The sequence below is a fragment of the Cornus florida genome, unplaced genomic scaffold (assembly GCF_030987335.1).
Source record: "Cornus florida cultivar Cherokee Brave unplaced genomic scaffold, ASM3098733v1 CherokeeBrave_3.0.0_Hap2_Chr11, whole genome shotgun sequence".
Lineage (NCBI taxonomy): Eukaryota > Viridiplantae > Streptophyta > Magnoliopsida > Cornales > Cornaceae > Cornus > Cornus florida.
Genome location: NW_026775581.1, coordinates 74,091,441 through 74,151,178, shown reverse-complemented (window position 1 = coordinate 74,151,178; position 59,738 = coordinate 74,091,441). Strand labels below are relative to the sequence as shown.

Sequence of the window (59,738 nt, the reverse complement as noted above, 5' to 3'; positions counted from 1 at the left end):
ACTTCTTTTAATATGTGAACTTGAGGCTTGAACTAAGTAAGATTCCATATAAAATCAAATCACATTTTGCATTACAAATCTGATTCAATTTAGAGAATGGTTATGAACCAAGTAGGCAGCTTCAAACTTATGTAGATTGATCTAACTAAACTAAAGTTGATCACATTTATTACTGACTTACATAAAAAATGTGGTATTATGGTTCGTCATATCGACTCGTCCGATGTTATATTTGATCAATTTATACCAATAATCGTTCGAATTCACCACAAGCGAACGACTGTAAACTATTGAGATATTTTTTCAACTCTTCTAAATAAAAACATAAGTTTGTTTTTTTTTTTTTTTTTTTTTTTTTTCACACCTTTATGAACCCGTCAATTCAACTAGTTTATACTGATATTCGTCTGAATTCGTTACACCACAATCGCAAGTGATAGCGACTTCAAACCATAATAATATCTTTTCAACTCTGCTAAATGAAAACATAACATTTTTTTATTTTTTAAAAAAATATTTTTATGAACTTAGATCATATATATATATAGATGATTAACATTTCTTTTCAACTCTGCTAAATGAAAACATAACATTTAAAAAATATATATATTTTTATGAACTTAGATCATATATATATATAGATGATTAACATTTATCATAAATGACTGCAAATAACACTTCTAAAGAGCAAGGTTTTATTTTGTATTTTATTTATTATTAATTTTTTTTATAATGTCTTTTATATACAAATTGACCCATTTACCCTTTCTACATTTTACCAACTTCAAACCTCCTCTCCCCCTCTGTCTCGGTGTGGCGGTTTCATCCAACTCTCGGTCTCTCTTTGGCTGACACCGCCACAGCGCAAGGGAATAAACCACCGAACGCTCTTGGGGGCGACGATGAAGCAGAGGTTCCGTAAACTTCCGATGAAAAACCACCACAGAGCTTGACCTCCATTTTGTGGCCATTGATGATTCTAAAAGGTCAACAAGTTTCTTGACGACCCAGAGACTAAAACACCAAAGCCGTAACTCTTTCTCTAATCTCTGCGTGTATATCTCACTTTTCTCTCTAAATTTTATTTACTATTATTATTATTTTTTTTTTTGTTTTCTGATTTTGAGTTTTGACTATTCTTCTGATTAACTCGTATCTTATGCCATAGACGGTCGTGATGATGGAGTTTGATTATTCAATTTTGTATTTTTGAAATCATATTACACAAATGAAAATTATTTCACAATTTTTTTTCCTTGGCAAAGTAGGGGGAGGGGGAGGGGGAGGGGAATTCGAAAACTACACACCGCTAGACATTCTACCGAGCCCACAGAGTAATACCCAATTATTTCACTAATCAATAAACCTAAATTAGGATAATGGAAGCGATTATCATTTGCTATAAAAATTGATTGCTCAATAAGATCTTTTTGGTGCAGAGTGGATTTAAAGATGATTCCTTGAGGATTATGAAGGCGATTGTTAAATGCAATGCTAGCTTGCTGCCAGGTTTGTTTCACCAAATCAGTTTTTATTTTTTATTTTTGTGGCAACAAAGAATCAACTCATCCACTAATCACATATTCATCCGCAAATCAAGTGCATCATTTAAGTTCAGACCTCACTTCGACGAGTCTTGAACTAAAGAACTAAGAGGAGTGCCCCCAAAGGCCTTATTAGTTGAGCTAGCCCATGCTGCCTTGCTGCACCAATTAATTGTTATGCTGACTTCTGAATGTTTAAATTGTCTTGTGTACTACCCACTTTGCCTCTGTTTCTTTCTAAGTCCTACATTTTGGTGAAATAGGAAAAAATGACCTAAAGTTCTTATTCTTTTGATTAACAACAGAAGATAAGTACGAGAATATATTTAGTGTGCCCGGTGCACGAAGCTGCCTTCCTGCGCGTGTTGTAGCTCTCGCTGTGCACGGAAGGCTTGAATGTACACGGTGCACTGAATACACCGAATACCTTCTCCATAAGGGGACTAATTGGATATGCAGACATTCTCTAAATATTTGGAAGTAGTAGAAAGAAATGAAATAACATGGACAGAAGATAATTACAAGAAAGTTTGTTTTAAATGCACTCTAATGGATGGGTTACTTAGCATGTTATGAACCAAGGAAATCATTTGGATTTATATTTAGATTTCCAACATCATTTTCCCTTTCTAATAAAAATTGAAGCCTTTAGAAGAATCTATTGAGTTTATTGAATAATGAAATGTTCTTGTTCTGTATCAATAGAATACCAAAGTCATTGATCAACTTAAGAAAAAATGTTAATTTGATAGAAGAGTTTCGGACATTTTTATTTCCCTAGGGTTATCTTTAGGTTTTTGCGTTTGCTTCTTGTTTTGTATAGATTCACAACCCTTCATTCTTGCAATAATTTTTTTTTTTACTTAATGATATTTTTAATTTCTTATTAGAAAAATAGAAAAAGAAGAAGAGGAGGAGGTATTTGGCGAAAGTATGTATAGCAGTGAAGATGTTTGGCTCTTAATTTTTGCAGGGCGGAGTTTTTTGACTCAGATTTTGGATAGCCAAACTATCATTGATGATCAGACAAAAGAATCCGTCATTGAGTTGAATCAGGCGATTGTTGTAAGGCAAGGATGACCCTTTCCTTCCAGTTCTTTAATGCCTCAATTAAGAGGACTTTTAACAACAAATTTTGGAATTAAAAGGAGGTAACAAAGAGAACTGTTCAAGATATCTTCAATTCCGAATTTTGGAACAAATGGATAGGACAAAACGAACCGTCTAGGCGTCCATCTACTCCAAGAACAACAACTTACAAAACAAAAATGGAGGAGACAAGGGAGTCCAAATAAGTAATAATCTTATACAAGAGTACAAGAACAAGAGATTTAATCTAAGTCTAATACTACTCCTGAGAAAAGCAGTAGAGTCATTTTGAATAAAAGTAAAAAATTACATTGGTGTTAATCAGGGACCTTTTGCAATGTCTTCTCCAGCGATATTTATTGACGTCCCAGAGCAGTTGAAGGTATATTTATTAGTGTTAGTTAGGGACCTTTTGCAACGTCTTCTCCAGCATTATAATTGGTACTTGAAAATTCTATTACCATCTGAATAAAAAACTTCACCGTTTGAATTCAAATATAACATTTGTCTGAATTTATCACTTTGCAAAACTCACTTTTTCATACACGTGCTTTTGATTTCATCATAAAATCGGCATATGAGTTTAAACTTATCACTTTGCAACACTCACTTTTTTCATACATGTGCTTTTGATTTCATCGTAAAATCGGCACATGAGAGTAAACCTTTGGATGATTTGGCAAGATGTTGAATCAACCTTACATTTTTCAACACATGGTTGAATTAAAACATTATCTCAATTAGGATGTAAACACTCTAATTAGACTTTACTCTGGAATAGAAATTTTGAGATAACAATCTTCTAATTCATCATCGAAAGCAACAATTTACTTTTCAATCGACTTGTGCCATGTGGCGAATAAATATTTATTTTTAGGGTGCAAACAGAAGATAAGCAATTAGTTGCACAAATTGAGGCATTGGAGTCATGCCTAGTCATAAGTTATACCATGACTTGCACATTTACTTATATATAAAATTCTTCATTCTTTGTTCCATCAACATTTGATGTGTGTTATATGTGTTATATTTGGAGTTTCATTTAATATTTTGGTGTAATAATATTTAAGAAGTTGCTACACATAATCCAAAATATATTTTATATATTCTTTTCAGACTCTCTGAAATGTATATATTGTTGGAAACGGGGGCATTAAAAACATAAACTTTGGATGAGATTTGGAATAGATTCCGCTAATAATTTTTTGAGGATTTCTAGACGAGCGCATTTCTTTCCGTAAGGAGATGAACGTGGTATATTTACTTTCTCAAATCCGTTTCCGGATGAATGAGAAATTAGCTCCAAAGCGTGGTATTTTGATAAGCTTAAATGGGTATGCAAAATGTGGGAAGTGTTTGTCCTACATGAAAAAAATGTTGAAACAAATTGAAATTTAAATAAGCTGAGTTTAAGATTTGGACTTGGGTTTGGGCCTAATTGTAAAGTCCAGATTATTCTTTTTTGGAATTTTGGATTGGGCCTAATTTTAGGCTGGGCTTATTTAAATGGGTTTCACAAATGGGTGGATTTTTTGGGTTGTTGGTTTTTTGACTTAAAAAAACTACTTTTTAGTTTTTCTAAAAGGTTACACCTTTTAAATTAAAAAACCATATTTTAGTTTTTCTAAAGGGTTACACCTTTTAAATTAAAAAACCACTTTTTAGTTTTTTCAAAGGGTTACACCTTTTTCCGAACCATCATAACCTATGGTTGCACCCACTCGAAAAGGCACATTGCAACCTATTGGAATGGATGTGTCTATTGGTGAACAGACACCATGTGAACCATTACAACCTATTGGAATAGATGTGTCTATTGGTGAACAGACACCATGTGAACCATTGCAACCTATTGTAATGGTTGTGTCCAATAATGAAGAGATACACCCAATCCGAAAAGGCATTTATGTTTTTATAAATACCCCCATTTGGATCATTTGCAAGTTGTTCATTTTCATTTTCTTCTATCTCCCTTTCTAGACTTGAACCCAACCCAAGTGGGTTCAAACCATAGGTTAAGTGGTCCGAACCACTTAGACCCTAATCCAATTTCATCGAGCCATATTAAGATTGGTCTGAACCATTTGATTCGAATTGCACCAAATTCAGCATTTATATAGAATAGATGTATTTTTGAGTCAGAAAGAGTATTACACGGAGAAGGTTCGCCGTATCTACGAGTTTGTAGTGCTGCTACTGGTGGATGTAGACCGTTGTATCCTAGGAGATAGACGCCACTGAGTCCGTTAGCACCATAGTGGAGCGAATCTGTCTTAAGGACATAGTATCCAATACTAGCATCGTTATTTATAATTATTATTTCATTAATTTATTTTGCATATTTAATTAAATGTAGAGTTGCATATTTAATTAATGATTTCTTAGCATATTGTTAATTATCTCATGACATATTAGTATAAGGTTTGTTATATCTTAAATGTCACATGAAGCATATATTTTACCATCAATCTTAAGACAGACCCGTTCCTTGGGTAGATTTTATTATATGCTTCTATTTAAGATACAAATAAGTACATATCATACTAATAGTTGAGATATAATAAAATAATGCTTTATACATTATTATATGATAATATGCTAAATATTGATGTGTTCAATATTATATGAAATTGAAGCATGTTATATAAGTAGACTATTGAATTATTTATATATATATAATTCAATATTGGTTGAATTATTTTAATTTTGTAATATAATATTATGAAGTATATGACATTACCTTAAACATGTGCCAACTAGAGGTGAAAAAAGGTACTTCTTTACTTTTATCAATAGTTGCACAAAATACTGTTATGTATATTTGCTACGAAGTAAAGATAAACCTTAAAAATGTTTAAACATTACAAAAGTGAGGTTAAGAATTTGTGAATACAAAACATCATGTGCTGATATTTGTTTAGAATATGGTATCATTCACGAAGAAATGATGAATGCTATATTGATAAGTTCTGGTTTAACTCAGAATTTGTGAAGGTTGATTAGGCCCAGGCCCAAACCCGAGGGATGTCAAACAATTAATATGTAACCGAACACAGAATACAAGATAAAATAAAAAATAAAAATAATAAGCTGGAAGAGTGCTAACTGAAAATCCTTAAGATATAAATATTGAAATCCAAAAATCCAAAACTCCATAAGTTTACAACTCGGGAATCCATCCATTGGACCCCTTATTAAAATTCTCCAAAAGATACTGAAATAATAAAAATAAAATGCAATTAAACAAATAAATAAATACCAACTAAATACATGTCACATAGGTAGACAATTAAATAAAAATAATTAAACCAAATAATCACGCAAAAATACAATAAAAAAAATAAATAAATGCCGAAACTATCCTTTTAAAATTAGGGGTATTACATTCTTCCCCCCTGACAAAAGGAATTCCGTCCTCGGAATTCGCTCTTACCTTCTTCAAATATTTCAGGAAACTGCGAGCGAATGACATCCTCCCGTTCCCAAGTGTACTCAGCCTCATTGTGATGACTCCACTGCACAAGAACCAAAGGGATAACCTTATTGCGAAGGATTTGATCCCGACGGTCAACAATACGACATGGTGGCTCCAATTAAGTTGCATCCAGCTGCAACTCAATCTCCCCAACATCGATATGCTGATACCAATCCTCATCGCGCAGAAATTTTCGCAACATGGAAACATGAAACACGTTGTGGACACGATCCAAAATATTCGGAAGTGCCAACCGATAAGCAACAGCTCCAACTCGATCCGTAATCATGAATGGACCGACAAACCGCGGAGACAACTTCCCTTTCTTCCCAAAGCGCAAAACACCTTTCATAGGTGACACTTTGAGTAGAACCTGATCTCCAACTCGAAACTCTAAAGCACGAGTACGCCGATCAACATAACTCTTCTGTCTACTCTGAGCAGTACGCATGCGATCCTTAATAAGAGCAATTTTTTCAGAGGTATCCTTGATGAACTCAGGACCCAAGAATCGATTCTCTCCAACCTCCATCCAACAAACAGGTGATCGACACGGTCGACCGTACAATGCCTCAAATGGTGCCATCCCAATAGTCTTCTGGAAACTATTGTTATAAGCAAACTCCACAAGTGGCAAATATTCCTCCCAGTGGCCCTTGAAATCCAGAACACATGAACGAAGCATATCTTCCATAATCTGATTCACCCTCTCAGTCTGTCCGTCAGTCTGAGGATGATAAGCAGTACTAAGGTGTAACTCCGTACCTAAAGCCTGCTGAAAACTCTTCCAAAATCCAGATACAAAACTCGAATCCCTGTCCGATATAATAGACAATGGAATGCCATGTAGCTTCACAATCTCTGAACTGTAAAGCCTCGCCAACTGCTCCAAAGTGTAGTCAGTGCAAATAGGCAAGAAATGAGCTGACCTGGTCAACCTATCCACAATGACCCATATGGAATTATGCCCCTTGAAAGAATTTGGCAACCCTTCCACAAAATCCATAGATATGCTCTCCCATTTTCACTCTGAAATTGGTAGTGGCTGTAGAGCTCCTGGCGGCCTCTGATGATCAATCTTAACCATCTGACAAGTACTACACTGAGAAACAAAAAGAGCAATGTCCCTCTTCATACCTGCCCACCAAAACTGCCGCTTCATATCTTGATACATCTTATCGCCTCCTGGATGAACAGAGAACTCAGAGTGGTGAGTCTCAGTCATCACATCCTTCCTCAAACCATCAGCAGAAGGTACTACTATACGCCCCTTGTACTTCAAACCTCCGTTAGCCCCAACATAGTAGAATGGAACCTCTCCGGAAGCTATCTTTGCGACCTTGTCGACACACTGCTGATCGGTGAGTTGTGCTTGTAAAACCTTGCGAATGATGGAAGGTGTAACCACCATGCAAGCCATAAAAGTGTCTGACAACTCATCTACATTCTTCAAAGCATTCCACTCAGTAGTGAATAGAGCAGAAAGACTACCAACAGGTCGGCGACTGAGTGCATCCGCCACTACATTCGCTTTCCCTAGATGGTATTGTATAGAAAAATGATAGTCTTTTACAAACTCCAACCACCTGCGCTGTCTCATATTCAGCTCCCGCTGAGTGAACAAGTACTGCAGACTCTTGTGACCACTGAATAATCTGAAGGACTCACCCAACAGATAATGCCTCCAAATACGCAAGGCAAAGACCACTGCTGCCAACTCCAAATCATGTGTTGGATAATTAAGCTCATGAGGCTTAAGTTTTCGAGATCCAGAAGAAATCAGCCGCTCCTCCTGCATCGATACACATCCAAGACCCTGCAACGAAGCATCCGTGTAAACAAGATACTCCATCCCGCTTTACGGAGTAGCCAGAACCGATGCAGAAGTCAGCTTCCTTTTCAGCTCATCAAAAGCTTGCTGACAGTGTTCATCCCACACAAACTGTACACCCTTCTTGGTCAGATGAGTGAGTGGTCCTGCTATCTTGGAGAACCCCTGGATGAATCTCCTGTAATATCCTGCCAGACCGAGAAAACTTCGAATCTCAGTAGGTGATGTAGGCTGTCCCCACTCAACCACCGCTGAAACCTTGGCCGGATCTATTGCTATCCCCTTTTCTGACACCACGTGACCCAGAAATTTCACCTCCCGCTGCCAAAATTCACACTTCTCGAACTTGGCATATAACTGGTGCTCACGAAGCGTCTGCAAGACTATGCGAAGATGTCTAACATGATCGTCCTTCGACCGAGAATAGATCAAGATGTCATCAATAAAGACAATAACAAACTGATCCAAATAAGCCCGGAAGACTCTATTCATTAAGTCCATGAATACTGCAGGTGCATTAGTCGTCCTAAACGGCATAACTCGAAACTCATAAGAACCATATCTCATGAGAAATACTGTCTTAGGTACATCCTGCTCCCTAACCCTCAGCTGATGATACCCAGAACGCAGATCAATCTTGGAGAAGTATGTGGTTCCCCTTAACTGATCAAACAAGTCATCAATTCTGGGCAAAGGATACTTGTTACGAATCGTAACCTGGTTCAACTCCCTGTAATCTATACACAGACGAAGCGAACCATCCTTCTTCTTCACAAACAGAACCGGTGCTCCCCAAGGTGATGTACTCCTACGAATAAAACCCTGGCTGAGTAACTGCTGAATCTGATCCCTCAGCTCTCTCATCTCCACCGGTGCCATCCTATAGGGTGCCCTAGCAATAGACGCAGTGCCTGGGGCTAAGTCTATCACAAAATCAATCTCTCGACTATGTGGCAACCCTGGAATCTCCTGAAATACATCCGGGAAATCCTGTACAATCGGTATGTTATCTAATGGCACAGTAATCCCCTCCTCATTTTCCTCCTCCACATGGAACAAATAGGTGCTACCGCCCCCTTTAGAACGTGGCATAGCTACTACATACATATCCTGAGGTATGGTAAAAATAATAGATCTATCAAAACAATCAACTTGGGCATGGTAGTGAGACAACCAATCCATCCCAAGTATTACATCATAAGTGTGCATGTCCAGGACCAGTAGATTGGCTAAAAATCTGAGTCTGCCAATATCTAATGTCACAGGCCCATCACTCTCATGTATAATAGCTGTATCACCCAATAGTGTAGAAATACCCTGAGGTCTAGTGCATACCCTCGTCCTCATCCCAGATAAAGTAACAAAAGTCTTAGTTACAAATGAGTGTGTAGCACCCGTATCAAATAAAACACGTCCATGTAAACCATGAATTGGAAACTTACCCTCAATAGTCTGAGGTGCCTGAACATCCTGTGGCATGGGGTTATACACCCTACCATAGTGCAACTGCTGTGGTGCCTGTCCCTGAGTTTGCGGCGGTGCCGGTAAAGCCAGATGTGTCTGTCCTTGAATCCGTGGAACCTGTGGAGCTGGTAGAGGCACTGGCACCCTCTGCCCCTGCTGCACATACTGTTCCTGTCCCTGTCCTGCTTTAGGACACTGCCTGGTGGTATGACCATACTCTCCACAAGTGTAACAACTACCCTGGAAAGTACCAAATGGCCTCCTCTGTCGGTTAGCCTGTGGCTGACCCTGTCCTGCCTGTGGTCCCCCATTATGTTGCCTCTGAATAGGTGCCCCATTCCGATGAGCATCTGAACCACCCTTGTGCTTCTTCCAAGGCTGTTGTCCCTGGAACTTGCCTTTGTCATTCTGCCGGTGACCATTGCCATTCCCCTTTTCAGCTGACTGATTAGAAGAATCTTTATCACCCCGCTTCTCACCACGAGCTTGTCTGATGTCCACAGTCAACTGATACTGTTGTAGAGCGGCGTCTACCACCTGAGCATAAGTAGTATAGGCTGGACTACCTGTAATAGCTCTCTTGATAGACCACATCAGTCCCTTGACGAAACTGTTACGCTTCTTCTCCTCTGTATCCACCTCCTCCCGTGCAAAGAGAGACAAGCGTGTGAACTGCTGCTCATACTCCGCCACTATCATGTTTCCCTGCTGCAGACTTAGAAACTCGGTCTTCATAGCTGCCTTGACCGCATAGGAAAAATATTTCTCGTCAAAGCGAGCACTGAACTCATCATAAGTCATTGTCATCCTCTCCTCTGGGGTGGTAACTGACTCCCACCACTGTAGTGCATCCCCAACTAGCTTGAAAGTAGCAAGCATCTACTTCTGAACCTCCGTGCACTGAACCAAACGAAGATGACGCTCAATGTCCTGTTTCCACTGGTGAGCTACTCTCGCATCGGTGGAACCTGAGAACACATGTGGACTCCCCTTTGTGAAAGAGCTCCTAGCCTTTCCCCAAGAATCCGTTTGAACCACTGGTGCTGGTAGTGGTGCCGGCTGTACCTGAAGTTGATTCCGAAGTGCAGCTGTTACCTCTGCCTCTATAGCCCGAGCAATAAGGTCATTAAGGTGAGGAGGGAACTCTGGATTTCCTCCCTGATCCCTAGTTTGCTGAACTTCCTCCTGCTCCTCATAAAACAGACCTTCATCCTCCTGACGCTACCTACGGGCCGCTTCCCTTCGTTGCCGATTGTTCCGTCTGGTTCTTGCGTTAGCCATTCTGTCAACACAGAAAGACAGACATCAACACGATTAAACCGAACCGTAAAGAATACAATGAATCCTAAACTTAAGCTCTAAACAATAGAGAACGCTACGCAGAAGTCTTATACGATAGAATCCTAGAGACACTTGAACCTGGAGTGCTCTGATACCAACTGTGATACCCCTCAGATCCGAGACACGGGTTGATTAGGCCCAGGCCCAAACCCGAGGGATGTCAAACAATTAATATGTAACCGAACACAGAATACAAGATAAAATAAGAAATAAAAATAATAAGCTGGAAGAGTGCTAACTGAAAATCCTTAAGATATAAATATTGAAATCCAAAAATCCAAAACTCCATAAGTTTACAACTCGGGAATCCATCCATTGGACCCCTTATTAAAATTCTCCAAAAGATACTGAAATAATAAAAATAAAATGCAATTAAACAAATAAATAAATACCAATTAAATACATGTCACATAGGTAGACAATTAAATAAAAATAATTAAACCAAATAATCACGCAAAAATACAATAAAAAAAATAAATAAATGCCGAGACTATCCTTTTAAAATTAGGGGTATTACAGGAAGTTCTGATTGCTGCAAATTATTTTACTTAATAAAATACCTCTAAAGAAAATGAATTTGACACCATATGAATTATGGAAAAGTCGAAAACCTTCCTATAAATTCTTAAAAATGTGGGGGTGTCTAACTAAAGTTGTACTTTCTCCTAAGAAAGTTAAAGTGAGACCTATAATGTGGCAACCTTGTGGGTGGGTGTGCCGTGGGCGGATGCAAAAGGCATTGACATGTTATCACATTGAGCAAGTTACAGGTGCACAGTCCCACACCACCTGCGTAAGGGAAAGGTAAAGTGATTTTATATAGTGGTGTTATCTCCAATTAGTACGAGACCTTTTGAGATAAAACCCAATAACAAAATCGTGCAGGCTTGATCCCAAAGTGGACAATATTATACTATGTGATGGAGTGGATCATTACATAAAACCTTTGATAGGTTATAACATCAGTGCATATCATTTTCTTGTAGGCTAGAACGTCTACATCTTTTGGTCCCTAATTTTCTAGTATGTTTATTGGAGAATAAGCCACAAATCTTTTTTTTTTAAATTAATTATGTGATATAATTAATCATGTGATATAATATGAAACTATATTGTTATGCAAGTTCAATATTATTTTTACAAAAGTTTATTATTTGAGATTATAATATTGAGATATGTAGTTAAATTACTTAGTAGACGTAGTAATTTAATTTTACAATATAACTTATTTAATGTGTGATATTATTAATTTTGTATGAGTTCATGACTGATTTGTGTATTTAATACAACAGACAAAAATTGATTAGTCTAAGTATGTCAATTCTTCCAATAGTCAAGGGAGAAAGATCTATACTAGAGTCTAAGACACGTATAGCTATGAATGGGCTAAATAAGAAAAGATTTTCCAATAACTCTAAAGAGTTTAATGAAAAATATTATGGATACACTAAGCTAGTATACTGAGACAAGCTATATCAAACTAGTTAGCTCTAATGTACAATTTAGTTAAAAGCTAAAATGTTACTGAGTTGCAAACAAGGTAGCTTAGCTATAAGCTAAAATGATTAATGAGGTGCACAGAACCTAAAAGGAAGATGGAAAATCTGTTATTTGGTTTTAACTCTCAACTTGGTAGTAAAAAACACGAGGGTGATGAGTAGCTATTTTAGCCATAAGCTATTTGAGGTATTCATCATATCTGCTCATGTAGGAGGGAATAATACTACTTGTAAAGTAGTAGTTTTTGAAGAATATTCTTCAAAACAAATTACTCTACTACCAAGGTAGACTACTTAGATAAGTGTGTACTAAAGCTATGAACTACTAGAATTGATAGCTAAACAAACTTAACTTCAAGCTAGCGGTAATAGCTGAAAAGTGGGTGCTTATCATAACCTAGTAGTGAGACATGAGAAGAGTGTACTTAATCTAAGCTAGTAATGATAGTTAAGAACTCACTTTTAACTAGTAATGACAGCTGAGAAGTGAGTGCTCTCTCTGTGGTGATTGTATCCAAAGCTTAAATAATAAGATAATTATTTGCTTAAATGATTGAGTTATGTGATGTGTGACACATGAAAGGTTATAACATGTTAATATGACTGACTTAACATGAACCTAAACATGAATAACTCAATTTATAAATATAAAAGATGTAAAAGCAAATATTAATTAGAACCCATTGTAATTAATATATTTAGCATTAATTCACGGTAATGTCGGTGAATTCTTATAAGAATATGCTAGAGATAAAGTGAGTACAAATGCACTAGAGACTGTTATATATGCTTGTTGAGAAGCGAATATGGAACCTTGAAAAGGTAGATGAGGTGAAGTATTTAATATATGGTACTTTCATAATTGAAAAATCATAATAAATACATTAGAGATAAAATTTCAGGATTATCCCAAAGTTGTGGGGAGATATTATCCATAGATAAAATTTGTTACGAGTCACTCATCTTAACAGAAATACTTATAAATGTGGGGGGGTTCCAAGTCCTAAGAGCTTTAGGATAGAACCAAAAATCATTTATATTATTATAACAATAGTGCATATTATTTCCTACGAGGAAAATATTATGGAACAACTAGAGAGTTCTTTTTTCAGTTGAAGTGCTGAGTTATTTGTTCCAGTTGAAAAGTTAAGTGTGCAAGCTTATAAGTCCTTGAATGAATTAAAGCTACTACCGAGACAATGACATAAATGTGATGCGTAAGTCATTGTATGCCTTAAAAAATAAATGATCTACTAATTGGTATATTTGATATGAAAGATTTAACATATGATAATATAGTATATTCTCAATAGAGTGAGATTGAGATAATACTAGTTATGATAACAAAAGCCTAGCTAACTTTTGTAGATGTAAATCTCAAATATAAATACTAGTCAAAGTATATCATTGGTTGAGATTGCAAGGCATCTTAATAACTGTGTCCAATCCAGGATCGGATCACTGAAAAATAATAAATTGAGTAGTTGAGATACACCCTAAATCCAATATTGCATAGATCAAGGTATCTAACTAAATTGGAGGTGTAACAGTGATGCAATTTGGATATGGGATATTAAAGACTTCAAATCCAAGAGTAGATATGTCTTTTATATTAAAGGTGTAGTTGTATATTCTTAATATAACTCAAAGTTAGAAACTTTGAATAAATCAAATAGGAAAGTCAATAGACTTCACCTAGAGGACATTTCAATGTAAGTCTACACCTGTGCTACTAAAGAAAATGATATTGCTAACAATAAGCAATTTTAGGGCACAAAGTATACAGTTGCTCTCACCTGGAGAAATCTCTGCAAAGTGTAATATTTCTAAACACAACCTTGTGGCCACATATAAAATTAAGGGTTGTACTAGAGAGCAATTGTATAGATCATCGAGGGGAATGGGATTAAAAGCCGAAAGCTAATGAGTCACCTTAATGGAAACCCAACCTAGTTGATTGGAGATCCCAAGATCTAGGTTCAAAGGGACAACAGAAATTCTGAGTGACTCACCAGAAGCACTGTGAAGATATAAATCTTCTGCCCATTTCTATAATGAGACAGTACTACCTACAGCGATGATTAGGATAAGCTACGCTTTTAATGACTCTTATACCTTGAAAATTCAAGTGGGGTATGGTAGGATACTCTTAATAAGAAGTCACCTATATGAGTGTGAAGTGGGGCCGCTTCTATGAGAACTATAAAGGCTAAGTTTTCTGGAGCACTCATTGAATAGCAGGAGTTGTTCAGGGCCAAAATGAACACAATAATGAGAACCAACTTCGTGAGGAAAGGTACTGTGTGTTTGTTATTGTCTTGGTTTACACAAACGGCTGAACAGTTCAAGACATCGCGTTCACTGGTTAGCCAGTAAATCTGATAGCAATACACTAGGGAAGGTTCAAAGCCAAAAGTTACCTATCCTGATGGAGTAACTTCTTGATTATACTCTCTCTAGTGTCTGCATGATCATCTTTTACATTTTATGCAAATTTCTATTCATGTGGGGGATTTTTGGAAACGGGGGCATTAAAAACATAAACTTTGGATGAGATTTGGAATAGATTCCGCTAATAACTTTTTGCGGATCTCTAGACAAGCGCATTTTTCTCCGTAAGGAGATGAAAGTGGTATATTTACTTTCTCAAATCCTTTTTCAGGTGAATGAGAAATTAGCTCCAAAGTGAGGTGTTTTGATAAGCTTAAATAGGTATGCAAAATGTGGGAAGTGTTTGTCCCACATGAAAAAAATGTTGAAACAAATTGAAATTTAAATAAACTGAGTTTAGGATTTGGGCTTGGGCTTGAGCCTAATTGTAAAGTCCAGATTATTCTTTTTTGGAATTTTGGATTGGGCCTAATTTTAGGCTGGGCTTATTTAAATGAGTTTCACAAATGGGTGGGTTTTTTGGGTGGTTGGTTTTTTGAATTAAAAAAACTATTTTTTAGTTTTTCTAAAAAGTTACACCTTTTAAATTAAAAAATCATATTTTAGTTTTTCTAAAGGGTTACACCTTTTAAATTAAAAAACCACTTTTTAGTTTTTTCAAAGGGTTACACCTTTTTCTGAACCATCATAACCCATGGTTGCACCCACTCGAAAAGGCACATTGCAACCTATTGGAATGGATGTGTCTATTGGTGAACAGACACCATGTGAACCATTGCAACCTATTGGAATAGATGTGTCTAGTGGTGAACAGACACCATGTGAACCATTGCAACCTATTGCAATGGTTGTGTCCAATAATGAAGAGATACACCCAATCCGAAAAGGCATTTCTGTTTTTATAAATACCCCCCTTTGGATCATTTGCAAGTTGTTCATTTTCATTTTCTTCTATCTCCCTTTCTAGACTTGAACCCAACCCAAGTGGGTTCAAACCATAGGTTAAGTGGTCCGAACCACTTAGACCTTAATCCAATTTCATCGAGCCATATTAAGATTGGTCCGAACCATTTGATTCGAATTGCACCCAATTCAACATTTATATAGCATAGATGCATTTTTTAGTCAGAGTGAGTATTACACGGAGAAGGTTCGCCATATCTACGAGTTTGTAGTGCTGTTACTGGTGGATGTAGACCGTTGTATCCTGGAAGATAGAAGCCACTGAGTCCGTTAGCACCATAGCGGGGCGAATCTGTCTTAAGGACATAGTATCGAATACTAGCCTCGGTCCAGGTTCTTTATTTATAATTATTATTTCATTAATTTATTTTGCATATTTAATTAAATATAGAGTTGTATATTTAATTAATGATTTCTTAGTATATTGTTAATTATCTCAAGACATATTAGTATAAGTTTTGTTATATCTTAAATGTCACATGAAGCATATATTTTAACATCATATATATGTTAAATAACTCTTTATTTTTTAATTGTTTTAGAAGAAAGTCAAAATACATACATACATATATATAAAGAATGAAGAATTTTATATATTCTTTAATGAAGGATTAAATACAAATTTTAGGAGTGGAAAGAGCTGATCGGAAGTATTGGACTTGGATGAAGAATGCCTGGGGTTGTTAGGAGGCTTAGGATTGTTTCAAACGGAGATTAGAGAATCACTCATGTAAAGATTCGGATTCTGATAAGACATGGACCTAATGTATACTCAATGGGTGAAATTGTCTCCACCGAATCCTCACACAATTTTCTAGTTCCATCCCTGATTATGATGAAGAAGAGGTATCTATAGATAGTACTTCGACCAACGAGAAAATATTTAGACAAAAAACAATGTCATTTTAATGCATTTTTACTTCTTGTGCACCTGAAGCTGTTGGTGTGGCATTTTCTCTCTCCTCTCCCTTTTCTAATTATCAATGACATTAGAGTTATTTTGGATGCTTATCTCAGAATTTTTTGGAGCCAAAATGTGGCTTTGTGGTGCGTTGTGACCATTTTAGAAGCTTCAAACGCAATTGGTCGACCTTGGCTCCTGCAAGATTGAATGAAAGGGTAATTTTGAGAGTTAATCTTAGGTAACATGAACTGATTTTCACTATGAAAATGGCAATTAGAGTATTTGATGTTGATAAAGTAACATGAAATGATTTTCACATGAATCTGAATTTTGCAATTTGTCAAAATTGGACCAATTGGGCGAGTCCATTCAGAATCAAATGGTGCTACAAATCCTTGGGCTTCCCAAAAAGTTTCTTAAAATTTTTTTTGGGCATACATTTGGCCACATCACTTTTATAATTGACACATCCAACTAAATCTCAAACTTTAAAAAATGTAGTCTAATATATGTCGAGTAATACAAACTTTCAGAAACTTCTTGTAAGCTCATTGCAAGGATTCGCGCCCCTATGGAATGGACCTAAGAAGGACTTCAGAGAATGGTACACCATTAGGTGTGACAATGCCGAAAACAGTTAATTTTATCACGCAATTTTGCTAATTTTTTTTTATTATTATTTTCGAGAAATTTTCAAGCATTTTGGATGATAATTGATTATTTTGATGCCTATTTAGTCTTTTAGATGAAAAAGCAAAACTTTGGGTTGTTTTTTTTGAAGCATTTTGGAACCTTCTAACTCAATCGGACAATGCTAACAGTTTCTTAACATATCATATGGCAAAAGTGTCCAATCACATCTATATTGAAGTATGAACAACTTGATTTGAATATTTGACCAATATGAATGTTGATCACGGGTATCGTGTGAGTTCAAAATATGGATTCAAAAAATTGACTAAAATTAAGCAAATTAGACTATCTTGTTTGAAACTTTTGATATAAAACGATGTTTTGAAATTTTTGATTGACAGAAATTTTTATCGCAGTTGGATTGGAGATAAAAGTCTAAAATAATAAATAATAATGAAATTTCAATTTTGGGGTAGATTTGAAATGGATTCGTTTAAACTGATTAAATAGCACATTAAAGGAGTTCAAAATTCATAATAAATCAGAGTGGCATCACTTTAATTAAAATAATAAATAAATAAATCATACAAGTGGAGCCCGACAAATCAAATTAGATTGACATGTACTTTGGATGACAGCAGAATCTAGCGAACATGTAAACCGCGTCATCACATGTGCGGGCGAATATTCTAAGACTAAAAATGTTTAAAAAGTTAAGAAACAAAAATATGGGCAGCGGAATCTTCAATAGAGTAAAAGTTTTCAAGGCGGGAAGTAAAGTACAACATTGTGACTCACCATTAACAATACCATTTCACTTTTGTCTACTTAGTGATGTCTACAAATCATTCACGTGATTCCTACCACACACATCCATTTCTGTTTTGACTGTTTTAGTCACTCAACATTGCCAATTTTAAAAATTATCTCATCTCTCAAAATTTAATGTACTATATATTTATAATGTTTCTAATAGTATATATATTTAAAATTTTATTCTCTATCATTATAATAAAAAATTTAAAAATTGCACTATTAAAAAATTAAATTTTCAGGAGACATTTTTTGTGGGAGGGAGTATTATTTACCCTCATTTCAGTTTAAATTTTAACATTAATTGCGAGACGGGATTATGTGAGGTGGAAAAACCTTCCAAAATTTTGCTATGACGTGAGTGGCAGTTGGTGTATTTGTATAACGTCAATTACATATGTATTTTGTTATATTAGTCTAGATGAACACAATACGATAACTAAGCAAATAACAAGACATGATTTGTATATTATTTACCCTCATTTCAGTTTAAATTTTAACATTAATTGCGAGACGGGATTATGTGAGGTGGAAAAACCTTCCAAAATTTTGCTATGACGTGAGTGGCAGTTGGTGTATTTGTATAACGTCAATTACATATGTATTTTGTTATATTAGTCTAGATGAACACAATACGATAACTAAGCAAATAACAAGACATGATTTGTATAGAATGGGGCACGGCATGACAATGAATCTTTAATTAAAATCTTACATCACTAAGGTGATTTCTAATACGTACACACGGTGAGTTTATTAGACCTTTTTAGTTAAATGGATTGTTTATTGATATAATTTGGACCCAGATATCATCAAGTTAAATTCAAATCGACTTATTTCATTTCGCGTTCGAGTCGTGTCAAGAATTGCCAACTCTACGTAACGCTTAACTTGAGTTAGGTATAGCAAGAGGAAAACTAAAAGAAAAACATAACATGAGTTACCATAGGAAAAAAACGAATCATGTTTGGTTGTTGAACAAGAGAAAAATAGAAAGAATAACATTAACAACTAGGGATAGCAATTTTCACTGCAAGGATAGGTACCCACCTCCTTCCCGCCCTGTTTAGGTAAGTAAATTATTAAATTACTTTTATTTTATTAGTATATATAGTTAGCTCTAGAAATTTTGGGTCACATTCACTAACTTTCTCAACCGTTCTAGTGAGCGATAAAGCTATACGAATTAAGAACGCTCATACCCTTGAATTTTATATTAAATTATTGATTGTCCATTTTTAATGATTTTTTTTTCAATAGTTATATAATTGTATTTAAAAAATAAAAAATAAATAAAAAATGAAGAGAAATTCTGGAACTAAATGGAGCGGGGCCAGTGCCCGCGAGGGTGAAAAAGTTGAACGGGGTGGGGATGATCGAGATGGAAAGGTTTCCTATTTAGGCGGTTTTGGGCATGGGCAGGGGTTCTAAACTGTTGTGGGGGCAGGGAGGGTACATCCACCCAAAACTGACCCGTTGTCATCCTTATTAACAACCAATCATGTTTGTGAAAGGAAAAAAAAAAAAAAAAAAAGAAATTATTTTGTTGAATTTACCACAAAACCCTTTGATATAGGTCCTTGGGTGATTTGAGAACAACAATACTTTATGTTGCAAATTTAACAACTCAATTTGATAATCTTTCAAAAAAACAATTCAATTTGATTTTTGCATCCTTTACTATATATATATTACAATATATATATGGAAAATGATCTTCAGCCTGATGGATTTGGCCAATTTGTTAGGCAGAATCATAGCCAGCGTCTACTTGGCAAAAATAAAAAAAAAAAAGAAGAAAAAAAAAAGAAAGAAAGAATGTACGTGCATTCATCTTCCCATCTCTCCCCTCTCTCTCTCTCTAGCCTGAGCAATGTTCCACCTCCCTCTTTTGGGTCTTAATGGTTTAGGCGACTGAAATTCAGAATTCAATAAGAAGCAATTTTATAGTATTTTATACTGATAAAGCTATGTATACAGATAAGTTAAATCGCAAAATTTGTACCCATAACACATCGAACAATTAATTAATCCACCCAAAATAAAATTAAAGAGCAGAGATCTACGCCTACGAGAAGCAAGGACTGATGGTTCAGGCGAGGTGGAGGAAAATGTATTTTGGCCTATTTCTTGCTCGCTTGAGATCTACGCCAAATTGGGGATGACTCCTCTCGGCAGCTCCACCACTTTGAGATGCCACATGTCGATCAAGAACTCGTCGTCGGCGTGCCACAACTGGGTTGTTGCACCTCTGCAACTTCCGGCGTCGGCCTTGTGGGTAAGATTCCACCCAACACAATAGGAAAATTGACTCAGCTTCGAGACCTCAGCCTTAGTGCCAACCGCCTATCCGGTCAGATTTCCTCTGATTTCTCCAATCTGAAGCTTCTCCGTCGGCAAGTGCGTCTCACCAGTGCTATGTATCGCCCCCTGCGAGCTCATTGGCGGCAGGGCATTTGATGTGATGCCTACCGGCGACTCCCTCCTCGCTTTCGCCTTCGAGTATATCGCCACCACCCCAACAGGGGGCTCATCGGCAGCAATTGTTGCAATTTGCGTTGGCAGAGCGCTTCTTCTCTTTCTTTTCCTGATTCTCGTCATTTGTGGGTGGTCTCTGTTGTTTCTCAAATAATTTTTCATCGTATCACAACCAAATCCAGATATATTTTCACCATATCACAATCAAATCCAGATGTCTTACTTCAAACGAACAACCATCGCCAGACATGATGAGAATTAGAAAGAGAAAGAAGAGAAGTTTGTTGCTTTTTTTTAGTTGTCTGCCAGCTTAGTTGCTTACCTGGACTACCACCTGTATTCTGCCAAACCGGCCAAAATTATCGGCCCATGTATCACGACCCTTTAATACGTAAATCGTCAAAGTAGCCAAGTTACTCAGACATATCGGAGACAAGAAGTGACCTCCCGAAAAAATATATATATATATAAGACAAGAAATATTAGAGTTAGATTAATATATCTACATAGTTGAAATCTAACCCGAGTTAGATTAATATATGCAGATAATTGAAATTTGACACTCTAAAATTTATCGGAGACATTAAATTTCTAATTCATTAAAATATCGAGACAATTGAAAACTATAGACACTTAAAAAAAAAAAAAAAAGGGGGGGTAGTTTTGCTTAATTTAAACTAGTAATTCCAATGTCAAACTAAGCACCATTAGAAAATGACCATATAAATCCAAATGCTCACATCTCACATGTTACTTGGCTAATTTGCATCCGTCTTCTCTCACTGATTTTAACTATTTCCCCCATGGGATGGTAATTATCTTAACTCAATGATTGAAAGGTATAACAGGCAACTAAAAGAATTTTATAGGTCCAATGTATCAATCAAATATTATTACTTACCATGTTTGAACAAACAAAATACAAATTGATTACGATGTCTAACCAACATCAAATCATGATGAATGAGATCAACCCATAACATGATTGGACTATTTTTTAAAATGGGAATCAAATTAAATAATTTGATTTAACATGGAATGGTAGTTATGAAATTCCCGCCCAAAACTGGGCTCTTTTCGCAAAGCTATAACTAACTTGTCTTTTGCATATTGTTTCTAACTTTCTATAGAAAAAAAAGTTCTATAGAAAAAACAGTAACCATCTTGTCTTATGCAAGAGAGATTCAATGTAACAACTTTATATTCACACTAGAGTTTGTTTTTTGTTCTACTCCATTTGTAGAGAGAAGTTCTTCTGCATTTGTAGAGAGAGAGAGAGGGGAGAGGGATGGAAGATTCCGGTGACCAATTTGATGTGATTGTGGTGGGAGCAGGCATAATGGGTAGCTCTACAGCATACCAAATTGCCAAAAGAGGTCACAAAGTCCTCCTCCTCGAGCAATTCGATTTCTTGCACCAACGCGGATCGTCCCACGGCGAGTCAAGAACTCTCCGAGCCACCTACCCGGAGGACTACTACTCCGGCATGGTGAAAGAATCATCCGAACTCTGGCAACAAGCCGAATCCGAGGCCGGCTACAAGGTCTATTTCAAAACTCCCCACTTGGACATGGGCCCTTCAGACAACAAGAGCCTCCGCGCCGTCATCAACAGCTGCCGGTCAAATTCGGTGCCCTGCCGGATACTCAACCCTGACCAAGTCCACGAGGAGTTCTCCGGGAGGATTAAGCTGCCGGAGAACTGGATGGGGGTCGTGACTGAGCTCGGCGGCGTGATCAAGCCCACCAAAGCGGTGTCCATGTTTCAAACACTTGCGCTGAGAAACGGTGCTGTGCTTAGAGACAACATGGAAGTGAATGACATAAAGAGAGATGAAATGAGAGGCGGCATTTTGGTGCAGACCACAAATGGCGAGAGGTTTTGGGGGAAAAAGGGTGTGGTGACAGCAGGGGCTTGGATCAAGAAGTTAGTGAAAAGAGTGAGCGGTCTCTCACTTCCGGTACAGCCTCTAGAGACCACCGTTTGTTACTGGAGGATCAAGGAAGAGTATTGGGAACACTTCACAATCGCCGGCGGCTTCCCGACGTTCGCCAGCTACGGCGAGCCCTACATATACGGCACGCCGTCGTTGGAGTTTCCGGGACTGATCAAGGTTCCGATGCACGGCGGACAACCGTGTGACCCGGATAGGAGGACATGGAGTTTGGCGCCAATGATGGTGGACACATTGAAAGAATGGATCGAGGCAAGATTTGGGGAGTTTGTCCAGTCCTCTTCGGGTCCACTCATGACGCAGTCATGCTTGTATTCCATGACGCCGGACGAGGATTTCGTGGTGGATTTCTTGGGCGGGGAGCTGGCGGAGAAGGTGGTGGTTGCCGGCGGGTTTTCGGGACACGGGTTCAAGATGGCGCCAGTGGTGGGGAGGATAGTGGGTGATTTGGTGGTTAGTGGGGAGGCAAAAGGTGTGGAGCTGAAGCACTTTAGGTTGGGAAGGTTTGACGGGAATCCAAAAGGTAACATCAAAGACTTTGAAGATCAAGTCATGTTTTCTGGAAATTCAAAGTAGGGATATGGATTGTGATAAAGACCATATGAGATCTCTTATTATTTTCTTTATGTGAGAAATTAATTAGACATATGGAGTGTATTTGGAGCCATTCATTGGTGTCTTATCTTGATAATGCTATCATTGTTTGCCACTACTTTCTCTGCCTATATCTCTTGAGCGTGCGCGGGTTGGCGGCGCCGAAAATTTATATTTCTAGGTCATTTGCTGATATGTGCCGTATAAATTATATATATATATTTATATATATAATCAAGTAGATAGGAAAGAAAGTTTTGATGATGCTTTGCAGTCAATTTGCGTCTAATGACTTGCAAACTCAGAGTGATATTATAAATAATGTTTGGATTAGTCTTATTATCTTATGTACCGCAAATATAAACACACTAAGATGGGAGAAATTTTATTCTTATTTATTGTTTGTTAAACATTATTTTTTAGAATTTCACAAAAAGAAAAAAGAAAAAAAAAATTGATCAAGGTTGATGAGAGCTTTAAGTACTTAGTACTAGTTAGTAGGACAAAATATGTGCTTATGGTGGCAGAGTTTTATAGGTGATTCGAATGAAAAGGGAGTGTATATGACTAAAAATAAAAATTATTTTGGTCTTAATTACCTATGACCCTTTTTTTTTTTTCGTAACTGAACTTTAGATAAATTGTGATTACAATAAACCATTTTATTGAAGGCTTACCAAATCAGAATTACTATGAAAGCTATACGATTGAACTCTAAAACAATCATTCTAAGATTTTACAAGACAAACTAATCAACGCCTACACATTGAAGGTTTGGCTTTGCAAATTAAACAAAGTACGTAGAAATGAAATGGAATGAAAATGGGTACGAAATAAGGTCATGTTTGGTGTTATTTGGTGTGTTATATTAAAAATGAAATGACCATTCCAAAGCATTTCCAAAATACCCATTCCATCTAAAAAATGAAATGGTCATTCCTTTTCTTGATAAATGGAATGACCATTCCATTCCCACTAATAATAAAATAAAAAAATCAAAGACAAAAAATAGCTTTGGCTTCGTCTCTCTCTCTCTCTCTGCGTACCAAAAATACACACATAAAAGTGAAGCTCACAGGTGTGGGATGAGGCTCGCCAGACTAACTTTTTGGTTTGGTCATCACTGGTCTCGCCGGACCAATTCACAAAGTTTGTCGGAACTGTTGGTCGCCGTGACTGAAGCACGCTGGAACTGATGCTTCAGTTGAATCGTCGATGCTCACTGACCAAGCTTCGGATGTGAACTTTGGTGGGTCATCGGAGTGAGCTGAAACTTAGCAACTCGCCAGAATGATGAAGATTCTGCAACTGGAGCACATCGAAATTAATAGACCTTTGTTGCTCGGAATTCAGACCGGAATCACTGGTTGAATGAAGCTCGCCGGCGTTCATGGTGATGGAGCATCAGCTGGGTCTATCTTCACCGGAACCATTGAGTCTTTGAATGCAGCTCGCCGATTTGCCAGAGCTGAAGGGCTTTCACCGGTTTTAATGGAAGTCGAGAGTCCCAGTGTTCACCGGTTTTAACGGAAGCCAAAGGTCTGAACTTTCGTCGGAACAGTGAGAAAACTCCCTTTTGGGCACAATGAATGCTTCAGATTCAATTTCTATCAAGCTCTGATTTGCTTGTAAATGATTTCTTTCACCAAATTCAATTTCTTGTTCTCCCTGTTATATGTATAATACCCACATATATATACATCTATATACTTACATATACATATATTTATGTTTCTCTACTTTCTCTCTCTCTATTTATCTATTCTCCCTTTTGTTTTTGTAAAAGTTAATTTTTTTAGTTAAATTTTTTTACAAATAATAAAATGTAATTTACAAAAATAATACAAATTTATTCCATTTCAACTTTCTTACCAAACACATAATGAGAATGAGTATTCCATTTTTACACATTCCATATTTGCAACCAAACGGTAGAATGAGAATCATCATTCCCATTCCATTCTCTTGTCATTCTATTCCCACCTTCATTCTCATTCCATTTCAATTCATTCCATCACACCAAACTAGCACTAAGAATGAGAACGAAATGGAATGATCATTCTTATTTTATTTTTTATTTTTAAATATGAAATGCATATAATTGAATAATAATAACCATTCCAACTTTTGGTTGGATTAATTTAAAATTTACAATTAAATTCTTCAAAATACCCTTCTCAGAGACAAACCTTTTGCCATCTCCACTACCACCGCCACCTCCACCAATGTCGCCGCCACTGCTTTCCACCATCATCACCTATACCACTGACACCTTCCGCCAAGTTGTCGCCTTCCGCCACCACCACCAACACCGCAGCCTTCCGCCACCACCACCAACACCGCCGCCTTCCAACACCACCACCTACACCACTCTCACTTTTCACCTCCACCGCTACAACCATCTCTTTTAAAAAAGTAATAGAAGAAAGTTATTTTGTTAATTTAATTTATTAGTGGAAGTTGGTGGCGGTGGTGGAAGGCAGTGGTGGCGGCAGCGGTGTGGTGGTTGAAGACAGCAATAATGGTGGCGGTGGTAGTGATGGCACTGGAAGGTAATGGACGTGGCGACAGTAACAGGGGCAATAATTGTGATGAAAGGTGGTGGTGGTGGTTGTTTTTGTCTTGGAACATGAGATTTTTTATAAACTAATTTTTGTTAAAAATATATATATTTTGGAATAGGATGGCCATTCCATAGCCATTTCTACTTTAAATTGTACGCCAAAATAGAACTTATAAATACTTGACAAGTCACAATCCTTGACAAGTCACAATCCAACTAAGATGTCACAAAATTAAACAAGAAAAATGATATTTTGGCCTTGCACTATAGCCAAAATGTTGGGCCTAAGTATCACAATTCATTGAACAAAAACCAAATTGACAGATTGTATAGGACAGTATTAATTGAGTATATAATGTATTGGATGTAACAATCAATATTTAATTTTTTGTTCTTATTGTTTGGTTCAAAACAAGTTACTATTTTATTCGATAGTTTTAGGTTGCTATCCCCACTGGGGTGTATAATCCTCGGTCAGCCACTCTAGGTACAGAATTGTTGAACATTGCGTTGAAAGGTTGATTGTGTATTACGTATATTTCTAGTCCCAATACCGATTGCTTCGATACTCCATCATGGTACACCTAATTTTCAGCAAGTACAAGGCCAAACTTCAAATTTTCAATTCCGAGAGTACGTTGTGAACTATAAATTGTTTATTTGAAATGTTAGCACAAGACGTGTGAAAGAAACAATCAACAATCGATTATGCTTATAAATAAATAGTTGTACGGAAAATATCAACATTAAAGTATAGGGCGGAGTGGAGGCGGAGGCCTCCCCTATATTTATTATTTATGTTACATAGCTATAGTTTTGCTAGAATCCTAAAAATGTACATTAAATACTTTTATAGTCTTACTATGCATACCGGCCCACCAATGGAATTTGAGGTCCTAATCAACTCTCTTTCACACACTTGTCCAGTAGGAAGAAAGAAAATTAACTGGAAGGAGAAAATATGAAATGGACTTAGACAACGTACGGAAGAGATTGTCTCCTTTTTTTGGTTTGATTAAATGAAAAACAATGACAACTTATGTTATGAGAAAAGGAAAGAGAAAATTTTAAATTATTGTTATCTTGAGGGAATCCCACGTTAGCCCTTAAGACGGTCTTTAACTAGAAACTTCTGGTCCAGTAGATTCACAAAACTCACTAGAATAAGCGGTATTATTAAACCAGACAAAGCAACAAGCAATAAAACCAAAAACAGCTAAAGTATCACATTTTTTCCCAATGAAAAAGAAGATGGCAGCCAAAAGAAAAGGAAAGAAAAAAGAACTAAGGGGCTACAAGTATGGATAACATTATAATTTAAAAAATTTATAGTAACCTCACTTGTCTTTCTCTCTTTTGTGGTGAAGTAGGAGAAAGGCTAAAACATCTCTTCTTCTCTCCACTCTATCAAATCAAGAAAATTTGTTCCTTTGTTTATTTCTTCCCTCCACCAATCAAAGTTTCTTCCTTCGCTCTCATCTTCCCTCCTCCAATCTTACTTTCTGTGTAATATTCTCATTCTCTCTTGTATTCTCTCTCCATATAATCCCATTCTCTCCTGTAGTCTATCGGGTACTCTCTCTCTCTCCATATATGTGTGTGTGTGTGTATATATATATAGATATAATCCATTACCTACTTTCCTTTCGGTAAGTAATCCATTTCTTACCGTAGAAGGAAAAAAAAAAAAAAAAAAATCTCTATTTGTTTTTTCCTAAATTTATTATATTTTTTGCGACAGCCATATGAAGACTAGTAAAGAACAATTGTAAATATACTCAATGAAAATATTAAGGTTCTTTTATTTTTTATAATAATTTGAAATTTTCCTATCTTATTTATTGTTGGGTCAAGGCCAAGCCCCCTCAAATAATTTTCTAATCTTGATAATGCTATCATTGTTTGCCACTACTTTCTGTGTCCATAACGAAGTCAAGCTAAAAAAAAAGTGAGTGATTCTGTGCCCTCGATTTGTTAGGAGAAAAAGGAAGATCTTCCACCGCAGGAAGTGGCAGTGACTGTAGCCAACTCCTATTATACAACAATCCTTGAGTGTTTCTAACCCTTTTCAATTTGAGCCAGTGATTGGAACTATTTCCTCTAACTATTGATGCCCCGTATCAAAAACCAAACCGGACTTGCCTAGTATCTCCTTTGAGCGTGCGCGGGTTGGCGGCGTCGAAAATTTATTTTTCTAGGTCAGTTGCTATATGTGCCGTATAAATTATACTACGTGTATATATATATAATCAAGTAGATAGGAAAGAATCAACATGCCTGTGGCCTAGTGGTATAAGATTCTTACTTTTCAAAGAAAGGTCAAGGACAGTGAAAATAATGTGTGTGAGTTTTGATGATGCTTTGCAGTCAATTGGGTCTTATGACTTGCAATACTGTGATATTAAGATGGGAGTAATTTTAATCTTATTTATTATTCGTTAAACATTATATATTAGAATTTCATAAAAAGAAAAATAAAAGAATAAAAAATAATAAAAAAATGATCAAGGTTGATTAGAGTTTTTAAGTACTTAATAGGACAAAATATGTGTTTATAGTGCCAGAGTTTTATAGGTGATTCCAATGAAAAGAGTGTATATGACTTGGGTGTTAATACTTAATACTTTAAACATTCTTTTAGATGACAAAAAAAAAAAATTTATTTTGGTCTTAATTTTTTATGGGCTTCTTTTTTTTTCTGTTTTTTTTCTTTTTTTTTATCTAAACTAAACTTTAGATAAATTGTGATTACAATAAACCATTTTATTGAAGGCTTACCAAATCAAAATTACTATGAAAGTTATACAATTGAACACTAAAACAATCGTTCCTAGATTTATCGAGGACGTACTAATCAACGCCTACACATTGAAGGTTTCGCTTTGTAAATTAAACAAAGTATGCATAAAAGAAATGGAATGTAAGTAGGTTTGGAGTAAGAATGAGAACTGAATGAAATGATCATTAATGGAATAAGAATGAGAACCGAATGGAATGATCATTCTTATTTTATTGTTTATTTTTAAATATGAAATGGGTAGTAATTGAATGATAATAACTATTTCTGGTTAGATCAATTTAAAATTTAAACAAATAATTTTTTCCCCCCCTAAATTTAGTGACAAATTAATTAAATTAACAAAATAACTTTCTTCTATTATTTCTTTAAACAGATGGCGGCAGCGGTGGAGGTGGAAAGCGAGAGTGGTGTAGGTGGTGGTGGCGGAAGGTGGCAATGGAGTTGATGAAGGCGGTGTTAATGGTGGCGAAAGGCGGCAATGGTGTAGGTGATGATGGTGAAAGGCAATGGCGGCGATAGTGGTGTAGGGAATGCAGTGGAGGTGGCGGTGGTAATGGAGGTGACAAAAGGCTATGGTGGTGGCGACAGTGGTGGCAGTGGGAGTGAGGGTGGTGGTGGAAGGCGGTAGTGGTGTAAGTGATTGTGGTGGAATGTAGTGGTGGCAGTGGCAGTGGCAGTGGTGATGGTGATGGTGGAAGGCCGCAATGGTATAAGTGATTGTGGTGGAATGTAGTGGTACGTGGTGACTGCAATGGCGGTAATGGTGATGGTGGTAGTAGCAATAACGGTGAAGGAAGCTGAAGGAGGTGGCGGTGCTAAAAAATGATAGTGGTGGAAGACTGTGACATTGGTGAAAGTCAGTGGCGATGGTGGAAAGCAGTGGAGGCGACGGCGGTGTGGTGGTTGAAGACGGCAATAATGGTGGTGGTGGTAGTGACAGTAGTGAAAGGCAATGGACGTGGCAACAGTGACGGGGGGTGGTTATGGTGAAAGGTGATGGTGGTGGTTGGTAGTAGAAGGTGGTGGTGGTGGTTTTTTTGTCTTGCAACATGTGGTTTCTAGAAACTAATTTTTCTAAAACAAATATATTTTGGAATAGAATGGCCGTACTTTAAATTGCACGCCAAAATGGAACTCATGAATCCTTGACAAGTCACAATCCATGACAAGTCACAATCCAACTAAGGATATCACAAAATTAAACAAGAAAAATGATACTTAGGCCCTGCACTATAGCCAAAATGTTGGGCCTAAGTATCACAATTCATTGAACAAAACCAAATTGACAGATTGTATACGACAGTATAATTGATTATAGAATAATGATATGAAGATCGAAAAATTAATTTCGAATAAGTACCGAATCTGACATGTTTTTATCCATCTCATTTATTTAAACAATTTTAAAAAATAATTATTTAACACGTGATAAGAATGACTAATCATGTCAAATTCGACGTTAATTCGAGAATCCTTTTTCGGTTCCCAATCATTACTTGATTATATAATGTATTGGATGTATCAATCAATATTTAAATTTTTGTTTTAGTGTTTGGTTCAAAACAAGTTATTATTTTATTCGATAGTTTTAGGTTGCTATCCCCACTAGGGTATAATCCTCGGTCAGCCACTCTAGGTGCAGACTTGTTGGACATTGCGTTGAAAGGTTGATGGTGTATTACGTATATTCCTATACCAATTGCTTCGATACACCATCATCATGGTACCTAATTTTCAATTCCGAGGGTACGTTGTGAACTAGAAATTGTTCATTTGAAATGTTTACCGTAAGACATGTGAAAGAAACAATCAAGTATCGATTATGCTTATAAATAGTTGTAAAGAAAATATCAACATTCAAGTACAGGGCGGAGTGGAGGCGGAGGCCTCCCCTGTATTTATTATTTATGTTACATAGCTATAGTTTTGCTAGAATCCTAAAAATGTCCATTAAATACTTTTATAGTCCTGCTATGCTTACCATGCCACCAATGGAATTTTAGGCCATAATCAACTTTCTCTCACGCACTTTTGTTTGGTAAGAAGGAAGAAAATTAAATGGAAGGAGAAAATTTTAGGCCGTAATCAACTCTCTCTCTCTCTCTCTCTCTCTCTCGTAAGGAAGAGCTTGTCTCTTTTTTTGTTTAATTAAATGAAAACATTGACAACATATGTCATGAGAAAAGGAAAGAGAAAATTTAAAATTATTGCTATCTTGAGCGGATTCAACGTTAGCCCCAAGACGGTCTCTAACTAAAAGAGTAAATGCTTGAGCTTGAGAAACTTCTGGTCCAGTGGATCCGTAAAACTCACTTGGATAAGCGGTATTATTAAACCAAACAAAGCAACAAGCAATAAAACCAAAAAGAACTAAAGTATCACATTTTGCTCCCACTAAGGAAAAAGAAGATGGCAGCCAAAAGAAAAAAGAACTAAGGGGTTATAAGTATGAATAACATTGTAATTTAAAACTTTTATAGTAACCTCACTTCTCTTTCTGTCTTTTGTTCGTATTTGGAGGGACGAATACTTGTGAAGCAGGAGAAATGGCTAAAACATCCCACTATCTACTTGTGAAGTAGGAGAAATGGCTAAAACATTCTACTACCTTCTCTTCTTCTTGTCTCCTCTCTACCAAATCTAAGAAAGTTTCTTCCTTCATTTCTCACATCCCACTATCTTCTCTTCTTGTCTCCTCTCTACCAAATCAAGAAAGTTTGTTCCTTCATTTCTCTCTTCCCCCCTCCAATCTTCTCTTCTTGTCTCCTCTCCACCAAATCAAGAAAGTTTGTTCCTTCATTTCTCTCTTCCCCCCTCCAATCTTTACTTTTCCGTGATGTAATATTCACATTTATGTGATGTAATATTGTCATTTCTCTCTTGTATTCTCTCCCCATATTCTCACTCTCTCCTGTGGTCTATCGGGTTTCTCTCTCTCTCTCTCTCTCCGTATATATAATCCATTTCCTACTTTTCTTTCGGAAAGTAATCCATTCCTTACCGTAGAAGGAAAAAAGAATCCCTATTTGTTTTTTCCTAAATTTATTTTATATTTTTGCGACAGCCATATGAAGACTAGTCAAGAACAATTGTAAATATACTCAATGAAAATATTAATTAATATTAAGATTCTTTTATTTTTTATAATAATTTGAAATTTTCCTATCTTATTTATTGTTGTTCAAGGCCAAGCCCCTCAAATAATTTTCTGGTGGCACCAGTACAAGTGTACAACCAAGAGCCGGAGACACAATGCGATCACCTGCTAATATGTTCAACAGCCCTGCCTGCATTTCCAGCAGCAACACCTATTTCCCTCATAGGCATAGATGATTTTGCGCACACAGATACCGCTAGGGCTACTGCTACTGCTCCGGCTACAGCACAGCACATACAATGACTTTACCAACAGGTCTAGTGACACCAACTTTCAAGATGCACATTTTGGGTCCCTTATGCCTACATATTACACCCATACACTATTGCTGCAATAGAAAAGAAAAAAAAACTTGAAACCTTGATCATGCCCTGTTATATTTTCACAGTAAGCAACGCCGAAGACACTTAAGTTCAGATCCGGTCTCTCACAAATACATATACTTAAGCTGATATTAAGGATCGACAATAAAACAAATTATGAACCTTAACGGTGCAGCATTGCTGCCTGTATATAAGAAGATACAACCCCCTCAGGGCTACAAAAGCAGACCTGTATACCCCTTGCTAACCGGGCACACTAAACCACTTCTCAATCTATGTCATCTATGATGTATGTTTTTCTTTTTCACTATTTTTTTTCTTCCCCTTATTGGATGCAACCAAGCAATCTGCAACTTACAAACAAAAAGAGAGCACGATTGCCTGGTTGAGCTAAATAATGAATTAATCTGATCACATCTAAATAAAATTGAAAAAGAAAATCAATTATGATACAGAAAATCTTGGTTCCCCATGAGATGAATAAGCAGGGACGTGGTTTTTTGCGTTTAAGCCACAAATGAGAACCTGCAGATTAGAAGAACCAAGAATTTAGGACGAGCATGGCAAAGCAACTGTATGTATGTTCCACTCAATTCATAAGAAGACATAAGATAAGTGCATGTATGTATGTGTGTGTGTGTGTGTACATTATGAGACGCCATAGTGGAAATTGGTACCATACACTACTGTAGCTACATTTTCCTTTTGTTCTACACTAGTCCATCCATACCGTGTAAGATTTTAGATTTAAGCATTTTATATATACAAATTAATATTTCGATCTTATAGTATGCAATAGCATAACATTTGTCAACTAGTGATGTTATGTCTTGACTCGTACAATATTAAGCTGAAACGCAAGGTAACAGGTTTCATACAATGAAAGTCTACGCAAGATAGTTAGTCACATAACACCACTACCAACCAATCGGCATGAAAACCTATTGGACAATTTATCAAAGCATGTAACAATAACAGAAGTAAATAGAAGCCAAATATTACAAGAATATGGTGAATTATGAAGTTTACCCAATTGGGGCTATAGTGCAGCCAAATATTACATGACTACTTTGTATGATAGATATACGCATTCATGTACACATTAGCTAAATCCATAAACATACACAACAATTTTTTTCACATTTTTGCTTTGAAATCCTACTGATTCAATTATCGATCTCTATAATTTATTTTCATCATTTTCTTAAGTCATTCATTGTTTCTGGTTCTTAAGCAGACATTCATCAAATTCTATTACTTCAAGATTAATGATTGACAAAACACGGAGAATGTGTTCCATTCAGTGCTTGTTCACATTACATAACTACCAACCATTTAACATGAAAACCTATTGCACAAATAATCAAAGCATACACAAAAGCCTGATGTGTCGATACAGTGAATTTAAAAGGATACCCACGTGGGGTGGTACACGCGTTTAGTACTTTTTATAATAGTTACATATATACGTATAATATGTAAATATGTACTTCCTTTGAGTCTAGACACAACATTTTTTCATCCTTTTCTTTATTTGAAATCATACAGTAGAATAATTCATACTACATGTCACTATAAATAATTTCATGTTTTTTGAAGTCATTAAAAAATCATATACTGCAAAAATTAATGCTTGCCTAATAAATGAATGTGTGTGTGTCCTGCTAGTTACACAACAATATCTGTTACAGCTAGATAAGGCAAGGAGGTGGCAAAGAGTGGACGGAAAATAATTTCCAGCTAGTTTAGTGTTACATCAATGACCATGGCCACCTCTTAAAAATGGGAAGAGAAGAATAAATCACTAACCAGTTCAGCTTCTTCTCAAACTACATATGTTGCAATAAGGGCGTGAATTACAGCCCAATAGATGATGACACCAAGTCGTAAAGCAGGTTGTCGCATTAGTGCCCGGTCACAAGAAACCCTGGCAGATTGCATAGGCAAAATGCTTTTGTCATTGAAATCAAATATATGAAAAATAAATGTAAAAACCAAAATAAAAAATCAAATCAAACAAACAAACAAACACAAGCAAAAACAGAAAGTGTACCATAGACCATCGATCATGTCAGATAAAGGTCTTGTGAATCTTGGAACAATTCTTGACGTAGTGAGCGACTTGAAACCATGAGCTGGAATGAAAGAAAGAACAAAATAAAAGATAAAAAAGTGAAATTTTCACAAATATTATCAGCAATTAAACATGCAATGTGTAATATTCTATAGTCATACAGAGGAGAAAATTTTCCCTATTGGGCAGTCCTAACAGAGGACAAACAAAGTCCCGTTTATTCACCAAATTACAATCACTTCCAACATACTCAACGATCTTCATACTTTCTACAAGAAACTAGCTGACAGTAATTGCAGATATAGTTGCCGCTGGCTGCTATGGGACTCAGAAAAATAGAGGCAGAATTCAAGAAATTGACTCAGAAAAACAGAGGATCAAATTTTCATCTAACAAAAATTGCTAATGGGGTTAACCTAAGGGAATAAATCTGGTTGCCTGCTTGCTCCAGAGTCCAATATAAATACATTTACAGGGATATGCTTTTTTTTTTTTTTTTTTTATACAAGTAAATTTACAGGAATACGTTTTTTTTTTATACAAGTACATTTACAGAAATATGTGTGAAGATATATTTGTAACTTATTTGCGCAACCTACTGGATGTAGAGGGAAACAAAAAATTATAGCTTTGTTGTCGCTAGACCCGTGGGGGGGGGGGGGGGGGGGGGGCGGAAGGCGAATAGGTCTTATGGATATTCATTTACTTGAATTTAAATTACAGTATATTGCAAGAAATGATTTTCCAGTTACAATTAACTTTCAAGCTCAATCAATTAAATCACAAATATGCATAAACTGGAAATAGAAAAGAGTATGGATATGGATTTTTACATTGAAAACCTAGAAAGGAAGAAACCATGAGACCTAATCTAGTCAGGCACAATTTATAATCGAGAGAGAGTTTACAACTAAGTTCACAGCTCACTCACACTCAAACCCCTAGTTACCTCTACACACAGACGACGCCAGACATTCCCCAAAAAGTCTCCTGGTTGTCCTTCTGCTCGTCTATGACATTCGCCCCTCACGAATCTACTTCACTGGTGATTGCTCGCCCATGTTTGATCTAATTTTGCTCATTGAATAGGATTAGATTGATAAATATGCTCCTTGAAGAGTACAGTCACAAATAGATAGTACATCGGAAAAACCTAGTTAACAAAAATCTCTCAATCTAAGAATGTGTAGGGATTCTCTGCTCAATACTTCTTACCCTAGACTAGCCATAATCCCATATTTATAGCCAATAAAGGAGTCTCATATGTTTTATGTAGTTGAAACATTATAAAATTGTATTTTGAGAAAGTTTCTGAAAACATAGGTCCAACAGGTTCGATCGATTGAGACTTTGATCAAAGCCTACAAGAACAAATTCGATCAATCAATCATCGATCGATGCATTTTGGTATTGGATTCAATATTACCTGCAACAATTTCAATCCATCGACCGACCATTCGATCAATGCTCTTTGGAAATGATTCGATTGATTGACCACTCAATGTCTGCACACTGTTTCCCAGCTTGGTGTCCAGATGTGAAAAACTTTTAAAACATAAGATTTTGAGAAGCCAATGTTCAAAAATATGTTTTCTTCTTAACCTCGCAATGAACAAAATGAGACGTTTGCTTGCTTCACCGCCAACAAACAGGCCTACTAGGATGCTCTCTTGGATGGGTAGGGGATAGGAGGACAATACATCCACTTTTAGCTGGATTTCTTTGGGGATTTACCTTAGAGAGCGTTCACAACTAGATCTGAAAAAAGGTTTCAAAACATATTAATGAGCCCAACCAAGATCAAAACAGGTCAAACTAAGGTCTTGCTGAAGATATTTTACGTGATTGAGGATGCGAACATTCTGCCATAATCTTTATAATTCAGTGTCTGCCATGTCTTCATTAGATTGTCCATAAATGACTCAAAACACTTTGACACATTACAGCACAGGTTTTGAGTAGGAATATGTAAATAAATAGCCCCATATCCAGACAGCATGTATTGGACATTTTGTCTTAAATTTCAATCTAGAAGAAAGATGCTGTTATTGTTTATTTTACTTGCGCCATTAACAAAGTAAGCAGTTAAAATTACAAGTGATCCCTATCAAATAATGGTTGACGGTTTTGCATCTTTTACTTATACTCGGTTAAACAGTATTGATCTGTTTTTTTCCCAATAAGAAACAATAGTGGTCTGTTACAAGTTCATAACCCTCTATATTCAGCTTTCACATTTTAGTTACTTATTTTGTTATTACAAATTCATCTTTGGTACCGTATTATAATTTTGACTGCCCCAAAAGATCTCTTGGTTTACAAGCGTCGAGTTGCACCTAATTTGAAACCAATAACACCTGCAGTGCCAGACACCAACCAAAAACCCAAGTATTCAGAAATGAATTACACATCTTGATCGAAAAAGTAACTTATTGAGGAGAGAGAAAATTGTCGGAGAATCAAGGATGATGAGGAGTCCGTTAATCACCTCCTTTTGCATTGCCCTGTGGCGATTGATTGTTGGAATCTTATTGTTGGGTTGTTTGGCATGTGTTGGGTTATGCCAAAATCTACTAAGGAATTGATTCATGTTTGGAGAGGCTGTCGAGTGAGAAGAGACGTTCGCGATTTCTGGAGAATTGTACCACATTGTGTATGGTGGTGCATTTGGAAGGAGAGAAATAGCAGAATGTTCGAAGGAAAAGAGTCGCCTACGGAAACGGTCAAACTTTACATTCTTCGTTCTCTCTTCAATTATGTGAAGAGGAGCTTTTGTTCTTCTTCATATGATTTAATTACTTTTTTGGATTCTATGGGGCCTTAGTCCCGGTTCTACTTTTGTAATTGGGACGCGTTCCCCTCTTGAACGCTTTTTTTTAATGTTATTTTTACTTATCAAAAAAAAATTTTGGTTTCATGCCAGATAGGTCAATGGTGGAGGCTATTACTTATTGAGGAGACTAATGGAAAGATACTGAGAGAAGAAGAGAGATTTTCTTAATATTTTTATTAATTTGGAGAAATCCTATGATGGGGTACCTAGAGACTTAATATGGAGGGTTTAGAAAAGAAAGGAGTCACAAAGGGAAACACTGACATAATAAAGGACATGTATGATGGTTGTGTGACTATAGTTGGAAGTTAGAACGCCTGTATGGGAAACAAGCGAAATCCCAATTACTGTAGGTTTACACCAAGGATCAGCATTAAGTCCATACCTTTTTGCCTTTGTTATGGATGAGCTGACAAGACACATCCAAGATGCGATTCCATGGTGTATGTTATTTGCAGATGATATTGTTTTTAGTTGATGAGACTAGAGAAGGACTTAATGCCAAATTGGAGGTTTGGAGAGAGGCTTTAAAACTGAATATAATTCGAAATAAAGGGTTTAAGATAATTTGAAATAAAACTGAATATATGGAGTGTAAGCTTAGTAAATCTAGAAACACAAATGAGGATGTAGGGAGGATTGAAAATCAAGAGATACAAAAAAGTGAACATTTTCATTATTTAGGCTCAATTATTCATAATGAGGGAGAAAATGGAGATGATGTTCATCATAGAATCAAGGGAGGACGGGTTAAATAAAGGTGCGTCTAGTATATTGTGTGATAGGTGTATCCTCTTATAATTGAAAGGGGAGTTCTATAGAACAGCTATTAGACATGGTATTGAATGTTGGGCAGTTGGGAAACAACATTTGCATAAAGTGAGTGTGGCAGAATTGTGAATGTTGAGATGGATGTGCAGTAAGACTAGAAAGGATAGAATTAGAAATGATCGCATGCAGGAGATGCTTCGAGTAGCGCCAATTGGAAATAAAATGAGAGAAACTAGGTTGATGGTTAGGATATGTGCAAAGAAGACCTTTAAGTGTGCCAATTAGGAAAAGTGACATAGTACACATTGAGGGTAATACTAGGGCAAGAGGAAGACCAAAGTTAGTGTGGGTAGAGTTAGAAAAAAAGATAAAATAGCATGTAGATTGACTGAGGCTATGGCCTAGAATAGAGCAGAATGGAAAATGGGGTTCATGTAGCTGACCCCAAATAATTGGGAAAAGGCTTGGTTGTTATATAAAAAAAGTATATTGTGTGCAATCTTTATTCCATATTTTGTTTCTACTTTAAGTTGATTCCTAGCTTTGTTTTACTCTGCATTATGGCCATTATGGATTTTTTACTTCCTAAAACACACGGATTGTCATTTAATATCCCATAGTGGTGCAAAAATTTAATCATTTTTCACTTCCAACATGTTTCTGGAGAATTTGAGGACAAACTTCAAGTAGTGTATTGATTGTATGTAGTTTTTCCCTTGCATTCACGAGTCTTTTTCTTCACTTTAACCTCATCATACGAAAGAAACAAAAGAACTGAATAAAGAATATATAAGAAAGGAAAATCTTACCATAGTAAACACCCAGGAAAAAAACATCCTACCATGGTAACATGATTGACCGAGTAATGGAAATGAAATCAACTAAAAAAGAGATAAAGTATAAATGAATAAGCATCTGTATGGTTTCAACATTATAACTGTAATGACAAAGTGTTCCAACTTGCAACACTGGCTGCTTTGATGACATCTTTTAGCAGAAGGTGACAGTCAGCCCAGAGTTCTATTTCCTTGTCTTTTATTTACTATTTATATGTTCGCATGTGTACTATAATATTTTTGAAACTTTAAACAAAAAACATAAGCTCACTTCCATTTATTCGGTTTTATTTATTTATTTATTCCAAATTGTAATAGGCAATGCAAGAATTACTTGTGCATAACTGACTGCTTAGAAAACTCATGTGCATAATATATGGGGGGTCAATAGTAATACTGAAAAGGGCAACAGATGTTTGATTGTAGGAATGAGGGAAAGGGAGCAGTATAACATTACCCTTGTCATCATCTTCATCATCTAACCTATAACCACTATCAGGTTCCATATCTATAGCAACGGCAACTTGGTCGTTATTGACTTTGCGCAAACTGCGAACTTGAGGTGCACTGGAGGTCCCAGGTACTGCCCATTTATTTATCTGCACCAGAAGTTCACCAGGATGAATTTATGGAGAATACAATTGCTCCAAACACAATATCGCATCAGTAGAACTTAGTTGTGAGAACATAAAATGAAAAATGTATCAAACTATCAACCAGATATCTAAATTGAATTTTTAACTGTTCTAGTCATGGAACATGCATGAACATATATTCAAAATAATCCACCATGTACCATACAAAGGCATTGCACAAAATTTGTACATCTACTAAAACTAAACAAACTACTGTTCTCTTCAATGGATATTACTGGTCATGTAAACATAAAGGTTGGTAAGCTTTGGATGCAAGGGTGTGAAGTTTTGAAGACTTCAAGTACAATATAACTTGGAACCCTATGAGTTAGCATGTTTTCAATTATTATATCTGATGAACCAAACATCCTTTAATTCTAGAATTTTGGATATAGTATTCAGACGTGTGTTGATTATAGAATTTCAGAATATTTGAAAACACATCAGCTACTTCTTCCGAAAGTTACTTTTATGTAGGAATACAGCCAAAATTTCCACCTAATGAATCTTCTAAATGAAAATAAACAGACAGCCAATTTGGTACATGTGAGTCGAATAAAAATTATTCTAGGTTTCCTAACTTGAATATTTTAGGGCCTTGGGGGGGGGGGGGAGTAACAATAACATACCCCAAGCTAGATATCAATTACTAGTTCCTAAAAAATTCCATATTAACAGACAAATAAGTACCACAAAAAACCAATATATAACCTGCACAGACAATCCAATCTTAAGGCCATAAGCACCATTTAAAGCAGAATTTTATCCATTTAAGGTTTCCCATATTTTTTTCCAAAAAGAAAAAAAAACACAAATCATTTTAAACTAAATATATTGCTGAAAGAACCCATTGAACTTTTAAATAAAACATATAATTCCCATAAAGTAGTCATCTTTAAGAGCAACTATTGCTGGGAGTTCCAACAAGCAAGACAGAAAAGATCACTGACTGTATTCAAAAAAATTGACATGGGTAAAAATAATAGAAATATTTATGTTAAGATAGATGCAAACAACAAAGGGATAATTTATCAAGTTTAAATTATATGAAAATCACTGTCCAATATAAATACTTGTACTCCTTTGCCAGTTTATATCTATAGAGAATAATATTTATCCAAAATCCTCGCCAAAGAGTTTCTATCGTTTCAAGGGTGTATATACACTGATACACAGATTGTTTTAGGTACATCATACTAAAAGCAAGAGCAGCCATATTAAGGGGGCCTCCCGAAACATTTAGAAAACATATATAAAAGACAAATGAAAAATACAAATGGGAACAATACACCCCAAGGAAAGAATGTCAATTACTGGTTCCTCATAGAAACCCAAACTAAGCCTAAATAAGTACTATGAGAACTTGCTCATAAAAGAACAGCAAAACAGTAACAATGTATTCACCCATGGGGTGTGTATATATATATATATATATATATATATATATTTAGTCCTGTAAAAATCCAGTTAGATCAAACATGTCAATAAATGTAAAAATCTGACAAGAAGCAAATGTAAGTTACAAAAAATGTTTGAACAAAGTCTATACAAGCTAGTATATCCTCGTATTTTAAAAAGAAGGAAAAAAAAAAATCCTTATATAGTGTTTGCCAACAAATATTATTTAAAATTAAATCTATTGATGCAATGTCAAGAAAACAAAGTATTAAGCATATGAAATGACATACCGGTTCAACTTCCACAATTTCAGAGGTCATGCCTGTCGCCTGCCCAGAATCTCCCACACCCTGAAGCATAGATAATTGAGATTCCTTTTCATGTAAAGATTTCTTAAGAAATTCTTCTTTACATAATAACTCTTCCACTCTACTCCTCTCCACTTGTAACAGTGTGTCTCTGCTCTGCGCCGCTACCCGTAAATCTTCCAATTCAGATATGGTTGACATGATCTGCCTCTGAAGTATCTCAAATTCATCAACCTGATCATTTTTCTTATCATCAAACTGTGCATTATCCACCTGAGAAAAAGTTGTGTTTAACCACGACAACAAGTCATGGACCTCAGCTGCATTTCTCTTGCTGTTCATCTGGGATGCAACTAGAGCATCATTGGTGCATCTGGTGACCTCTTGCCTTAAGAAAGAGACCTCTGCATCGCGTTCTTGTAATTGTGATTGAAGCTTCTCAACCTCAGAGAGAAGGCTTGTAGAAAAATGGTGGAGTTCATCAAACTTGCTCACAGTTATGGAAAGCTTTTTCATAGCCTTTCCACGAGAAGCTTCGGCGCTCTCTAAATCTAGATTCTTTTGTTGCACAACTCTTTCCAGTTCTGCAATTTTACTAGTTAGATCTTCCATCTGGGTCTCCTCTTCATCAAGAGCATGCATCAGGGACTCAATTTCTGTATGAACAAGAAATTAAAATTTAAAAACAAATTATCTAGATGATACAATTTAGTTTATAGCCAAAAAGCATACTAAAAATTAATATAACTTACCCTGTTCTTTTGCAGCCAGCAAATCAGTCAGTGATCTAACTCTCTCCTGCAAGTCTTTCGATGTCGCTTCTCCAAATTGTAGTTCTTTTACTCTGTGCTCTAACATGTTATGTTCCTCCTCCATCAATTCCACCTTTCTCTCTAAATCATGCACCTGGCCCTTTTCAGACTGAAGATCTTGCAAGTAACTCCTCGCAGCAGATTCAGCTTCCTTGATCTGACTGACTAGCTCCACACAAATTCTGTCCTTTTGAATGTCCTTCTCCCAAAGCTCTTTCTGCAAATTTGAAATGGTAATCTTCAATTCCTTTTGGCCACCTGCTACAATCTCACTTTGCATACGGATGGAGTCCTTCACAACCGATAGTAATCTATTCACCATGGTCTGTATACATTCTTCAGAAGACGAAAGAGACAATCCACTGAAAAGATTTCCTCCATCAACAGATGATGGATCCAAGTGGATCCCCTGATCTGCAGCCGCCAAACCATTTTCAATCATCTGGACTTTCCAATTCTCAATTTGCATAACTGAATTAGTGCAAGCTTCATAAAGCAAGGAAATGTTCCTACGCATTACAACAATTTCAGCACTTTTCTCTTTCTCAATGTGCTCTAACCGAATAATATTCTCCTTCATCGTTTCACAAGACTGTTTTTGGGACTTTATTTCTCTAAAAACAGTCCCCACTACTTCAGAGAGACATTTAGCTTCTACATGTAATGAAACCGAGTGCGTGTGCAACTTTTCTTTAAGAGCATCAATCTCCATTGTAAATTCTTGCAGCTTACATCCAACAAGACTACAAATTTCAACTACAAGATTGTCATCGAAATGCAGTTGCATCTTAGAGTCAAACACAGAATCTGAACCCAGAAAGTTCTCCTGAACAAGAAAATGAATATTTTAGAAAATAAAGATGATGTGCACTATGTGAAATTACATATGAAAATGATCGGACCAGACAAGTAGTAGACTGCAATGTCTGCTTAATGTAACAAGCTTCAGCTTCCACATAATACAAAGGACAGCTGCAATTATCTAAAGAAGTGGAGGGAGAGAGGGAGAGAGAGGAGAGAGAGAGAGAGAGAGATTTCTCAAGACATTCGCACAAGCAACACTGAAAAGCAAAATTATTGCAACTGTCGACCAGAATAAGAAATTAACTCAAAAATTGTCACGATAAGGGGGAAACCAAGAGAACAAGTGATCTTTTCCAACATTTCCAACATTTCAAGTGGGAATAAAAATAAATTGCATAGCAATCAAGTAAATTAATGATAAGCGATAAATCTTTAATACAAATTTAGATAAGCCAAATCCAGGAAGGCTACCAAGCAAATGAAAGTAGAATGACTTATAAAATTTGTAAACAAAAAACAAAATAGTCCTGTATCGAGCTCCCAAAATAATGGGCTTTCTTTTCTGAACCTTTTGGCCTCAAGAAATTGTATTCCCGAAAGCTTGAAACAAGAAAAAAGTTAGACAGCCTTCATGCCAAACAACCAAAAGTTTATGTTGTAATGATAAATGCTATGAACTTGAGGCAACATTGAACTATATTAGTGAGGGTGCAGATGGATGCAATATTTCTCAAAAAAGTTAAGGGCCCGTTTGGCATGCGATGTGTTTTAGACGTTATGTTTTTGGTCAATACCAAAACAACCGTTTTGTTGTAGGAATGTTTAGGGTAGAAGTCGGAACCATGTTTGGTAACAAAAATTGTTTTTGGGAAATTCGGAAATTTGCTTTAGTTCCTCCGCTATAATACAAAAACACACAATATCACCAATTTGGTATTATGAGTTTGGGCCAAAAAATCTGATATGTTATGAACTATTCTAAACCAATATCAGCCGTCCCAAACATGATATGGGCCCAAATTTGAATATCAATATCAGAAAAACAATATCATAATGCATGCCAAACGGGCCCTAAGCGGCCTAGTAATAAGCAGAATCACGGTTTGATGAAACAAAAAATTTTAGGACCAGAGTGTTTCATTTCTTTTGTTTAACTATTCATTTAACTGTATCCAGAACTTTTGTAATGCAAATCTTTGCCTTTTTGCAACAATTTAGAGGTTAACCTTTTGAATTTCAACTTCATAATAGAAATTCTGGTTACAAGTTTATGGTGAAATCCCGCTTGTAGGATTCTAATACCCAAAATTTTCATAACAAACAAAATTAAAGATTTTTTACTTCAATAATGTGGAAATGCAAACTCAAATGAAAAATACCACGAGAACAATGGCCATATTGATGTGGGGATATTCATTTGAAAAAACAAAATCCTTAGGTCCAAGAAGATATCTTCTTTAACACATAAATTGTGCCATTATTCAGCTTTTATGACATTAAGAAAATAAATAAAAGGGAATCAAATTTCAGAAATGACCACCATAGTGATTTTTGAGATACGATTCTCAATGTATGGGCTACTCACTAAAGTTTGCTCACTGTTTGTTTCTTTGGTTTATTTGATGTACAATTCATTTTCTTCTAGAAATACCGACTTGCTTTCAGAAGAAAAGTATTTTAAGTCCCTCCCAGAATCAAAATAAAGTGGTTGAGCAATAATACAAGCTTGGACTGCCAAGTCTGAAAATGTGTGGTAAGTCTGAGGGCAGCAACTTTGTGCAAATAATGACAAGACTGTGTCTATACTTGGTCCACTCCACCCACCACCCTTGCTTAATAGTGACCAAAGTCAAGTAATGGCTTTTACAAAGAAGCGTTTAAGTACTGAAAATTATTATAAGGACAAAGCACAGACTTATTATTCATCAATATGAATATCTCCATCTAAATTACCAACTGGACTAAGTTTTTTTCCTCGTCATTATTTTCCTAAATGCCACTAGAATGATGGCATTTTTCATAAAATATGAACAAATACATTCATAAATATATTACTAATATAAAGGTTTGATAAAAGCAAGTAACTTGGAGCAAAAAAGACAAAAATTTTACAACCTTGTAAGACAATCAAATAGATTTCCATATAGAGAAAAATAAAAATTAACAGAACAAGAAGATGTTGGCAGACCAAGCAACATATATTAATCTGAAGTGCAAAAGGAATCTCCAGAACCAACAACATGCGCAAAATTGGATAACAAGGATACTATCCCAAGGTAGTAGTGTTGAAAGTTTGTTATCGGATTCTGATTGAAAATTTTGTTTAAGTTTGGTAAGAGATTGGTAGCAGGTACTTTCTTTGAATTTGCTTATAATTTGAAGAATTATCTATATTCCTTACTTGTCCACACACACACAAAAAAAAAATGTATATTTCTTACCTTAAAAAAAAAAAGTAAAAATTATATGTTCGCCCACTACCATTAACTGTTAAGAAGTGCTAATATTACCATCTGAAAACATTTCTAGGAAGACCATCATTAAAAGGAATTCGAAACAAAAGGGGCATTTAGTAGATGCATATCAAGAAGTCATTTTACTCGTATAAATTATGATTGGTACAGCAGTTGAAAATTGCCTTAACTACTAGAATAACTTCAAATTGACAGCGTGTTACTCTTCAACCTTAATGATTACTTAAAACGCATTTTGATAAACAGAAATTTAAATAAAACAATATCGTACATAAACACCACGTATAAATATCTTTTGATGGAAACCAACACATAAAAAAGCGTCATGTAAAATAAATATAAACAAAACATTACAAAAAGAAAATGTAAGTACCATTGCTACACTTTGACACGTCCAATCTTGTTAGAATTAGAACTAAAAACAGAAGAAGAAAAAAATTACACGGGGAGGGAGGGAGGGAGACAGAGAGAAACAGAGAGAAACAAAACATCAAGATAAATAGAAATTCCAGATAAATTTGTTGAAACAAATTGTCAACAATTTCTTCATTTTTCTTTTCCATTTTTTTTTTTTTTTTTTTTCTACATGGCAAGGAGGATGGGGTGAGTCGAACCTGGACTCCCACAGGGCTCAAGGGAGTGCTTCTACAAACGAAGGTACCCACCTCACCCCAAATTGTCTACAATCAGGTTGAACAGATTATAAACTCTAATTTCTTAATACTTCCATCTTTCCCTAATTTTCAAGAACATGTAAGCTCTTCTCTAGAAAATTTCTTCAGTGCCTCTGTATCTCTTAATACATAAATTTCACTGGCTCTATTTAGCATATTTTTCCAATTTTAGATCCAATATTTTTTACTTTGCAGCTTATAGAGTTCATTGTAAGTTACGTGTGTGTGTGTGTGTATGTATATATTTATATATATGTATGTGAGCAAACTATTGGACTGGAATCCTAGACTCTGAATAAAGTTAGCGCAAGGCTGTGATCTAGACTTAGAAGGGGGATGAATAGCTATCAATTCAAATTTTTAACTGCATTTAACTGATGCTTTGAATATTAACAGAATTAACAATAACTTAAAAATCTAATTAACTAAAAGACATGTAAATCAATCCATCCATAATAATGATCAAGTACATGAGAATATTAAAAATAATAGAAAACAAACACGTAGTACAGACATATTATTATTTTAAAAACCCAAAAGAAATGAACAAGACCTAGCTAGGCAGATCAAAATCCACTTTACGAAAAAGAGGTTACAACTACGTTATCAGATTCTCAATAGAATGATCAGAATCGCGTAGTCCCTCCTGATTTAGGCTTGTGGAAGATCACCCTCGATTTTTCACATCTTTTGTGCCTAACATTTCAAATAACTCATCTAATGCATTTTGTTTAGCTTTTCTTACTGTCTTTTTAGCTTCATTTTTAAGTTTCTTGTATTTCTCTGTATCGTCTTGTTTTAAGCTTTTTTGTCATTCTTTAAAACCCATTCTTTTATTTTTATTACGTGTTGTATTTCCTCACACCACCACCACATTTCTCTACATAATTTTCTTACCTTTGGCTCTTCCCAAAGTTGCCTTAACCACCGTCCTTATACAATTTGTTACTTTTAACCGAAGACTATTTATTTCCATCTCGGAAGCCCAGACACTTCTCCTAAGGGTGTCATGGCGGTATCAGACACACATAGGACATGTGTTGGACACGGCTAGAAGTGTTCTAAAATTTAAATATTTTATATTTTTGGTTGGCACGGCTGAGAAACAACATGGACACCTTTGGGACACTTTCAGGACGAGGCAGGATGCTTTTGTAATTATTTATCTTATCAATGCAATTTAAATTATATTAAGGTTAATTAGAAAAATAATATAAAAGTTTTAGAATACAAAAAAACAAACATTTATTTCTAAGCTCCAAATTAGTAATTTCACTCATGATTAAATGGATAAAACAAGCAAAAATTATTATAAATATTATTATTATTTTTTGACTTATCCCTGCCGTACTCGTGCCCTATTTTTTAAAGATAAAACATTATATATGTGGTCATATCTCTGTGTTTGTATCATGTCGCACTTGTGTCCGTATCCATGCTTCTTAAATGTCCATTGGTTTTCTTGTAGTATCTTTTCTCTGAATTTTATCTCATTGTTGCCTTTCAATTCTTTCTACTTTATGAGCTCCTTTTGTTTCCTTTTGGACTTAAACCCTCTATGCTTAGTCATTGGTGAGACTTTCCTCAGGATTTACATTACAATATTTACATGCTTTTACAGAAACAAAAATAAGATGATGTGTCGTAAATGAAAACAAGAGACACAGAACAGAATTTCGTGACACAGAACATTTGAAAAACAAAACAAATCAAACAACAAAAAATAGTACAACATTTATGTGCAACTGAGCATGTGCATACTGTCCATATAAGAAAATATTTAAAGTAACAATACCTTGCTTTCAGAATTTGGAGATTTAATGCTGCCAAGAGCACCACCAAAAGGTAGGCCAGTCATGTTAGGAGTATCACTTGCCTTCAGACATGACTTGATACCGACCTCCAGATTGTGCAGAAATTCCAAGTCCTTGGAAAAAACATCACCTAGTAGATTATTAACATCAAAGAAGCCCTTCGTGAGTTGATCTACACCAGATTTTAACAGCATTAGTTCAGCAAATTGGTTATTCCTTTTGTCAGAGTGAACAGAAGACAGCTTTTCAAGACGTGAAAGAGCTTCAAATTTGGCAGCTTCCGCTGAATCCCTTTCCTTGGAGAGTTCTGAAAGCTCACTGACAGCTTTTGATAGCTCCTCTAGGAGGCCATCATTTCTTTCTTGAACCTCATTCAGCTCAGCAAGGAGTAGTTCAGCTGCTCTTTTAGATTTCCTTGAATCATTTTCAGAAGAAGCAACAGCTGAATGTAAATCACGGCATAATTTCCCGATATGTTCCAGCTTCTTGACTGGATCACTGATATTGAATTCATAACCAACATCAACATCACACAAAGTATTCATAATCATGCTCAAAGCATGCCCTTTTTCCTGCAAAGAGTATTCAGTTTCTGCCAACCGATCTCTCAAAAACACGCTCTCAGATTCCAGGGCTTCTACCCTTTCCTGGTAGGTGGATAAGTCCTTGATCTTCTGTTTGTACTCTAAAAGAGTATTTTCCCGGGAGTTAATCTCAGATTTCAAGCGTTCCATCTCAACATTTGCCTCTTCAATGATCTGTTTCAAACTGTCCCGCTGTTGTACCAATGACTTTCCTTTTCTAACTGCTACATTTAGCTTCTCTCTTACAGAAGCTGACTTCTGTTCCTCCAGATTGAGTAATTCTTGTAGTTCTTGTCTTCTCATATTTAGTGCTTCAACTTCATGGACCAAATATTGATTGTTCTCCATATATCTATCTCTCTCTTCTTTCACACACATCAAATCACCCAAAGCATCCTCCAGCTCTTTCTTTAGCACTGCTATGTCCCCCTCAACTGCATCACCAGAATCTACCATTCTCTTCTCATCATGAGTAACATTAGCTTTTTCAGTAATATGCTCATCAACTGCGTCCCCAAGAACTGGATTCTCCAAAGAAAGGGCCGTGTATTTCTCAATAAGCTTCCTCAGCAATCCTTCCAAACACTCAATACTACTGCCACCAGAAACCACATCTTCTGTACCAGAATCCTGCAGTACATGACTAATCAAATTCTGCAATCTTCTTATCTCATCTTCAACACGGTAAATACAATCCTCAGTCATGACCTTATCAGCTAATTTGTCTTGCATACCAGTTAGTTCATTCTGCAACTTATCCTTCTCAAGTTCAAATTGGACTGCCTTCTCTGAGATTTTATCATAATCATGAGTTAGAGCCTCCAGATTTTCAAAAAGATGCTCTTTCTCAGAGAGAACATCTTGGAGAGCTGCCTCAAGGTTAGATATTTTCGTTTGTGACTCCTCCAGATCAGCAGTTAGTGATCCACAAGACTTCTCAAAGTTATCAATATTTTGCTGGAGAGAATTACAGTGTTGATGAGCCTCAAAAAGTGCACTGCTTAGCCACTCAATCCGATCTTCTGGCTCCATTGACCGCAACTGCGTAGGCATATTTATCCTGTCCAAACACTCTTCCCATCGCTGCACAAGACTGTTCCTTTCCATTAAGGACTGTTCCAGCATTTCATTCTGTTCAGCCAACCCATAGAACTTGCTCTGGAGCTCCTCGTACTTTCTTCTCAAATCATCACCTGATGTTGAATTTGGATGTACATCTTCTTTCCAGGCATCCATAACCACAAAACCAGCATCAGTATAGGATCCTCCTACAGAACTTTTCTGATCCCAATCAGCAAGAGGCAAAGAGTTCCCAGTAACTGTCCTCGCTAACCAATCAACCTTCTCAATTATATCTTTGGAATGAAAATGCTCTGGTAGCTCTAGGTCTTCTAGAACCTCCTCTATTCTCTGAAGTACAGAATCTTTGAGAAGAAATGATTCTCTTAATGCAGTAGCTGAGTTGCGAATGTATGAGAGCTCCGATTCCAGAGCTTCCATGCGCTCACCTGCCTCTGAATAGGTCTTAAGTTTTGTTTCAACCTCACGAAGTCTGGCATCTTTCAACTGCGCCTCCTGCAAACATTTCTCCAGCTCAAAGGATGTCTCTGCAAGAGACTGCTTGAGACTGTCACGCTGCACAACTAAACCTTTCCCCTTTGAAACAGCTATGCTAAGCTTTTCTCGGAGAGAAGATACCCGCTGCTCTGACTGCTCAATTTCAGTTACTTTCTCCCGTAATTCAGAATGTAGAGCAACAAGCTCCTTCTCTGCTTGGCTCAAACTTTCCTTAAGAATGAGAATTTCATTTTCATGTTGAAGAATCAAAAAGCTTAGTTGATCAATTTGTCCCTTCAATTCAGTCACTTCTGCTTCCTTTACATCATATCTTTGTCTAGACAAGCCAAACTTTTCATCAGCCTCTTTGTATTTCTGAACAAGAAAAGATACCACTGACTCCAAGGACGATGTAGGTTTATCAGGGTCAATCTCAGACTTCTCAATAAGCGCCAGCTCAGCCACACCTTCAACATCTTCAACTAACTTCAAAATGGCATCCAAATCAAGGCAACTTTTCTTATGTTCCTCTATATCCTTTGCTCTATCCATCAACTCCGAATTGAGTCTGTTGTTTTCAGATACAAGTTGCAGCCTTTCACACAGAAACCTTCCCAGTTTTTCCATTAGTGTATCATAGTTACTAGGATGTAGAGGATCTAACAGTTCCTCCTCACTTGGTTCTATAGACACACATGAATCATTTACAAGCTTCGTAAGGTTACCAAATATCTTATGCAGTACACCAATAGCCAATTCATTCTTTCCATGCAAATCATTGAATTTTTCAGTCAATTCCTTGTAGGAACTGCATATGGCTTCATGGTCTGTGCCAGCAGCACTAATTTTCTCATGCAGATGCTTAATCAATTTGGTGGCAGCATCAACAGAAGCAGCAACACGGCTACTAATATCTAGATCATCCTGAGTGCTGGTTGAGAAAGTGGAGGAGAACAGGCTCCCGACCAATGCATCGAGCTTTCCAGTTGACTGAACAACCTCAGCAACAGTAGAATTCCATTCTTGCTCAAGAATTGATGTCCTCTCAGCCACTTCCTCGTGCAGATTTTCTAATTGATTATAGATAGAAGAAGACGTCTCATTTGAGCTTAAGTGCATTTCATTCAACCGTCTTTGCAAATCACTAACTACTGATTGATACTCACTCAGCCTTTTACCAGATTCACTGTTCTGTGCCTCAAGGATGATGGCTTGTTGGTTTACAGCATCAGACAATAGCAGAAACTCACCTTTCTTTGCTTCAATATCGCACACATGTTGCTTTATAATTTCATATAAAACCACAAGTTCGACATTTGCTGCTTCTAAAACGTTATTTTGTCCCTTCAAGGCTTCATGGGTAACACTGAGCTCCCTGAATGCGTCATCAGCGAGTATTCTACTGTCTCTTTCCTTCTTGAACAATTCACTGGCATTGTCAGCATCCAAACCCAACTCCTTAAGCACTGCTCTTAAATTTCCTGTTTGTTCTTTTGCTAGCATGAATAAATCCGCAGGAGATTCATTTTCAGTTGAAGCCACTTCCTCTACCTCAAGGTCATCGAGATGAACCTTTGACTCGAAAGCTTGAATCAATTTTGATACCCCAGGTGCAACCGCTTTATCACTTGACCTACTTAAGAAGACCGAATGAGAGTGCAACCCATCAATTGCCTTCTCAAGTTTCTGCATTATTTCCTCTGCTTCCTCCGAGTGTCCCTTCAAAACCACAAACCGAAAGGAATCATCATATGCATTCAATTCAAGATGCTTAAGAGGTGACCTATCCGCAAGGCCATCAAATAACTCCCCCTTCCCTGGAATTCGGTGAGCCTCGTCATCTTCAGTTGCACTGTCCTGGCCCCTGCTTGGCATGTCAGAACCTTCAACTTGGTTCCCAGCTTCCCCTGATTGAGACAATAACTCATTTCGCCCATCCTCAAACTCTTTTATCTTAGCTTTATGCACGTCAAGACTACTGTTAAGAGAGACATTTTTCTCAGTGAGTTGTTCAAGGTGCACAGTTGCTTCTTTTAGGTCATCCACAGCGTTGCTATGTCTGACTTGCAGCCCTTCCATTGAACACTTGCAGCTTGCTAACTCCTCCAATAGTTTCTTATTCTCAATAACAAAATGCTCTTTCTCTTCACCAAGCTTGTTTCTTTCCTCCATTACCGATGTCAGGCTCCCATTTAACTCGGTGATTTCAACCTGTAAAGCTTCTACCAAACTCTGGCAGTCTGTTAATTCTGTTGACATTTTCTCGGTCTCACGGGCAAAATACTCCTTTTCTTCCCCAAGCTTTTCCCTCTCCTCTGTGACAGAACTGAGAACCCCATTTAAGTTGGTATGTTCAACCTGAAGAGCCTCCATCAAACCCTTGCAGTCTGCCAAGTCAGTTACCAGTTTCCAGTTCTCACTAACAACAAACTCCTTTTCCTCCTCAAGCTTCGTTCTCTCCGCTGTCATCAAAGCAAGACTCTCCTTTAGGTTGACATTCTGCACCTCAAACAACATTAATGAACCCTTGCACTCAGTTAAATCTGTCAACAATTTCTCATTCTCAACAACAAATTGTCCCTTCTCTTCCTCGAGTTTCAATTTCTCGTCAGTCAGTGAAGTGAGCCTCCCATTTAACTTTTCATTTTCAACCTCCAAAGCCGCTAATAAACCCCTGCAGCTGGCCAACTCGCCTGACAAGCTTGACAAGTCCCCTTGTGACTTTTCCAGTTTTATATTCAACTCATCAACTCTGGCAGAAAATTCCTCAACCTCAGCTTGTGAAGTATGAAATTGCTTCTGGAATTCGTCCCTCACATAAGCAACAGCCTGGAGTTCAGACCTACACTGCGTAAGTTCTCCAACAAGGCTTTCATTCCTCCCTCGAACTTCATTGAGTGAAGCATTGGCAATGGATACTTCATCAACCAACTGATGATGCTGGTGATCGAACTCCGTCTGTAGTTCTGCTTGTTCATGAAGTTGCAAGTAAAAGACATCTTTTGCAAAACTTGTGAGATACAGTTGTTCCTTGAGCCTCTCCAGATCATTACAAAGATCGTACTCTGGTTCGATTGAACAAGCAGCATTCATTAATTCTGCATTAGTTGACAATTCTCTTGATGTGAGCAGAAACCTTAACTCATTTTCATCAAGCCCTCTTATCACCTCTGCAAGCTGAGACAGGGTAATCGAGCTCACATCAGCACCAGAAGAAAGCCTCACCATTTTACTATCCAAAGGCCATTCTTGGCTCTGACCCTTAGATATCAATTGTTTGGCATCAACTGTATTGTCCTGCTTATCTGCTTGAACCCGTTCTGTACAGTAACTACCAAAATCATTGGAGGTAGATGGCATTTCTGATTTTTCTTCGTTACGTGAAGCTGCAACTACATCTGCGCTCTGCTGATCTGTCGGGTCAGGAATTACAGCAGCAGATCCATCTGATTCGGGCAAAGGCTGAGGTGAATGACCATCAATCCCTTGACCTCCTACCTCATTGGTTGCACCAGAAGATGCGGAAACATCTAGCTTGTGGGTCTGCTCTGCTACAAGAGTTGCCTCCTTCAAGCCCGTCTCTGCTGACGTTGTCCCTGCATGAGTTTCAGCATATTCACCGAATCCAGATAAAGCAAGACTCCCATCTAGTTCAAGCTCTATCCCAGTGCTTTGACCAACTGGCTTTGAACCCGAAAGGTCAGCCTCCTGCATTGCCCCTACCCAGCAACAAATGAGATTTTATACATCAAATTCACATTGTTTTACCAATTAGAGCACTTTATTCATCAATAATTACTAGATAAAATATGTGTGTGTGTGTGTGTGTGTGTGTGTAAATGGAAGGTATCACGAGAAGGTGGGCACAACCTACAATTGTTACCTGGTCCTCCCCTTCTGCACATTCTGTTTCAACTGCATTGGTATCCAGCTTAACAGCATCAACCAAATCAAGTGGGGCTAACAGATCAACAGCCACGGGTGAATCAACATGTAATGATTCCTCTTCAGAAACTATAGTTTCTAAAATTCCTACATGTGTAAAGCCTGTAGTATTCTTGGGATCAACAGTACAGCTACTTTCACTTTCATTTGTAACCAAAGAATCAACATGTTGTTCTTCACCGACACTCGGTTTCAACACAGTTTCGCCGACTCCGTTGTGCTCCAAAGGAGCCTCAACATTATTTGCCAACGATGATTCAACTATGCCTGTCTTAGGTACAACAGGCACAGATGAGGGATCAACAGTGCCAGCATCAGCGTCAGTGGTCACTGAATTCTCCATCGAATGTGATGCCGATGAATCAACAACCCGGGCATGGGAAGCAGACACTGAGCTGATTTCCACATCAGGCACCTGTAGCGACACCGCTGCCGGTTTAGCAACAGCAGTTCCTGCTCCAGCATCAACATCGCGCTCAGATTTACCAGCTTTACCTGACGATTTACTTCCTTTACCATCCTTCTTCTGCCGAAATTGTTGAAGCTGATAATGGATAAACAATGTCAAAATCGAACTCCAAGTTGTCTACACACAATAATTCAGATCTCTCTCTCTGTGTTTGTGTGTTCACGGCTGAGCTAACTAAACAATCCAATTCAGTTGAGTTTTTCACTCATCACTTTCAAAGGACCAGAAAACAGAAAATTTAGAAATCACAACTTTACTTTATTTTCCTTTTCCCTGTTTCCCAGCCTCCAAACATGAATTAGCAGATCATTTTTACCAAAATCCAAGAGTTGAGCAAATGGAAAATCACTAACCCTCGGTTTGGTTGTTGAGAAAAATTAAGAATAATGAAGAAGAAGAAGAATAAAAGAATAAAGCACTAGCTCTCAACTAAATCAACTAGTTCAATAGCACAGTTAAATGAGGTTCCCCATTTTCTAAGTTCATGAGAAACAAAGAAGTGTAAGAAACTAAGATTCAAACTTTCTAATCACATTTTACTCTCCGTGCAATTTCTCAGCAAGTAAACTAAACTTTCATAGCTGAAATTTAAGACAAATTGAAAACCGACGTTAAGAATTCATTGATAATGACCTTTTTACGACCGGCCGCGAGCAGATCGCTGCGGTTCTTATTCTTCTCCATCTGATCTGGGCCGTCGTTGCAACGTCAGTCGATAAATCATCAACAGACACCAATCAGCCTCAGATCATCCTCCTACAGCATTCCCCGAAATGAAACATAAGAAATGTCATTGTCATATATACACATACATATCCACGCACAACTTCAACGCAATGAACCCTAATTTTCGAGTTCTGATCAAATTTCGAAAGCAAAATCAACAATAACAATGGAAATAGACACCTGTGATTGGCATAGAGAGATACAGAGAGAGTGATGCAGTTTGATTGTTGATGATATGAATGAAGCAAATACCTGTGATTTGATTTTTGGATCTTGCTGTGATGTGGTGGTCTTTTTAGGGTTGGTGGTGTTTTCTTCGGTTGCTTCGACTGTAAAAAACGTGAATCATGCCTCCATCTTGGTTTATTCTCCTTAGATCTAACGCAAACTTTCTTCGTTACGTTTGCGATTGATTGAATTGAACACAAGACGATGTGGTTATGGTGGTTACATAACATCAGTGACAAAGAAAAATACGAAGTATACAGTGGGGCCGAGTTATTGGGCCGTTGGCTGGTCCAGAAGCCCCTTGAGGCCCGGCCCAAGAATAGCGACACAAGCACGGCTAGATCTGTTTACAAATACACCCACCCCCAGTAGTATTATATGAGACTAGCATTTATTCTACCTTTCACTACTATCAAAAAGGGCTGCAACCGGGGCGAATTGGAGCGTTCATAAACCCAAGTTAATGAACTAGAGTCAACCCCATCTTTAGTTTTTAAAGCTTGTGTTGAATTCGGACTTACAAATTCTGTTTAAATTTGGACTTCCAACTCCAATTATAATTTGGATTTATGTAATAACAAATGAAGTTTGTCTAACTTTTTCGTAAATGAAATAATTGAATATATTAGCATAACATAAATAAGTTAAAATAATAAATGAATCAAAAAATAACATGTTCATTACAATTATATATACATTTATATATACTAGTAAAAGGTACGTGCGATGCATGTGATAAAAGTTTTGTAATTTATAGAATTTATTTTTTCATATATTTTTCAATTTTTTATAGTTTTATAAAAAAAATAGGCAAAACACTTTCAGGCCCAGAATGCCTTAGAGAGCAATAATTGTCTCCTCAAAAGAAGCAAAATAAGATTTTCCATTGAGAAAATAATGAAAACTATAAACAATTAAAAAATATATGAAAATAAAAATTCTATAATTTACAAAACATTCATAAATAAATACTGAAATACACTAAATATATTTCAAATTATAGAAACTCTAAAAATTATTACCTAATAAAATTCAAATATAATATAATTTTTAGAGTTTCTATAATTTGAAATATATTTTGTGTTAGAGTTTTAATAAATATTTTATTTGAATTTTATAAGGTAATAATTTTTAGAGTTTCTATAATTTGAAATATATTTCATGTTAGAGTTTTAATAAATATTTTAGGTCTATAGTTTTATAAGAAGTTTCCATGTAATCCTTTATAACTCAAAACTGATATGGGACTAGAAAAATGTTCAATTAATTTTTTTATTAATATTTTTTTATATTTTATTTTGTTTTGAATTTTATTAGGTAATTTGTAACCGGTGGTCCCTGTATCAGATATTAAACCATACAAAGAGATATTACACTTGCTTTTAGCCAAAAAGCCAAGAAGCATGTAATCCTTTATAACTCAAAACTAATGTGGAACAAGAAAAATCAATTTTATTAGGTAATTTGTAATTTTAATTAAACTCTTTAAATAAAATTTTATGAATTTTATTAGATAATTTGTAATTTAAATTAAACTCTTTAAATAATTTTTAGGTAAATTTTTTTTTTTAAAAACTCTTTTTTTATATTAATAAATAAATATTAAAATTCTTTGCCACTTTGATTTGGAGGGTGCATGTGATACCTCTCGAATCCGAGACATGGGTTAATCAGGCCCAAGCCCAAACCCGAGGGAATATCAAACAATTAATATTTTAAAACGAAAACAGATGACAAAAAGATTTAAGAAATACTTAATAAAGCTAAAAGAATTTTAAAATATATAATTCTCAAATAATAAATATTAAATAATTCAATCCTTCCAAAACCTCCAAGAGTACAATTCGGGAATCCATCTAGTGGACCCCTAAATAAAATCCCAACTAAAACTGAAAAACCGGAAATAAAAATCAAGTCTAAAACATGGAATGAAATCCTACGTCGTCGGTAGAGTGAATGACCGCCTCTGCTCAGCTGAACAAGCCCGAAGACTGGAACCGTTCGTTACCTGAAAAATATAAAAGTGAGTTAGGCACACGAACAAGTTATAATCTAACTACAATCCACATAGTGACCCGATACACAGATACATACTAGATATCTCAACAATAGCTATCTAGTCCATACATATATATATCCACACTAAGGGACATTCACTGGACTATATAGGGGGTTTCAACCTGAATAGATTGCAATATGCAAAACGCACCTAAGTGGGCATGAGTACCTAAGCCTAACAGGGTATACCTCAACCTATCATAGCCAACTACACATTCACTGCATATACGCACTCTAACCATCGATTCTGAGACTCAAGCTCATATCGTGGTACCATAATCATATATATAAAGTCCGTCCAAAATCAGAGTATGTCATTCAATTATTTGTTAATCCAATTAGCCACTCAACTTACTCAGTCGATCTGACTTAACCATGAATAACAATAAATCCAGGTAGTCATTCAACTTACTTGGTCTATCTGTCTTAACCACAAACCACAATTAATCCAGATAGTCACTCAACTTACTCAGTTGATCCGACTTAAATAAAATTAGGATTCAATATTTTACAATCCTTTTCTTTAATCTAATAGGTCATGTCTTAGCGTTTTGAACTAAACCATCCTAGTATGCCACCGTCCCATACGGGTGCATACAATCCTCCACATCCATGTAAATTACAACACATAAATAATAGTTTAGCAATTTACAGTCCAAAACCATTATCCAAATATTTGCAGAAGAATGTCTAATATTTCAGAAATTAAAATCTATACGGCAATCCATGTAATTGTATGAAAGAATTTAATATTTCAACAATTAACATCCAGAGCATGCATAGATCAAAACCAACAAATAGATGACCCTATCATGCATTTAAAATATGTTTTATAATCATACTATATCCCATTAAATTACTAAAATTTAATTAAGCAATCAATTTGTCTTCCATCCGTTAATAGCATAAAAAGTTGTGTACTTTTTTACTGTTATATCCATTAGCCTATGGGTATAACTTATGCCATAAGAGGTTTTAATAATTCATGAAATTATATTTTAAACCCTCAGTACACTTCCTCCGTTTCTGAGAGCCCTGCTTCGATTCTGATCCGTTTCTGACCGTCTGCCTCGTCTCCGGCCAATTCTAACCCTTCTGTTCCTCCTTAATATTGAACTAAAGAGTTTTAACTACATCCAGTATCATCTATTTTTTATTTATTTTTTTAAACAATTTGTAAAAGAAAGAACTATAAAAACAATTACCGATCCAACTTTGCAAGAACTAAATAGATTAAAATTAAACACACACAGTCCAATAATCTATCATATATTAAACATGTGAGATTTATTTAATGCTCATTTAAAGTTCTAGAGATCATCTAGGTGTGCACAGAACACAAGCCAACGGGAAAGAGGAAGAAAAGAACTTGCCTGTGATTTCAGTTATGAAATCTCGGCGTCGCTTCTAAATTTCCGGCAACCAATGAATCCCTTCAAGCCTACTATGGTTCTGGTTTAATCGACCACAACACTCCCTTGGTCCTCTCTGTTCTTCTCCTTAACGGCCCTTACGGTGCCTCCGTTCTCAACCCTCTGTGTTATGAACTAACTCTCTGTTTTTCCAAAACCCTAAACCAACGTGATATTATATTTATAGGCTTAACACTAAAACCCTAATCTTTGTATAATTAGAGACAGAGCCCTAATGTAAATCTTAGTCGGCCCACAAAATAACCTATGTTATATATACGTCGGCTACATATACATGAATTTTACTGTAAAGCTATAACCGTAACTTAATTTAACACAAATTTAACAATATAATTATTACACTAATTTAATTCAATTAAAACATTTAATTAAACCAATTTACCCATTAAAAGGAATAATACTAAATTACCAAATTAACCCAAATAAGGAAAATCAATATAACAATTAAATACACAATTCAATTACAAAAAACAAGAAATCAATTAATGCAATTAAATCACAATTAAATCAAATAAATAATGAAAACAATTAAACACTTAAACAAATAAGCAAATAGTCACACAAAACTGCAAGAAAACAATAATTAAAATGCCGAAACTATCATTTTAAAATTAGGTAAAATTAGGGGTATTACAGTGCACCAAAATTTGGTAGTAGTGCAACACCAAAGAGATGTTAGGATCACTAAAGTAGTAAGTTACTCTAGTTGACCTGACCCAAAAAAATTTAGTACTACACTTAATCTTAGCGCCAAAAAGTCGAAAAAGATTAGCCAAAAGGCCGAGAAAGGTGTGATTAATATTTTTTTAGGTCAATAGTTTTATAAGAGACTTCCATATAATCCTTTATAACTTAAAACCGATGTGGGACAAGAAAAATGAATTTTATTAGGTAATTTGTAATTTAAATTAAACTCTTTAAATAATTTGTAATTGAAGCGTTTATCCAGCTCAATCCAACTCGTCCATAAACCCAAGTTAATGATCTTGAGTCAACCCCATCTTTAGTTTTTAAAGCTTGTGTTGAATTTGGACTTACAATTTCTGTTTAAATTTGGACTCCCTACTCGAGTTAGAATTTGGGTTTATGTAATAACAAATGAAGTTTGTCTAACTTTTTCGTAAATGAAATAATTGAATATATAAACGTGACATAAATAAGTTAAAATAATAAATGAATAAAAAATTAACATGTTCATTACAATTATATATACATTTATATATATGTGCGTGTGGGGTTCATATTTTGGATTTGTCTGGTTTTATAATTTGGGACGGATTCGGATTGAACTTTGGGTTGCACCACACATTAATCCAAAGCCATGTCTGAAATTAAATTGAGTTTTTAAATTTCAACCTAAGCCCGGTCCGAATTGCAATTTATAAAGTCCTTATCCAAACTTAACCTTTTAAACTTGTCATGATTCGAAGCTGAGACCGAGGCTCAACTTAATTTGATACACTTACGATCTAATCCGAAAATAAATATG

General features: G+C 36.1%; 2 protein-coding genes across 5 annotated transcripts; one reads left to right on the top strand and one right to left on the bottom strand.

The window, feature by feature from the left end:
- The first annotated feature begins 21,509 nt into the window (after window positions 1-21,509).
- Window positions 21,510-23,367, top strand: LOC132285335 (probable sarcosine oxidase). The gene has a single exon (XM_059787518.1). The coding sequence runs from the start codon at window positions 21,714-21,716 to the stop codon at window positions 22,953-22,955; it is 1,242 nt and encodes a 413-aa protein (XP_059643501.1). The 5' UTR covers window positions 21,510-21,713; the 3' UTR covers window positions 22,956-23,367.
- Window positions 23,368-31,845: 8,478 nt separating this feature from the next.
- On the bottom strand, window positions 31,846-54,965 carry LOC132282768 (trans-Golgi network-localized SYP41-interacting protein 1). Of its 4 annotated transcripts, none has more exons than XM_059784552.1 (10): window positions 54,783-54,965; window positions 54,438-54,560; window positions 53,261-53,879; window positions 47,231-53,109; window positions 41,424-42,309; window positions 40,654-41,327; window positions 38,788-38,929; window positions 33,870-33,951; window positions 33,626-33,743; window positions 31,846-32,341 (listed from the first exon to the last, which is right to left on the bottom strand). In XM_059784552.1, exons 2-9 carry the CDS (start codon window positions 54,486-54,488, stop codon window positions 33,641-33,643), a joined length of 8,436 nt encoding a protein of 2,811 aa, XP_059640535.1. In that variant the 5' UTR covers window positions 54,489-54,560; window positions 54,783-54,965; the 3' UTR covers window positions 31,846-32,341; window positions 33,626-33,640. The 4 variants fall into 4 exon arrangements, with proteins under 4 accessions (XP_059640535.1, XP_059640536.1, XP_059640537.1 ...); XM_059784553.1 differs by having other exon boundaries at window positions 47,231-53,098; window positions 53,274-53,879; XM_059784554.1 differs by lacking the exons at window positions 54,438-54,560; window positions 54,783-54,965 and having other exon boundaries at window positions 53,265-53,431.
- Window positions 54,966-59,738: the final 4,773 nt, after the last annotated feature.

Coding starts and splice junctions, on each gene's coding strand:
- LOC132285335 (XM_059787518.1), top strand. CDS start 21,714: ATGGAAGATTCCGGTGACCAATTTGATGTGATTGTGGTGGGAGCAGGC.
- LOC132282768 (XM_059784552.1), bottom strand. CDS start 54,488: ATGGAGAAGAATAAGAACCGCAGCGATCTGCTCGCGGCCGGTCGTAAA. Junction 41,328..41,423: donor GCTGGCTGCAAAAGAACAGG/GTAAGTTATATT, acceptor TTGTTCATACAG/AAATTGAGTCCCTGATGCAT. Junction 33,744..33,869: donor GACATGATCGATGGTCTATG/GTACACTTTCTG, acceptor GCAATCTGCCAG/GGTTTCTTGTGACCGGGCAC.